This window comes from Rhinoderma darwinii, chromosome 4 (genome assembly GCF_050947455.1).
Source record: "Rhinoderma darwinii isolate aRhiDar2 chromosome 4, aRhiDar2.hap1, whole genome shotgun sequence".
NCBI classification, from domain to species: Eukaryota; Metazoa; Chordata; class Amphibia; order Anura; family Rhinodermatidae; genus Rhinoderma; species Rhinoderma darwinii.
In genome coordinates, this window is record NC_134690.1 from 323423346 (window position 1) to 323495434 (window position 72089).

A 72089-nucleotide genomic window follows, 5' to 3' on the forward strand; every position below is an offset into this window, starting at 1 on the left:
TTTACCTTCAAGTGGTGGAGAGAGAGGGGGGCTTCCTCCAAGTCCATAACTTACTCTCGCTCTCGGGGGTGTACACTTTCGAGACCGTAGAAGATAAATATGACATCCCCCCTCTGAGAAGTTCCGTTATTTACAACTCTCGCATTGGGTTTCTTCGCTAATCTAGCAGGACTCCACGTTTATCAAATATACACAATTTGAACAAATCTGTGTTAAATCCCCCCATTATTCAGGTCTAGTCTCATTTTTATATAAAAATTTTGCAAACTGCTTAACCCCCCTCTAGACATTCATATGTTGCGAACTGGGAAAGAGAACTCCAATGAAAATGCGAATCAGCCGATTGGTCCTCTTTCTGGGACGTGATCTCTTATTTCTCCACCAATATCACGACCTTGGAATCGGTCTACAAAGTCCTCTCTCGCTGGTAAATAGTTCCTGGTCGGATTGCACACGATGCTCCAGGTTACCCTGCTTTTTGCTTTTGTGGTTGCCCAGATAGGGGTGACATGCTACATACCTGGTGGACCTGCCCCAGGGCCACCCGCTATTGGGTCAGAGTCTTCAAACTTGCCTGCTCCCTCTTTCATACATCGATAGATCGGGTCCCGTGGACAGCGTTGATACATTTCCGACCACTGGGTCTTACAGGCCTACAATTTAAACTCTTCACTATTCTCCTCTTAGCAGCGAAGCAGACCATAGCTCAGGCATGGAAATCCCATACTCTACCTTTCTCCTCTGTCAAGTCAAGACTACACATCTGCATGGTCAATGAATACCTTTCTAGTGTCCTGAATGACACGACCACCTACTTTGAAAAAACATGGCTTCCCTGGGTTTCCTATGCCCATAAAATAATGACCTTGTCTTACATGATCCAGCTCTAATATGTGGGTTCCCCATGCTTGTTGCAGTGAGATGACTTTCCGGGTTGTACCTTTCACCCCTACTTTGCCCTTTCCTCTTACTTCCCCTATCACTAGTGTGAAGAGTTTTCCTACTTTTTCTTTCTTCCTTTTTTTCTCTTAATTCTTTGATCTTCGGTTATGTTACAACCATGTTCTGTAATTGTAACCTGATGTTCTGCAATGTACATCGTACATTAACCTGACCAAATCTGTGGAAACACGCCAAAAGTGTCCCCATTTGGGAAACTACACACCTGAAGGAATTTATTGAGGGGTATAGTGAGCATTTTGACCCCACTATTTTTTTTGCAGAATTTAGTGGTATTATGCTGTGAAATTGAAAATAAATGTATGCTCATCAAAACCATAGTGGCCACACTGTAGCTTGTGGACTGCTTTTGTGCAACCCGACTCCCTAATCCCTTGACAAATAAGATTCCAGGATTGAGTGAGACATGCACACATCTTCTCTGATAGAAGAGGTCAATCATAGATCACTTATGTTGCGGATATAGCCGCAGATTTTGTGCATGGCAATGAATGAAACCTGCTTCTTGTCTGGAATCTGCTGTGTATTCTTTACACTAAGTGATTTGTATTTGTTAAAACCCCACTTACACTGTACTGTACTTTGCTGTGGAATTTCGGTGTGTATTCCGCAATATGGAACTTATGGACCCGGCCTTAGGCTCTGTTCACATGTTCCTCCTAGTTCACAGTGCCAGATCTGTCGTACGATGGATACCACCCAATGAACACGATTGACAGTGCTATTCTTATCAACATAAGGGTATGTTCACACGGCAGCGTCCGTAACGGCTGAAATTCGGGGGATGTTTTCAGGAGGAAACATCCCCGGAATTTCAGCCGTAACGGCATGAGCAGGCGCTTGAACACCGCGTCCATTACAGACGTAATGGGCGCTGCTTTTCATTGGAGTCAATGACTAACGGTTCCAATTACGCCCAAAGAAGTAACAGGTCACTTCTTTGACGCGGGCGTCTATTTACGCGCCGTCATTTGACAGTGGCGCGTAAATATACGCCTCGTGTGAACAGACAAACGTCAGCCCATTGCTTTCAATGGGCAGATGTTTGTCAACGCTATCGAGGCACATTTTTCGGACGTAATTCGGGGCAAAAACGCCCGAATTACGTCCGTAATTAGTGCATGTGAACATACCCTAATGGGATCTATGATAGAGGCTCTGACGTCAATGTGCACACAGTCTTAGTGCCCATTCACACATACATGAATCTCGTCTGTGAGCTGTGCATGTAAATCACGCACAGCACATGGACCCATTGATTTCTCACATGCAGTTTTCACGCAGCGAGAGTCCGCTGCGTGAAACTCACTGCATGTCCTATATTTATGCACTTTCACGCACCTATACGCCCATTGAAGTCAATGGGTGCGTGAAAACCACACACAGCACACGGATGCAAATCCATGTGTTGTGCGTGATTTGCGCATCAATTCCATTCAAATAAAAAAGTGCTTTACAAATGTGAAAAACATGCCACTCGCCAAGCAGATGCAATAACGCAACGCACACGGATCAGATTTACGCGTGTAAATCTGTCACGCTCGTGTGAATATAGCCTTAAGGTCCTTTTATATGGGCCAATTTTGTCCGTAACTAGCACGAATCAACAAGATCGGCGCTCGCTTGCTTCTTTCAAAATGAGCTATGTATGAGGATGAGCACTCTTACATTTCTATCATGTTTACACAGGGAGATGTGCGGTCAACAACGATTTATTTTCTGCTGCAGAAACTATACGATCAGCCAATGAATATGCGTTTGCTCGTTCATCGCCTGATCGTTACCCTGCAATAATTGTGAATGCTTCGTTTGCCTGATAAATGGCCCATGTAAAAGGGCCCTTAGGGCTCATTTAGATGGCAGTATTGGGAAGCCGAAACTAAAAGTGGCGTCTACACAGAAAAAAGTATAATATAAATATTAGCACATCTTCCATGTTTTGGATCCACTCCTGGTTTGGCTTCCAAAAAACGGATGCAAAATACTACAGTGTGAATGAGGCCTAAGTAGAGAGTAGTGCAGGACATTGGATGTTATTATTTGGGATGCGGTGTTCAGCACATCGTTTTCAGCACTTCTATAGCATTAACTATTCTGTGGATACTACTATGTGGCTGGCACAATTTTACGAGTAAGGGTATGTGCACACACACTAATTACGTCCGTAATTGACGGACGTATTTCGGCCGCAAGTCCCGGACCGAACACAGTGCAGGGAGCCGGGCTCCTAGCATCATAGTTATGTACGATGCTAGGAGTCCCTGCCTCGCTGCAAGACAACTGTCTTGTACTGAAAACATGATTACAGTACGGGACAGTTGTCCTGCAGCGAGGCAGGGACTCCTAGCATTGTACATAAGTATGATGCTAGGAGCCTGGCTCCCTGCACTGTGTTCGGTCCGGGACTTGAGGCCGAAATACGTCCGTCAATTACGGACGTAATTAGTGTGTGTGCACATACCCTAATTATGGCACAATAGTATGAGAAATTCTGTATGATAGTATTTTAACTACATTGGCACTACTATTCTAACTACACTGTACGTATACAGCATTGTTTGATAGTTTAAGATCTTTAAAAGGATATCCCGCTTGTAGGTACTGTGGTCATAGTATGGTCCGCTTCTCATGACTAGCTTGAAACAATTCAGGGTATCATTAGGATCACTAGGTCAGGACACGGCCCTGTGATTACAACCAAGGTTGGTTTTGGAGGTGCAGCCAGAGTAATATCAGGCACTTCTGGGATTGAGACTCCTGAAAGGCAGTTAGCTGGTTCTCCTGCCCTATAAAACGCATCCTGCATATCGAGCAGCATGTTTAACCTGATCAGTCCAATTTGAAGCAGTTCTGCAAAGCGTACACTTACACATAACTGTTTAGTCATTTTAATCTGCAACCAAATGCATCCCATAGTTTTATATCAGTTATTGCTAAGGAATGGCAATTTGTTATTAAAGGAGTATTCTGGCTTCAGCAAATAAAGGTTATACTTTGTATACTGAAAAGTTATAAAAAATTCCATTATTTATTCCATGGTTATGCTCGAACCGTCTAAGATAATGGTTTAGATAACAAGTATTAAAGAAGCACTTCAGGGTTAATTTTTATTTGGGGGGACGTGGGGGGCAATCAGACTATTACTCACTTTTGCTGTGATGAAACCAGCTCTATTCACTCTCTTCCATGCTGTGTATTTCGCACTTCATTTCCGGCTGCCTGAACACTTGACCCCTGACGAAGATCTGGCTATGTTTTCACCAGATGTCAGTCTGCCCCTGCGGCCCTAACTTCCGGTGAACCAGCATGATGTGCTCTGCAGGTAATCCCTGGTCACTCAGCTCTGCTCCCACCGTTCTGCACCTAGCTCCTCCCCTTTGCAGCAAGACTTGGGTAAATAAAAAACTGAGTTCGCCTTTAAAATAAGACATCTGTAAATACAGTAAAATTCATTTAACCCAGCAACAACAGCATCTGATAGGAGCCAGATTATCACGGACAGTCATAGAAAAATTTACAAAATTCATTTGTAAGGGTAGAGAACCTTCAAGAGAAATGTCCAAAACACAAACAAACACGGATTCTGTTCTGCTACTGGTCTTGTGAAATTCCACTGTAGTCGGGCACTGAAAACAAATGTTGGATTAAGGTAATTTTACTGTACTTTTCCCAGTACTGTAACTATATATAACGGATATGCTATAATCATAGTGACTCAGGTGGTTACTTTCTATTAAAATTAATTGTATTATCAGGAAAAGGCCATGTGGGATCGGTGGGGTTTTCAATTGTCACACCCCCCACTAATCAAACTTTCATGGAACGTCTAATTGAAATGCAATAAAAGTACATGGTGGAAATTGCCTTTTAACTGCTTCTACACATCATATGTAAATTTATCATGCCGTGTACATGACAATGTCCCCCCATTTATGATGTACAAACTGCTTGGACAGCCAATATCACCACGGTGCATTCTTTTATTGCTTTGTCATATAACCCTGTATGAGTCCTTGTATGCGAGACAATATGATTTCATTTGTGCTGTTGCAGTTTTCTGGGCTATACGGAGGATCAACGGTTAACACTCCAGCCACACATAATGTCCTCATTGACTCTCCCTGTTCGGTAACAGGAATGTTATTCTGCTGCAGCCAGCTTTTCAGATTGAGCTTTTTGGTCTCCAGATCCTCCTTGTTGTAGGTGCTGCTTCCTTGAAGGTTGAAGAGATTTATAAGTTTGTGTTTAGTGACTTCATCTGATTCTTTCAGTATTTCCACTTTCTGCACTGCATGCCCCATCACCATGCGGACAGAGGTCTTCTGATCATCTTCAAAGGTAACCAGGACAACACTAAAAAGAATTATAACCATGAAACAATACTAATTCATTAGGGCAGAGCTAGAAATAACTGACAAAGCTTTTTGTTTTGTTTGTTTGCGTTTAGTGAAGATTCATCAAGATATGCATCCCTCTCTGAAGTTGGGGAAACGTAATCCTTTAGGCTACTAGTGGCAGTCGTTTTGCACCTACCACATCCTGGATACATAGAAGCTCAAAACCGAATCTGTCAGGTCAGTCAGACCGACAGCTTCAGTGGCAGCGGGTCCTGCGTGTCTCTAACATACAGAATCCGCCTGTTATCAATCACATCCAAGTTTGCGATCGATAACCTGCCGTCACTCCCGTTGATCGAACGGATTCGGCTCAGAGCGCAAGATACAGCTTCTATGTATCCAGGATACAAAGTAGGGATGTCACGATACCAGAATTTGGACTTCGATATCGATACTTCGTTTAGGATTGCGATTTCGATACTTTTCCAACAGTAATAAATAAAAAAAAGTTCTTCCATTTTCTGATGTGAGGCGCGTACACGAAGTACACAAATTTAACCTCCACGTGCCTCACATTAATAGTAATTAACCCCATCATGTTTCTCAGTCATAATGGGTTAATATGTAAGGTACATGATGGGGTTAATTACTATTAATGTGAGGCACATGGAGGTTAAATTCATCACACCTTGTGCCCCACAATAAGGCTGGATTCACACGAGCACATTACGTCCGTAATGGACGGAATGTATTTCGGCCGCAAGTCCCGGACCGAACACACTGCAGGGAGCCGGGCTCCTAGCATCATAGCTATGTACGACGCTAGGAGTCCCTGCCTCGCTGCAGGACAACTGTCACGCACTGTAATCATGTTTTCAGTACGGGACAGTAGTTCCACGGAGAGGCAGGGACTCCTAGCATCGTACATAACTGTGATGCTAGGAGCCCGGCTCCCTGCACTGTGTTCGGTCCGGGACTTGCGGCCGAAATACGTTCCGTCCATTACGGACGTAACATGCTCGTGTGAACCCGGCCAAAGTAAAAGAAAGCAGTTTTTATTTTTTTACAATTTATAAAATAAAATAAAAATTGTTGCGCAGGTTATTACGGCAGCGCCAATACAGAATGTGTATATTTTATGTATTGAGACTTATTTTAATGTTTATTGTAAAAAAGGTGTATGTGTATTTTTTTTATTTAACATTACTATGTTTTTACTTTATTTTTTAAACTCTAATATACTGGCATATATCTATATTACAGTACATTAACCTGTGTACTGATAGTACACAGGCAGTTGTTAGGACATACCTCAGTATGCCCTAACAGGAAATATGGTAGGACAGCCCTGGGGTCTGTCTGCCCATATATGGTATGTCCCTCAATCGCATCATAGGAATTCCCTGTGATGCGATCCAAGGGGCATCCCCCCTTCTCATTTTCCCCTGAATGCCGCAGTCCGCTGTGATCGCAGCATTCACGGGAATAACGGCGGAGATGAGAGGTTTCTCGGATCTCCGCGGTTATAGAGCGGGGCTGCGGCTGTGTAATACAGCCATTGCTCCGCTCCTGACAGGAAGTGTGCGCGCGGTCAGCAGGAGGAGATGCGGCCGGCGCTGCACTAATGAGAGAGAACGTGGGGGGTGTTTTGCAGTACGCCCACCATGTTCTGTCTTCAGTGCCGCCGCTCATTAGTGCAGCGCTGGCCGCATCACATCATCCTGACGGCGCAAACTTGTTATCAGGACTCAGGAGCGGGGCAGTGACTGTATTACACAGCCCCAGCCCCGCTCTCATACACTCATGTGTTACTATACTGAGTTGTGCGGCTGCGCAGCTAAGCATCGAAATACATGAAATAACGGTATCGAACCGTTTGGGGATGCACAGTATCGAAACAGTATCGAAGTTTAGATGCATCGTGCATCCCTAATACAAAGAGTAACATTTTTAAAAATAATTATAAAGGTGTTTAAAATACCACAGCGATATGTTCAGTTATTTTCATTGTCACATTCGAAGAGCAATCATTTTGTAATTTTCCCATCGATGTAGCTACTGTATGAGGGCTTGTTTTTTTTTTGGGGGGACGGGGGACATGTTGTACACCGCATCTAAGGGGTCGAATGGCTGGGAATTATGTTCGATCACAGCCGTTATAGCGGGATGTGTAGAGCAGACACTGGCATGTGATGGTCTGGGCAACGCACCGTAATCGTATAGCAGCTCACGGGAATTACCCCTGACGTACTATTACAGAATACTATTACAGCGCAGGACAGGGGTAAAAAGCAACAGGTTTTTTTCCTATTGAAGTAAAAAAAAAAAAGTGCAATGTTTTGGTATGTCCACACGGGTCAGATTTGATGGGGAAATCTCTGCAGAAAATCCGACCCAGATGCTGCAGGGATTTCCAGACAAATGTATCCACCGAATGCTGTTTGATTTGGTACAGATTTCCTGCCTGATTTGCTGCTGTGGAAGTAGAAGGAAACTTGCAACAAATATGCAACCATTCAACAGCATAAATAGACATACTCCAGATTAACCCCTTCCCGCACCTTGGCGTAAATGCACGTCCAGGTGAGCAGTAACTTCGCGCACCTGGGCGTGCAGTTACGTCCGCGCTTTAACAGTTAACCGCCGCGCGGCGCTACACCGCAGCGGCGGTTAACTGTGCAGGGTGTCAGCCCTGCTCTCCCCGTTGCCGATCAGCGGCCTGTCGCCGCTGAAATTGGCAATTAACCCCTTCGATGCGGTGGTCGATTGCGATCACCACATCGAAGAGGTTTACAGCGGATCGGCAGCCCCCCACATGTATTTGCGGGGGCTGGCGATCCTTATCATGGCAACCAGAGACCAGACAATAACCTCCGGGTTGCCATGTACGGAAGCCTCGGAGGATCAGCCTCCGGCCCGTCCTCCGATGCTTCCTGTCAGTGTGACAGTTACGTCACAATGACAGTTAGAACACGTTACACTACGTGTGTAGTGTAATGTATTCCAGCAGCGATCAGAGCTGCAAGTCTAAGTGTCCCCTAGTGGGACAAGTAAAAAAAAGATAATAAAAATGTTTATAAAAAAAGTGTAAAAATAAAAGTTATAAGTGACATAAACAAAGAATGCTTTTTTTAGTATAATAAGTCTTTTATTATAGGAAAAAAATTAACACGTTAAAAAAAGTACACATATTTGGTATCGCCGCGTTCGTAACGACCCCAACTATAAAACTGTCATATTCTTTTTCCCGCACGGTGAACACCACGAAAAAAATAAACGAAAAACAGTGCCCGAATCACAATTTTTTGGTTACCAACCCTCCCAAAATATACAATAAAGTGATCAAAAAGTCGCATGTACGCCAAAATGGTACCAATACAAACTACATCCCATCCCGCAAAAAACAAGCCCTTACACCGCTTTTTTGACTGAAAAATAAAAACGTTATGACTCTCAGAATATGGTGACACAAAAAATTATTGATTTTATAAATAAGTGATTTTATTGCACAAACGCTGCAAAACATAAAAAAATTATATACATCTGGTATCGCTGTAATCGTATCGACCCACAGAATAAAGTATAATGGTCATTTATAGCCCAGGGTGAAGGCCATAAAAAAACAAATAAAAAACATTGTCAGAATTGATGGTTTTTGGTCACCTTGCTTGCCAAAAAATGGAATAAAACGTGATCAAAAAAATTTCTGGTACCCCAAAATGGTACCAATGAAAACCTACAGATTGTCCCGCAACAAATAAGCCCTCACACAGCTCCGGTGGTGAAAAAATAAAAAAGTTCTGGCTCCCAGAATATGGTGATGCAAAATGTGCAGTGTTCCAAAAGCGGATAAGATTGGGCGCCATTTATCAGTGTGACACCGGCCACATATCTGCGGATTATTATTTATGTACCCCATTATTATAACCTCTTATTATACCCTGATGTACCCCGCACAGATGACATGCCCCCACATTATAAACTGAAACACCAGTAAAACCCCAAACAGAACCACTGCCAAGCTACATCTGCGCCCCAAAAGCCAAATGGCGTCCCTCCCATCTGAGCCCTGCAGCGTGCCTAAACACCAATTTACCCAGTTAATATTTTATGAGGTATTTGTCTTCAGTGGCACAAACTGGGCATAACATATAGTGCACTAAAATGGCATATGAGTGGAAAATTGTATTTTTTACTCCGCAAAATGCGCTGCGCATTAACCCCTGCGCGCACCACAACATAGCATGTCTTAGTGTGGGGGGTGATGTATGGAGTGTCTCACGTGAAAAAGAATTTAAAACGGCAAAATCGCTGTTTTTTTGGTCACCTTGGCTCTACCTAAAAATGTAATAAAAAGTGCTCAAAAAGTTGTATGTACCAATAAAAACGAACGCTCGTCCCTCAATAAATAAGCTCTCACACCGCTCTATTGACTGAAAAATAAAAAAGTTGTGGCTCTTGGAACGCGGGGAGGAAAAAAACTAAAAAGGAAAAGAAAAAAAATGGATCAGTCCAGAAAGGGTTAATTACTTTCTAATGAAAAACCATTTATCACCACACGTGGGGTATTGCCGTACTCGGGAGAAATTGCTTTACAAATGTTGGGCAGCTTTTTCCCCCTTTATCCTTTGTGAAATTGAAAAAAATGCAACATTTTAGTGGAAGAAATGTTGATATTCATTATCACCGCCTAATTCTAATAAATCCTGCAAAAGACTTGTGGGGTCTAAATGCCCACTATATCCCTAGATAGATTCTTTAAGTGGTGTAATTTCCACTTTTGGGTGGTTTCCACTGTTTTGGCCTCTCAGGGGCTTTGCAAATGCGACATGGCACCCAAAAACCATTTTGGCTAAAGCTCCAAAAGCCAAATAGCGCTCCTTCCCTTCTAAGCCTTGCTGTGGGTCCAAACAGCAGTTTATTACCACATATGGCATATTTCCGTAATCAGGAGAAATTGTTTTACAAATGTTGGGGTGCTTTTTCTCCTTTATTCCTTGTAAAAATTAAAAATGGCTACCTTTTTTCAGAAAAAAAAGTCGATTTTCAAATAAATTTAGCAAAAAAACTGTGGGTTCAAAATGCTAACTATACCCCTAGATAAATTCCCTGAGGGGTGTAGTTTCCAAAATGAGGTCACTTTTGGGGGTCTTTATTGTTTTGGCCCCACAAGACCTCTTCAAACCTGACATGGTACCTAAAATATATGCTAAAAAAAAATCCCAAAAAAATCCCAAAATCCACTAGGTGCTCCTTTGCCTGAAGGGGTTAAAAAATCTGCAGGTCAATTTCTGCCCGTAATTTTCTGGAGCGTGTGGATGAGATTTGTTGAAGCCAAATCCGGATGGAAAATTCACAGCAATTCCGTTACATGTGAAAGTAACCTTTGGCTGCTGTGTCTGACAATATTTTTCAAAATACCATTCACTGCAATGCAATTTCTGTCTGCTGCTGTAAATTACCAGAGTGGTCAAATTGCAGAAAAGAGATTTAGTTTTAATGTGCCCTAAGCCTAATGCAACTGGTGGTATTTAGGATGGGGAGCTAATAACATGTTTTTGTACTGCAACAGAAAACACACCAAATCGTAGTAAAAATGCATGCCGTGTCAAAAACGCCATGTATTTCGAGCGTTTTTAGTGTCGTTTTTTTAAATTAGTATAATTTTGGAAAAAGCATTTCTGAAGTCCTATAGCGAAGCCAATGGAAAAAGCACCAGAAAAAAAAAAACACTATACCTAAAGCATGCGGAATTTAAAGAATAAATAATTAAATAAAATAAATAAACTCCACCTACCCCAAAAACGCTACAAACCAAAACGCTGTGTATGTAAGCATTTGTTTTTTTTGGGGGGGAAAAACATAAATAAAAAAACAGTGCAAAAAACCCCATCGAAATCTAGAATAAACGCTGAGTAAATTCAGCCTTAAAGCCTGTTAACATCAGCGTTGCTTTCCGTCGGGGGAACTCCTCAACGGAAAGGCAAACTAAAACCTTAGCTTCCGTTTGCATCACCATTTATCTCAATGGTGATGGATACTTTGCTAATGGTTTCCGTTTGTCACCGTTTCAAAGGGTTTAGTTATTTTGACGGAATCAATAGCGCAGTCAACGGAACCCCTCAATGGAAAGCAACGCTAATGTGAACCCAGCCTTAGAGCTACAGTAAGGGCCTACAGAATTCTGTGTTACCTTCAAATTACTCAAAAGCTTTTTCCCACAAATTCCATAAAAATGTAAAAATAAAATAAAAAAATTCAATGCGCTCCAAAACATGCCATATGCCAGGAGGTATTTTGCACTTATGAGCGCTTATGCTCGCACATGTGTTTTTAAGAAAATCTGTGGCTAAAACTCGGATATCGGCTGTAATTCAATTGAGCCAATTCATGGCTTTTCAGCACGAAGTCCTTGGCAATAACGAATATTCTGCAGATTTTAAAATCCGCAGCGAGTTTAATATTTTCCACAGATTTTTTTCTGAAGCATGTGAATGGGGTTAAAAAAAAACGAATTCACTTGCATTGGATGCGGAATGTCACTTGATGAGGATTTAAGTGCGGAATCCGCAGCTAAATCCCCAACGTGTGAATTCAGACGCTGCACTGAAAACCTTCAGAAATTTACAGTACAATACATTTCAAAGCCCCATCCACATGTACCGGAAAAAAATTGGCATGGAATTTACATTTTTTAACTTTGCAGCAAGTCAATTCTGCAGCAGAATTTTCACCCTTTGCAACGCATAGGGTAAAATGGGCAACAAAATCTGCATCTATTACAAGTGGTTTTTGCCTCAGATTCATCGAGGATTTGCAGAGATATCCCTCTGGCCTTACTTGGGGTGTAATCTAATTACTGCAGGTGACTTTATGGCCCTTGTCCAATGCAACTGTGGTTTAACCCATTCTCTGTTTGCATTCTGGGCCCTAATGACCAAGCCATTATTTACGTTTTTCCATTGTCACATTCGAAGAGCTATAACTTTTTTATTTTTGCGTCGACTTAGCTATAGAAGGTCCTGTTTTTTGCGGGACAAGTTGTACTTTTTAATAGCACCATTTTGGGGTACATATAATTTATTCATTAACTTTTATTAACTTTTTCTTTTTTTTGGGGGGGGGGGGGATAGGATAGGAGAAAACCTGAAATGTCACCACTCTTTTTTTGCGCCCTAAATCTACGTCGTTTACCGTGTGGTATAGATAACACTAACTTTATTCAACGGGTTGTTACGATTGCAAAGATACCAAAATTTTATAGATTTTGTATGTTTTACTACTTTTACACTGTAAAAACCCTTTTTTTTCCAAAATTATTTGTTCTTGCGTCTCCATATTTGAAGAGCCATAACTATTTTATTGTTGAGCCGATGCAGTTGTACGAGGGCTTTTTTTTGCGGGACGACTTGTAGTTTTTATTGGTACCATTTTGGAGTAGATGCTACTTTTTAATCACTTTTTATCACATTTTTTTAAAGTCAGGATTAACAGAAAACAGCAATTTTTCCATTGTTTTTTATTTTATTTTTTACAGCCTTCACCGTGCAGGTTAAATAATGTAACAAATTTATAGTCGGGGTCGTTACGGACGCGGCGATACTAAATATGTGTAACATTTTTGCTTTATTGTGTTTTTTTTTTTAATAGTAAAGCATTTTGTAAGGGGAAAAAGTGGGTTTTTCATTTTTATTTCACTTTTTTTTTTTTTTTACTTTATTCAACTTTTATAATAGTCCTACTAGGGGACTTTAATATGCGATCATCCGATCGCTATTATAATACACTGCAATACTTTTGTATTGCAGTGTATTACTCCCTGTCCGTTTAAAACGGACAGGCATCTGCTAGGTCATGCCTCCGGCATGATCTAGCAGGCATTCGCTCCAGGCAGACCTGGGGGCCTTTATTAGGCCCCCGGCTGCCATCGGAGACACAGACACTCGGCGAGACACAGACACTCGCCGGGTCTCAGTGGGATGAGAGGGAGCTCAATCCCTCTCTCTCTAAAACCACTCAGATGCGGTGCACGCTATTGAGCACCGCATCTGAGGGGTTAAACTGGTGACATTGATACTAATATCGATCTCACCCGGTGGAGCAGGGATGCCCCCAGCCTGAGAGCAGGGAGATTTGACAGGTCCCTGCTCCGTTTACTTTATTCTGATGCAGTGCCGTAGAAAGTCTATTGCATCAGAATAAAGCCCACTAATGACCGCCGTGAAAAGGCTTATCGGCGGTCATTAAGGGGTTAAAAATTGTACATAATATTTTTGTGTATTTAATGTACAGAATCTTCCTGGTGCTACTTACTGACTGGGAGATCATCGGACTCCTAAGAGAACTCCAAAGAAAATTAAAGTTTCTTTCAGGGGGCTGTCCAGGATTAGAAATACAAGGCTGCTTTTTTCCCCAAACACAGCGCCACACCTGTCCACAAGTCTTGTGTATTGCAGCTCTGCTTCATTCACTTGAATATAGCTGAGCTGCAATATCAGACAACTTCTGTACAGGTGTGGCGCTGTTTTTGGAAGTAAGTAACCATGTATCTCTCATTCTGGACATACGTGATTCACAATTTCCCTCATATTCAGTTGGTTGAAAAGGATTTCTTTACAGACTTTGATCTGTACTTTTGTAGGACCATTTAACGTGTAAAATTACACTGAAAGTTAGATCTATAAATCTAAAGCGGGCAACACACATTATAAGTATGTCGGCTGAACCCGTTTTCATCAGGAACAAACAGCCATCTAAGGTTTACAGCGATGTCCAGACTCTCCGTCGATGACAGATGTCGGGGAAGAGAATGGTCGGGCATTTGGAATTTCAACATGCCCGATACGAGCGCACAGGTGTATGAAGGAATAGCTGTCGGCCGATCAAGCTTTCAGCCAACAGCAATCTAAAAAGTATTGCCAGCCTAAATATGCCCCAGTTAGACTTTGTTTAAAGCATAACTCCCGCGATGCCATTGTAAGATATGTATGACTGTATTACTAACCAAAACATATTAGTTTATTTTCCTTTTTTTCTGACCACACTTGAACATTTTATACTTAGATTTAATATGATCAGTGCAGGAAAAAAAACAAAAAAACACATTCAGGATGTTTCTAAAATATTAATATCATGTATTTTAAGAAGTGCTATCTACATGGACAACTACTTGGAAGCTAGTTTTGTATAAGGGTACGTTCACACACGGCTTATTTTCAGCAGCCTCCAAACATCTGCGCATTGATTTAAATCGGAAAAACAGCGTTCTGTTCCGATGGGCCGTTTTTTTTACACGGCCACAAAAAAGAAGTGCATGTCACTTCTTGAGACGTTTTTGCAGCAGTTTTTCATCGACTCTAGAAAAACAGCTCCAAAAACGTCCGTAAAAGACGCGAGTTGCTAAAAAAAAATAGTCTGAAAATCAGGAGCGGTTTTCCCTTGAAACCAGCTCCGTATTTTCAGACGTTTTTTAGTAAGCAAATTAAATTTGAGAGTGCTAAATTAGGAATATTTATTTATCTCTCTCTTTTAGAATTTCATGTAAATATCTTCTCTTACAAAACAATATATAATTATATTTTTACAAATGATTGTGAAACATGGTGTTTAACCCCTTAATGACCAGCCTATTTTAAACCTTAATGACCAAGCCATTTTTTACGTTTTTCCATCGTCGCATTCCAAGAGCTATAACCTTTTTATTTTTGCGTCGACATAGCTGTGTAAGGTCTTGTTTTTTGCGGGACAAGTTGTACTTTTTAATAGCACCATTTTGGGGGACATATTATTTATTGATTAACTTTTGTTAACTTTTTTTTGGGGGGGGGAGGATAGAAAAAAACCTGAAATTTCGCCACTCTTTTTCGCGTCTTAAATCAACAGCGTTTACCGTGTGATATAAATAACACAATAACTTTATTCAGCGGGTTGTTACGATTGCAACGATACCAAATTTGTATAGTTTTTGTATGTTTTACTACTTTTACACAGTAAAAACGCTTTTTTTTCAAAATTATTTGTTTTTGTGTCTCCATATTTGAAGAGCCGTAACGTTTTTATTTTTTCGCCGATGCGGTTGTATGAGGGCTTTTTTTTTGCGGGAAGACTTGTAGTTTTTATTGGTACCATTTTGGAGTAGATGCGACTTTTTGATTACTTTTTAGCACATTTTTTTTAAGTCAGGATTCACAGAAAACAGCAATTTTTCCATAGTTTTTTATTACATTTTTTACGGCGTTCACCGTGCGGGTTAAATAATGTAATAGATTTATAGTCGGGGTCGTTACGGACGCGGCGATACCAAATATGTGTAACTTTTTTACTTTATTTTGTTTTTTTAATAGTAAAGCATTTTGTAAGGGGAAAAGCTGGGTTTTTCTTTTTTTTTACTTTTTTACTAGTCCCATTATGGGACTATAATATGCGATTCTCCGATCGCTATTATAATACACTGCAATACTTTTGTATTGCAGTGTATTACTGCCTGTCCGTTTAAAACGGACAGGCATCTGCTAGGTCATGCCTCCGGCATGATCTAGCAGGCATTCGCTCCAGGCAGACCTGGGGGGCCTTTATTGGCCCCCCGGCTGCCATTGGAGACACAGACACTCGGCGATCGTATCGCCGGGATGAGAGGGAGCTCCCTCCCTCTCTCCAAAACCACTCAGATGCGGTGAACGCTATTGCGCACCGCATCTGAAGGGTTAAACGGGTGAGATCGATACGGCAGAGCAGGGACGCCCCCAGCCCTCAGCTGCCTCTGGCAGCTGGGAGCAGGGAGATTTGACGCTCCCTGCTCTGTTTACTTTATCCTGATGCAGCGCCGTAAAAAGGCATATGCATCAGAATAAAGCCCGTTAGTGGCCGCCGTTAAAAGGCGTATTGGCGGTCACTAACGGGTTAAGAGCCTGTAGCCATACATCTCCCTCTGTTGCAGATATTAGAACTCTCAGCGTACTTGGTTATGTGTCCTTCCTGTACAAAAGAACAGGACATTTACATAACAAACCCCATTGCACTGCACTACAGGTGTCCAAACATAAGTAACAACGTGCCCCTCAGTAATGACGCATTCCTATCACCAGAAACAGGGTGGGGGAATATGTATATCTAACTCCTCTAGTAGACATACTGTATATTTCACAGCGAATACTGGATTTCTGTACTTGTCGATCTTCAGCCATCAACAACTTATCACATGGAAATTACATTTACCTTGCAGACACCGGATCGATTGTGACGACCCATCCCTGATATTCGTTCTTCTCATCAGCTAGAACTGTGACCTCTTTGTTCACATAAGATTGCCACTCCAGTGGGGTTTTGTCAATCCAGCTGGTTATGGTTTTCTGCTGCTCTAGTAATGAAATGGTTAAACACAATGATGCTTACTAATCATATATAATGAATATGCACCTGTAGAATATAGCGCCAAACTCATACGTGCATCTATATCCCCATTTTGGGTCTTTCATAATCTTATAAGCCTTGGTACCCAGTTTATAGTCACATGTCCCTTTCCTCTCAGTGTTACCCCCTCAGTATTACACTTAATTAATATGTAAGCAGGTGATATCTTCTATAGTTTACAATTATTTTGGGTGTAAATGAAGCAGGTTTTCTGTAAATAAATCTCAGTCACTGTATAATGAAATGTTCTGCAGCTTAAAGAGGCTCTGTCACCAGATTTTGCAACCCCTATCTGCTATTGCAGCAGATAGGCGCTGCAATGTAGATTACAGTAACGTTTTTATTTTTATAAAACGAGCATTTTTGGCCAAGTTATGACCATTTTTGTATTTATGCAAATGAGGCTTGCAAAAGTCCAAGTGGGCGTGTTTAACGTAAAAGTCCAAGTGGGCGTGTATTATGTGCATACATCGGGGCGTTTTTACTACTTTTACTAGCTGGGCGTTCTGACGAGAAGTATCATCCACTTCTCTTCAGAACGCCCAGCTTCTGGCAGTGCAGACACAGCCGTGTTCTCGAGAGATCACGCTGTGTCGTCACTCACAGGTCCTGCATCGTGTCGGACGAGCGAGGACACATCGGCACCAGAGGCTACAGTTGATTCTGCAACAGCATCAGCGTTTGCAGGTAAGTAGCTAGACTTACCTGCAAACGCCGATGCTGCTGCAGAATCAACTGTAGCCTCCGCTGCCGATGTGTCCTCGCTCGTCCGACACGATGCAGGACCTGTGAGTGACGACACAGCGTGATCTCTAGAGAACACGGCTGTGTCTGCACTGCCAGAAGCTGGGCGTTCTGAAGAGAAGTGGATGATACTTCTCGTCAGAACGCCCAGCTAGTAAAAGTAGTAAAAACGCCCCGATGTACGCACATAATACACGCCCAGTTGGACTTTTACTTTAAACACGTCCACTTAGACTTTTGCAAGCCTCATTTGCATAAATACAAAAATGGTCATAACTTGGCCAAAAATGCTCGTTTTTTAAAAATAAAAACGTTACTGTAATCTACATTGCAGCGCCTATCTGCTGCAATAGCAGATAGGGGTTGCAAAATCTGGTGACAGAGCCTCTTTAAAGAGGCTCTATCACCAGATTAGAAGTTCCCTATCTCCTACATAATCTGATCGGCGCTGGAATGTAGATAACAGAAGTGGTTTTTATTTTGAAAAACGATCATTTTTGAGCAAGTTATGAGCTAGTTTAGATTTATGTTAATGAGTTTCTCAATGGACAACTGGGCGTGTTTTTACTTTTTACCAACTGGGTGTTGTACAGAGGAGTGTATGAGGCTGACCAATCTGTGACTAATCAGCGTCATACACTTCTCATTGTTCCAGCCCAGCATGATCCATAGCACAGTGTGATTGTGCAGTGAAAGAAGTAAACACGCCCAGTTGCTAAAAACACAATACACGCCCAGTTGGAAATAAGAGAAAACGGGTTGTCCATTAGAAAGGCTCATTTGCATATATATAAAATTGCTCATAACTTAGCCAAAAAATAATCGTTTTTTTTTTTTTAAACAAAAAAAAAAACGTTACTGTTATCTACATTGCAGCGCCGATCACATGCAATAGGAGATAGGGATTTGATAATCTGGTGACAGAGCCTCTTTAAATTCTTTGTGTTTCAATTCCTTGCCATTTTCATGATCTTGGTTTACGGTCAGTGGAAGAAACCATTGTTATTCACATCCATAGTTGTTATTCACATCCATAGGCTGAAAAGCCAATTTCACGCACAGCGTTTTGACTCTTTCTGTGGTGTAGCGGCCTGACGTTTGTTTAAAGATTATTGTAAAATATAAGTATATCTAGAGTTTTTTTGGGGTCAGTGGCATTTTTAGCAAAAATTGCTCTAGGTATAAAGTTTTTTCTGGCATTTTCTCCATAGACTGCTCTATAGGACTTAATCGCCAGAAAAAAAAAATTAATGTAGAAAATGAGACTAAAAGGAAAATGCATGCATTTTAAAACGGGTAAAAAAAAAAAGGATGTGAAGGAGGCCTTATTTACACAGGGCAGTTTTTGGTTTCTTTATTCAGCTCAAACTAGAAGAGGATCCATATAAGAAACTATGTACGAGATTATAGAAAAATTAGGACACTTTTTCTGCGGTTCAGATGTCTTAGAGAAGGACAATCCAAGTGCAAGCTGTAGTGATGTCATTTGCAAGGAAAGAATAATGTGGCCCTGTTCACATCACACATTTCCCGTACTGTGGACTACGCAATTTCATACAACAGGATCCTGTAAAACACGTATACCGCACGTGACATATAGAGATGCCATAATAGCCTATGGGTGATGAATGCCATAGGCATCAGTCACAGCTGAAGTTTAACGTATATATTGGGAGCTTTTCCCGGAGTATACGTTAAACGGTGGGCATAAACGTGATGTGATCAGTGCCTTAGATTTATAGATGGATAGAGCAGTTTTAAAGGGTGTCTCATGGTCTGAACATGAAAATTTACATTTTGAATCAACTCTAAAAAGGTATCATTTATGTAACTATGGCACAAATTCAACAAACAAAAATGTAAAACACCAACACGTATATGAATAGTACATGTGATTTTTCTGGCTCTAGAACTCATGCACAAAACCAGATTTAAGACCCGTAATATACTGAATGTGGTTCCCATTTTATATTGAGGCCCACTTAGGGTTTTTTTCCCCTCACAAATTCATACAGAATCCTCCAAATAGAAATCATAGCATTTTCCATGCTGTATTATCAATGTATTCTTCTATAGAAAGCAAAACGATGATACCTCACGGAGGCCCCATACGGCGGCACATAGAGCCTTTTGCCATACAGGTTCTGTACATTATCTTACAGTATCAATATATATTTTAACGACACCACATTTATCATGAGACCTCCACACATTGTCTTTTACAATATTGAATGCGCTCTTATTTAAGCCTACGTAATGGAGATCCCTCTCGGTCTTATTTTTATTAATTCCAGTAGGTGAATAGTGCGGTGTGTAAAAATGCAGATACCTTGTGTAGCCACACCAATATCCATTGTACTGAGTGATAATTGGTTGCAATCTGAAAGAGAAAATACAGATAAAGGTTATATATGTAGACAGTAGACATAAAATATACACAATACCCAGAAATAAAAAGCAAAATACACAAGTGCAGAGTAAATGTGCAGAGCGTTCCAAAAGCGGATAAGATTGGGCACCATTTATCAGTGTGACACCGGCCACACATCTGTGGATTATTTTACCCTCTTATTATGCCCTAATGTACTGCGCACAGCTTACATATGCCCCCACATTATAAACCGAAATGCCAGTAAAACTCTAAACAGAACAACTACCATTCAAAATCTGCGCTCCATAAGCCAAATGGTGCTCCCTCACTTCTGAACCCTACAGTGTGCCCAAACAGCAGTTTAAATCCACATATATGGTATCGCCATAGCCGGGAGAACCTGCTTAACATATGAGGTATTTGTCTTCGGTGGCACAAACTGGGCACACAACATTTTGTCAGAAAAAGAAAAATAATAATTTCCAATTTCACAGCATAATTCCACTAAATTCAGCAAAAAGCCTGTGAGGTCAAAATGCTCACTATACTCCTTGATAAATTCCTTCAGGGGTGTAGTTTCCCAAATGGTGTCACTTTTGGTGAGTTTCCACTGATTTGGTCCGGCAGGGGTTTTGCAAATTCGACATGGCACCCAAAAATCATTCTAGCAAAATCTGCATGCCAAGTAGCACTCCTGCCTTTCTGAGCCCTGTCGTGTATCCAAACAGCAGTTCATGACCACACGTGGGATATTGCTGTACTCGGGAGAGATTGGTTTCCAAAAGTTGGGGTGCTTTTTCTCCTTTAACCCTTGTGGAAATGAAAACTATCAACATTTTAGGGGATAAAAAGTTGTTCGATTTTAAGGATGTTTTAATCTTGTATGTATTTGTATGGGTATCTTTGGGAGGGTATTCCATTTGTGGAACAATAAAATTAATATTTTTGGACTAACACGTCTGAAAGACTACTTTTCTTTTGTATACATTAATATGAGGCGTGTATAGGATTTCTTAATTATGGACTATGCCTTATGGTTATAATACTGGCCAAGGGGTATTATAGGTGCTAATATATGGGACATTTTAACTACCGTAGTAACTATTTTGTGCGGTATTACTAGGTTTTACAAGTAGATACATTTAAATTTAGAAAAATGCTAATTTTTGCTAATTTTCTCTAAATTTTGTATTTTTTTGCAAATAAACACTGAATGTATCAAACAAATTTTACCACTAACTTAAAGTCCAATATGTCAGGAGAAAATCTCAGAATCGATTAAAAAAATAAAAGTATTTCAAAGTTATTATCACATAAATTGACACGTCAGACTTAAAAAAAAAATGGCCTGGTCCATTAGGTGAAAACAGGAGGTGTCCTTACTAAAATTCTACTGTACATTGTTGTGGAATTTTAGTGGTGGATTCCGTAACTAGTACAGTGTGTGTGTGAATTAGGCCTTAGGCCCCATTCACATCGCATTTGTGCTATCCGCCGCACGTATACGTTTTTAAACACTAAAAAATTATTGAAATGTCTAGCTTGGCGTATAAATAGACTATAATGGGTCAAACGTAGACCAAAATAGCATCCGTTTGGTCTATGATTGTCATGGTTTACATTGGGATACTGTTTTTTTAAAGTACTGAAAAGCGTAGTCTGCAATGGCGACGTATGCAAACGTAATGCTATACGTTTGTATCCGTTTACATACAGTAAATATATATGCAGGGTTTTTTTCTATCAGTGTTCACTTTAAAAAAAAAAAGTATACCTTTGTTTAGGTAAAAAACGGACAGAAACGTATACCGACGTATGAGTATACGCTAAACGTACACGCTATAAAAAAATATAGCATGCTGCCAAATACCCTGTTATGATAGATGTTCACACATGAAGCTCATTTTACACTTAGACCCAGGCTGTAATACTATGAACCGCCGCTACAAGCGGGTCAGCGATTCACAGTACAAGCAGCACGAAGGGGAAGCAGCACTCGTACGACCACCGCAGCAGCCCCTTCAAAGTGGTGGAGGTGCCAGGAGTCAGACCCCCCACTGATCAGGTATTGATGGCCTATTCTAAGGCTAGGCCACCAATTTCTTAGGGCTGGAGACCACTTTAAAGGGTAACTAAACGTTTGACAAACTTCTGACATGTCAGAACTTTTGATTGGTGGGGGTCCGAGCACTGAAACCCTCACGAACCTCTAAAACAAAGTGGCTGAACCGCTCGTGTGAGCCCCGTGTAACTTCGGATCTGTTAGGGCCTTCCGGAAGTCAATGTATCGGCATACGGACTCAATAGAAATTCTATGAGCCTGTACTCCGATGCAGCGGCTTTCCGGAACAAGCTAAACAGAAACAAAAGCGGCTGAGCGCTCACACGGGCGCTTCATCCGCTTCATTTTAGCGATTGGTGGGGGGTCTCAGTGCTCGGGCCTCCACCAATCAAAAATTCCGACATGTCAGAAGTTTGTCAATCGTTTAGTTGTCCTTTAAGATTTTCCTTTACTGGAACGAAGAGGCCTAGGCCAAACCCTGAAAAACAAGCCCACAGCATTAGTCCTCCTCCACCAAACTTTACTGGGCTGTTCTCGTAATACCCATAGATTAGTAGAATGAGCAGCGCGCAGTCTGCCTGCTCGCTCCTTCTTTCTCTCTCTCGGACGCCTGCCATTTTGGATTACTGCACAGATCATGGTGTTACCATTATCCGATCTATTGTACAGATACATCAGAACTGCGCATGGTAGTGTTCACACACAAATTGTCTGCACATTGAATGTACAGGAACTGCCGGCTGCAGACCACTGAAATCAATTATATGTACAGTGTATATATTTCATCACCGCTACCCTATATGCCTGGAGATAGATACATCATGAATGCCCATCGCCGGAATTCCCCATTAACTTCAATGGATCAGGTTTTTATTCATTTACATGAGCAGAGTAGAATAGTCTGCTACCCAGTATTAAAAAAAAATAAATGGGGTGGTGCTTATAGGATCCCCTTAAAGTCAATGGGATCGGTAATCTATTTAGATCCATCAGAAACTAGAGCCTTGAGGAAAGCTAGAACAGTCATCATTCACACATATGCATGGAAATTATTCTGGAGGATCTCAGAACTGGTCATATGAATAGTGGTCACGGGGCAGATTTCTCTACTTCTTGTCACTCATTCCATTGGAAAACATTACAAACCGGCTCCCACCAGCTTGAAATGGCTGACAACAGGGAACAATAGCTTGTAACTGCACGGGAAGATGAGATCGTAGCTCATCTGTCAGCTCTGGGAACGTGCTCACGAATTTATGCAGGCGTCTAGCACAAGCAAGTTCCCTTTGTCCGTGTTACCACTGCAGAACGCAGCCATCAAGGAAAAACGCACTTTGTGCTACTCACAGCGTTATCCAGCGTCTCCTCCCTCTCTGCAGTACTACGCGTCCACACGCATCAGCCTCCTCAACTGTCACACCGCTCTCTACAAACCCGCAGCTCCTCACGTTACGTGACACGCCTACCTACTGACGTCACATCCCGCCAGGATGCTCAGCGATGTGGTTCACTGGTTAGTGCCTCAGTAATGGCGGGAAAGGCAAAACCGAATGGTGCAGTGTATGTATTTTATGTCCGAATAAAAAAAAGATAGTGATTTTTGCCATTTACACTTACAATCTTGTGACGAGAATTGCCACGGTCAATAGCATAAACGATAAATTGGTTATTCATACAGTATTACCTAATAAAAAAATTTGACTCAGAATTCCTTCAGGAATTTTGAGGCAGATTTTGACCTGCCTGTGTTTTTTGCCGCGGTTTTCGCCAGTGGCCGTTGAAGCTAGTGCAAGAACCGCAGGCAAAAAACGCTTGGAAACTAGCGCTGCAGGGCTTTTCTGCGTCCCATTGATTTCACTGGGCGGTCAGAGGCTGAACCACGGCAAGAAAGGACATGCTTTTTTTTCTTTTTTCCTGCGAGCTACTAAAAGTTTTTTTTAAAAAAATGCCTATGCCTCCCATTGAAAATAATGGGGGACAATTTCGGCCTTTTTTTGGCGCTGATTCTGTCTTTTCTTTATGCGTATTGTTTGGAACCACTTCTGGCTGTGGCTCAAAGAATTGCCTAAAATCTGCTTAAAAAACTGTGATCCTGGCCTTAGGGGGCATAACAGTTTTGTGGTTGTTTCCAGTCGTTTCAAAAATTTTGCCGTGTAAATGGAAAGTCAGTAGCGGGGTGTCATTACCGTGATACCAAATTTGTATCGTTTTTTTAGTTTCTACCACTTTTGCAAAGGAAAAAACTGTGATTGTGTTGCCACATTTTGAGAGCCATAACTTATTTGTATTTTCATTGAGGGAGTAGTATGAGGGCTTATTTTTTGCGGGGTGAACTGTAGTTTTCATTGGCATTATTTTGATGTAAATGCAACTTTTTGATCACTTTTTATTCAATTTTTTTGGGGACGCTAAGGTGACCAAAAAACTGACATTTTTCATACATGTTTTTAAGGCGTTTACCTGGCGAGTTAAATATTATATTAGAAAAGTTCAGACTTTTACAGACGTGACGATACCAGTTTTTTTTTTTAAAAAAATTTACATTACGGTAAAAATGGAATGTTTTTTTTTTACTTTTTAATATTTTTATGTACATTTAAAAAAAACTTATTGTTTTTTTTACCTTTTTTTTTTTTTTTTTTTTTTTTATTAGGCCCTCTAGGGGACTTGGATCGCTTGCAATACTAGTATATTGCAGTATATCGTGTTTTTTTTTTTTAGAGGCCCATGACAACTATCGGCACCCCGCGATCACGTCACGAGAGGGCTACTCCCTCTTTCTAATGGCTTAGATGCCGAGATCGCTATTGACTGCGGAATCTAAGGGGTTAAACAAGCAGGACCGCTCTGGTTGGAGTGAAGTGTCGGCTGTAACATACAGCCGACACCCGCTCAGCCCGTTTCATACGTCCCAAATTTGCTGTAAAACCACATCTTTACTACTTAGGTCACCCGTATTCCCCCACAGATTGTAAGCTCTTGCGAGCAGGGCCTTCACTCCTCTTGTTTGAACTATTATCTCGTTTTGTCACTATGTAATTTCTGATGTTGTCTTCTGTACATGTGCCCTCTGAATTGTAAAGTGCTGCGGAATACATTGGCGCTATATAAGTAAGGATTATTATTATTATGTTTGTTCGGCGTCTCGGTCGCTACGTGTGTCCTTCCCCTCATACATACTGACTGGTCAATATCATTACTCGCAAAAAAAAACGCTGTGTGTGAATCTAGCCTAAAAGAGATGCCAGAATTTTTGTTTTTTAAAAACCCAAGAAATGTGATACTATACTTCCAAAATGGGTTGTGTCCCAGCTTTATGAGGAAGCACTCCGCTTTTTGTTTTTCACCCCGCAACCCCATTTGAAAGTGGAAGAGCAAGGAGGTCCGGTGTATTGTCTTACCTGGTGCTGTATTTCAAAGTAGCGGATTTCTGTTGTAGGATTCAAGGAGTCAAAATGGAAATCACATGACCCAACAGCGGCTCAGAACGGAGTGGCTACCTGTGACATAAAGCACCAGGTAAGGACCCACGCACACGAACGTGCTTTTGCGGCTACAATTCCCCCGAAAATCCACGGGTGAATTGAGGTCCCATTCATTTGTATGGGCCCATGCACACGACCGTGGTTCCCATGGTCCGTGCATTGCAGCAGAGCCTGGACTGCAAAAAGAACGGACATGTCTTATTACGGCCGTGTTTTGCAGTCCAGGCTCATAGAAAATAATGCGCACGGCCTGCGATTGCTCGCGGATGACACTCCGCTGCCAGCCGACCCGAAAATCACGGCCGTGCACATGGCTACGGTCGTCCTCGTGCACAGTATTTTGCTTCAGTATTTGGAAGCCAAAACCAGGAGTGGATCCAAAACACGGAAGAGGTGCAAATCTTTCCATTATAGGTTTTCTCTGTTTATGTTACACTTCTGGTTTTGGCTTCTAAATACTGACCAGAATACTGATGTGTGCACGAGGCCTAAGACAAAACGCTGGACTGCCTTACACTTCATCACATTTTCAAACAGGTTGGGGGATGGGACAGATTGGAGTGCATGTTTAACTAAAGGCTCTTGCACACAACAATGTGTGCCGCCTGAGTCCCATCCGTGGAAAGATACGACATGTTCTATCTCTTCACGGATCGGAGAGCCGGGTCTGTGCAAACTATCGAGTGCCACTCGGATGCCGTGAACAAGCCCTAAGAATGCAGCTGAATAGTATTTTTACAATTTGACATGAGTGGACATAGGCTGGGTTCACACGAGGTCATTACGTCCGTAAAGGACGGAACGTATTTCAGCCGCAAGTACCGGACCGAACACAGTGCAGGGAGCCGGGCTCCTAGCATCATAGTTATGCACGACGCTAGGAGTCCCTGCCTCTCCGTGGAACTACTGTCCCGTACTGAAAACATGATTACAGTACAGGACAGTTGTCCCGCAGCAAGGCAGGGACTCAGCGTCGTAAATAACTATGATGCTAGGAGCCCGGCTCCCTGCAGTGTGTTCGGCCCGGGACTTGCGGCTGAAATACATTCCGTCCTTTACGGACGTAACATGCTCGTGTGAACCTAGCCTTATATGTACTGTGTGCTTTATTTTTTTTCTTAGAAGAAAATGCTTTTTCTCTGTGACTACATTTATTTATGGGAAACCAAGTATTTCTATTCTGGATTTGTGAGGAAATGCTCCCAGCACAACAAAGACCCACCACGATCACACTGTGTAGTGAAGCTCCATGGTCACCAGTTACCCCGCCCCTCCCTACAGTTACCAGGCCCCTCCCTACAGTTACCAGGCAACGGCTCTAAAAGCACGTCCTTCCCCGGAAAGAGGAGGAGCTGCAGGGGACGTCACACGTTCTTAACCAATAGCTGGCTTGTACGACAGTGGTGATCGTTGGTGTTCTCATAAAGTGCGGAGGGGCGCGCTGCTGCGGTCTAGTTGCAGTTAAGGAGGTGAGGTAACCGGCATTGCGCGGACATGTCACGGTACGGGCGGTATGGCGGAGGTGAGTGTGCACATGGCGTTGAAGGAGCGGTGTTTGGATGGCTCTGTGGAGCTGGAGGTTTTTATTTCTTCCCGCTGCTGGCGTCTCGTTTGTTCTACGGTCGCCATTTTGCAGTGTGCTCCGGTCACGTGTTTGGCGCTTTGTGTAGCACCGAGTTGGTAATGGCGGTTCATGGTTTATCTCCTTGTTTTACGTTTAATCAAGCACACTGCTGTCTTTTTATGTAACCGCTATAAAACTAGGCGATCTACTTCGCTAGTAGGCCGCAGCCATCCTCGCCTTCGTTTGCCGCCATGGTGTACTGCTCCGTTTGGGGGTCTAGCGGTTGTGATGGGTGTGTCTATCAGCCAGGCCTAATTATATTTATCGTCGTAGTGCCTAATGGAAATGCATAACTACACGTTTCTCTGCTACAGCTCGATCACTGCGAGGTCCGTACAGCGAGCTCTTGCGTGCGTGGAGTATTGGTTTTTTTTCCCTCCTTTTCCGCCTTCATATGTGCCACCGCCGCCGGGTGTGTCCGTGATGCCTGTTACATGTCCAGCGTCTCAGCTATGGAAGAGATCGTGCTGATTTATTGTAATCATGTGCACATTAGGTTACTAGTATCTAGCAATAGGGTCTGGATATAGTGCTAAACGCAGTATAGTGTGATCACCGTTTAATATGTATTCAATGGGACTAGAGACTTGCATGTTTTGAGAACATCCAGTAGCATTTACATGCAAATCTAAATTTTGAAAAATCTCTTAACGGGGATCTCCAAGTGAATAACTACTGGATCTGTTCATAGACCTATTGAAACCAGTTGACTACAGTGAAACATCTCCAAAGGTCATCCGATCTAGAGCAGATCAATTCTCTTATAACTTATTAATTTTAGTGGGTGTCATCTGAGGTTTCACACTATTGGTTTTTAGCCTTTTTGGAGCCCTTTTTTTTTTTTTTTTAATTTTTTTTTTGTTTTTTTTTTTAAATCTTGCAATTGCCTTCCGTGTATGCTTTGGGGTACCTGGCTGTCTTTGGGGCTATCCCACTTGGTGCCCCAGTGGAATTGTTATCATTAATTCCATTCCACGTTTTTACATTCCCCCAACAGCAAGTCATCAATCAGCAATGTCTATCAATTTAGCACTGCATGGTCCTATTATATTAGTTGGGAAATGCATATAAAATGTGTTGCCTGTGAATATATTGCAACGGTTTGACTTAAATGGGGGTTTGTTTGTTTTGGTTTTTTTTAATTGGCTTTTTTTCTGTTCACCATTTTCATGATTTGTTTGTTGTCAGTGAATGGTGAACTTGTTAAAACTATAACAAACTCCATATTGGCTCTAAGGCTTTGTTTACATCTGTGTTGGGACTCCAGTTCCGTCAGAGGAACCCTTTGTACTACGCTGTTCATTCCGTCAAAACGATGGAACCCTTTTGCACTGGATCCGTCGCCATTGAAATCAATGGTGGTGGAAACCTGTGGTTTGTTTGGATTCCGTTCATGGCTTCCCCTGATGGAAAGCTCCAATGGAACCCATGAACATAGTCCTAATGCAGATGGCAACGAAGTCTTAATAGTATTAATAGAAAGTTGCAAAAGTTTTCATTAGACAGATTCATTTACATAGGACCGGAAAGCTGCTTTAACTAGGGCAATGTAGTCCTTATATTTGTAACACTTGCACATGGTTGGACCATTTCACGCAAGCAGTGGTGGCAGCAAATTTTTTTCTGTATTAACCTTCACTTTTTTTTTCCAGAAGCGAAAGTCTATGTTGGTAATCTAGGAACTGGTGCTGGCAAAGGAGAGTTGGAGCGTGCATTTAGTTACTACGGCCCTCTACGTACAGTCTGGATTGCTCGTAACCCCCCTGGGTTTGCATTTGTAGAGTTTGAAGACACACGGGACGCTGAAGACGCTGTGCGAGGCTTGGATGGGAAGTATGTGCCTTCACCTTTTCATTCTACTATAATAGAACTCGGTTAAACCGAATGATCTTGTTGCATAATACTACTATTAAAAGTTTTCTGATGCGAATTCTCGTCTGTGCACTCTCAGATTAGAGACCCACAACCAATCCTCAAAGGTTCTGAACATCTACAAGGAATTTTTTTAGTATTATAATTATTTTTTTATAACTTTTTTTTTATTCAACATTTTGCAAAGTATTCATGGCGATTAGATAATACATCAAAATGGGAGTAGGAACTTCAATAACGTATATGATAGCAAAGTCAATAATGACATGAACAGTATATGGACACTATGCAATCACTGATCCATATAGGACAATTACAAAAAATAAACAGTTTAAGAGAACATAGTGCTTATGTCACATAATTGGATATCGGCAGGATCCGGTGTCAGACACGCCGAGCACTCAGCCAATTCAGTCAGTTCCTCTGAACCGACAGCTTGGCTGAGATAGAACGATACAGCTTATATAAATTCAGGATACAAAAAAAGCTGTATTTTTAAAAAAATAAAGAATTATCAGTTTGAAAGTTGCTTAAAAACACAACACACCGATTTAATGTAAAAATAAATAAAAAATACTTCAGAGGGTGCATATCGTTTTTTTAGGTCTCTTTACACAGCCAGATTTACTTCCTGGTGAGAAGTGCCGATAATGTCAGTTGGTGCTCGTTCAGTACATTTAGTGGAGCAATCCTAATGTGTGGGGACATATACGTTTTTTAAATAAGAGATGCAATCAGCCAACAGACAAGCATTTGATTGCTGTCATGTTTACAGTATCTTTCATAATGAGCTAGATTTTGTTCCTGGCTGCCAATGGAAAGTGTGGTGTTGCTCTCCATTAACTTGAATAGGAGTTGTAGAAACTACCAAATTGAAGCACTGCAGTTATTGTAATTCCTCTTAATTTGAATGGAAAGCTTGCTTTTAATGCCAAGAAGAATCTGAATTTGTTCCTAGCAATCGACAGGGTTCCTAGCAGTGGGATTTTACTGGCAGCCCCCATAGAGAAGTAAAAGTTTGAACACAGTAAAAATTAGAACGTGACAACACTAATAAATAACATTTTTGTTTATATTTTATTTAAAAAAAAAAACAAAAAAACATGACACCTTCCCTTTTAAGTGTGTGGATGGAGACAGGCCAAAAAACAATGAGGGAGATATATGAAAAGGGGTGCAATGGAACAATTTAGTAGTAGACAATGTGAACCAATCAGACTGCTCCTTTCATTTTCCATAGGGCCTCTGAAAATGGAAGGTGCATTCTGACTGGTTGCCATAGGCTACTACTTTTCCTTTGCATCAGTTTTCACAAACTTCCATGTATTTTATTTTTTATTTTGGAATGTTTCAAGCCATAGATTAATTGCAAATTTTATTCTTACAGACTTATCTGTGGCTCAAGAGTTAGAGTAGAACTGTCCACAGGCATGCCGCGGCGATCTCGCTATGACAGACCCCCAGCACGTCGTCCTTTTGACCCAAGTGATAGATGTTATGAGTGTGGTGAAAAGGGTCACTATGCTTATGACTGTCTAAGATACAGCAGACGAAGGAGAAGCAGGTACATCCGTTGTTTTCATTTGTGTAACCAGAGGTTCAGTGATACAAAAAGCTTGCTGTGATAGTTTTTAAAGCGGCAGTCCTTTTTCAGTAGGCAGAATCAAAGAATATGGGACCCAGGTCAATGTAAAGGGGGGTATTCCTAGTATAGAATAGTATTGGTCATGTGCAAATGTGTTAAACAAGACTCTGGGCAGAAGTGGCAGAATACAAATTTTGATGCAAAGGCAACTCTAAGAAGTCGTATTATGCAGAAATGATTGGTGATCTTCAGCTTGTTCACTGAATCATGAAAATATTTTATCTAAAGAGTTATACTTTAAAGGCAAACTAAGTTTCGTTCTGGATTGCGATTAAAATTTGCTGTGTAACTTTAAACATTTAGTAGACAGCATGGTTTTTGTTTTTATCTTCCTTCTTGCCCTAAGACTGTTTGACATGTTTGTGTTTAACTTTAAAATAAATTTTAGTATTGAATGCATGTGCTTCCAGAGTATAGTAAGTTTGAAATGAAGGTTAGAGAGAACCAGTGAACACTATAGTTTCTTTGCTAAGCATTTTAATGGCTACTTTGGCCTGAGTAACTTTAAAATTGGCTTTTGTAGCAGCTAATATATTTAACAATGGACTGCTGTTTTTCTGTGCTTTATGGCTTGTGTAACTATTTTTAACTGTTCAAATATATTAATAATCAACCTGGTCAAAACCTTACAGGTTTCTTCGTTTGAGTCAGTCGACTTGATTCAGAATGTCACGAGCCTTAAGATTTCATGTTGAGGCGCCTTGCAAATCCGACCTTATGATTCTGCTAGACCTTGAGGTGATCAGCATAAGAGGCCAGATCCCCCTCAAGCCTTCTACAACTAGATCATCCTTTAAGATTCTGTAGAGGCCTTGAAATCTAAGATCTACTGTGATCGCCGTATCAGAGTAATATTGGCATACAATTGGCGCTCCCCTCCGGTTTAGAAAAGAACTACAGATTGACCACATTCCCACCTAGAAAAAACCTTCATGCGTCAATCAAGCCTCACCTGGCTCATATGGCTGTCATTATGATCGTCGTTAGATTGAAGACCTACAGTAGATGAAGTGATCGGCTGGTAGATCCTTCTAGACCGTCTAGATCTTCTAGACCTTGGGCCAAAGAGGGTCGACCTGCAGACTTGCAAGGTTTATTTACTACAAATTCTAGTCTTTTTATGTTTTGTTTGTTTTGTTTTTTTTTGGTGTTTTGTTTTTTTTTTTACATTTTTTGTTGTAATTTTATTGTAAAGTGAAACTTTCTTTTTTTATTTTTTTATTTATTTCATGTTTTCTTTTCTTTTTTTTTTTTTTCTTTTTTTTTTAACCAGTTTCTCCTAGGTAGATCTATTCAAGGCAAATAGGTTTCCTGATATCAGACTCACTACTGTCTGACTATAGGCTACATAATTAAAGGTTGCTGAATATAAGTTAACTTTTTTTTTTCTTTTCTTTTTTTAAACAATGTTCAGATCCAGGTCCCGTTCTCACTCAAGGTCCCACGGAAGGCGATACTCTCGTTCTAGAAGCAGAAGCAGAGAAAGGAGGTGAGCTTTATATTTGCTTTTTTTTAATTAAAGCTCCCTTTTACAGTTAATTAGTAGTCTATAGTTTCAGTGTTGGGCCACGTTAGCTGTTTAGAACTTATGTGCACTAGAAAACGTTAATATATCAAGAATTTCCTTATTTGTAAACTGAATGTATGAAATGTCATGGAGGTCTGGTAATAGCAGCAAGTGCATTAATTGAAGCTAAACTGCCCAGTTGGATTGAAATCTGTCATCTTTTGGCATACTGTTGGTTCACCTAAAATGAGTAACATCCGCCTACAAAGCAGCACTTTTGGACCATTTCCTGGCGTAGTTTTATTTAACACGGAAAAAAAATCGCTAATATTGATTTATTTTTTTTAATGTAAATATGCCTTAGCACTTTTTTGCATGGTTCCACTCATGTGGCACACAAGTTCAGCAAAGAATGCATCTTGTTTTTGCTCAAGTTTCTAATGAAAAATTCTATTCTGTAGGTCTGGATCTCCCCGTAGATCAAGATCTGCCTCTGCTCGTAGGTCAAGATCTGGTTCTCCACGCAGAACCCGATCTTCTCCTTCAGTTAAAAGATCTAGGTAAGTGAACATTACATAAAGTGTTTTGTTTCATAAGCTAGTTTTTCATTACGTAGTGGTACAAGATGAATAATTAAACTATTTTCAGATCTAGGTCTCGCTCAAGGTCCAGGTCTGCATCACACCCCAGAAGCAGGTAAGACTCCACATGTTCACTAGTTTAAAAAAAAATATCAGTTGCATAGCTGTAACAAGGGTTGTAGAAACCTGAAGATTCAGTTCACTTCCCGAATGTACAGCCTGTGGCTTAACTCAGTGCTTGGTAAAATAGTTGTCTTCGTGTGCACATGCCAGCGTTTTGTAAAATATATACTAAAAAAAAACGTGGTTACATCTATCTCAGTGTTTATAGTGTATCTTTGTAATTGGTCCTTATTAAAAAAAAATATAATAATAATAATTTTTACTTGTGGAGATACAGCTGTTTTTGTATTCTCTATACAGAACAGCTGTATCGCTCGTTTTACACTGAATCCGCTAGTTCCGCAGACCTGACTCACACTGAACCCGTCAGGTTCGCGGATCCACCTGTAATCGATCACCTCTAAGTTATGAACTTAGGCCCTGTTCACATCACTTTTTGTTTTTATGTTCTTCTGTTCCTTCGGATGAACAGAAAGAAAAATTAAAACTAGCGTTACCATTGCAATCAACGGTATTGCAAACAGAATTTTATTTTTTTTCATCCAGTTAGTTTCCGACTGGAAAATTACATTAAGCCATTGTTCCCGTTGGAAAAATAGAAACCTAGTGGAACAGACGTCAACTGAACAAAAAAAATACTGTTGCAATCAATGGTATTGCAAACAAATGCTAGTTTCCATTTTTATTTCTGTTCCTCTGACTGAATGGAAAGACAAAATGTGATATGAACGGAGCCTTTATGATGTAACCTGTCATTTAAAACGAGATTACGCTTGCCTTGCTGTAAATCTCACACAAACGCTACAGAAATATCAGGATTCTGAATAGACATCACGTCCTGGCTGGAGGTAATGTATATTCACTGTCAGGACACTTGAGTAACGTTATAGTGTGTTTGTGGCTGCACACAGTGATATAGCTACAGGGTGGGCCATTTATATGGATACACCTAAATAAAATGGGAATGGTTGGTGATATTAACTTCCAGTTTGTGGCACATTAGTATATGGGAGGGGGGAAACTTTTCAAGCTGGGTGTTGACCATGGCGGCCATTTTGAAGTCGGCCATTTTGTATCCAACTTTAGTTTTTTCAATGGGAAGAAGGTCATGTGACACATCAAACTTATCGAGAATTTCACAAGAAAAACAATGGTGTGCTTGGTTTTAACGTTACTTTATTCTTCAGAAGAAATGCTAGCACAGGCTTCCAGTATCCGTAGTTTCAGTTGCTGCACATCTCGTATCTTCACAGCATAGACAATTGCCTTCAGATGACCCCAAAGATAAAAGTCTAAGGGGGTCAGATCGGGAGGCATTTCTTCTGCGGTGTTGCTATTAGTGAGTGAAGAGTGGGAGAAGAGGGTTGCATTGACAATCCAACACAATGGGCAGCACTTTGAACACATTTTATAAGTGGTCAGAAACTTGTAAATAACTCATGAAAGAATAAAGTAACGTTAAAACCAAGCACACCATTGTTTTTCTTGTGAAATTCTCGATAAGTTTGATGTGTCACATGACCTTCTTCCCATTGAAAAAACTAAAGTTGGATACAAAATGGCCGACTTCAAAATGGGCGCCATGGTCAACACCCAGCTTGAAAAGTTTCCCCCCTCCCATATACTAATGTGCCACAAACAGGAAGTTAATATCACCAACCATTCCCATTTTATTTAGGTGTATCCCTATAAATGGCCCACCCTGTATATCGCTATGTGCTGTGTAAATGAATGGGGAGAAGTGTATGACGCTGATTGGTCAGCGTCCTACACTTCTCTCCAATGCCCACTTGTTCAAAAAGTAAAACATTCCCAGTTGTCCATTAAGCAACTCATTAGCATAAAGCTAAAATAGGTCATAACTCAGTCAAAAATGATCGTTTTTCTAAATAAAAAAACACTGCTGTAATCTACAGTACAGCGCCAATCACATTATGTACAAGATAGGGCATTTATAATGTGGTGACAGAGCCTCTTTAACACACAGGATCACAATGATGGCGATCCCATCTAAGGTCATCATCTTAGATGTGACCCAAATTATTTTGATCCTGTGTTTGACACACAGGTCCCGGCTCTCAACCAAGCCGCCAGTTCAGTTGAAAGCAAACTAGAGTATACGTACACGCTGTATTATTATTAAATTCTCTGTTACTTTCCAAGTCAATTAAACATTTTATAATCACATCAAACATTAATTAAACCCCTTGGCGACGTGTCATGTACATACTGGGCAGGTGTCTGCTGTATGTTACATCCGGCACCTCACTGTAATTGGCGGGATCTAAGATCATTATGATTCTGCCCGTTTACCCACTTAGATGCTACAGTCAATGGCGTCTAAGCAGTTTGAATAAGGGGGGCCCTCAGACAGCCAATTGGGGCCCCTCTGCGACACGATTGCAGGGTGCCGATATGGTTGTCATGTCTAATGAAGGCCCCCAGGTCTGCTGTCATACTCCTATTAAGCCCTCCCAGCGGCAGGTGAATGGCGTAAAAAAAAGAAGGCAGAATTAGCTTTTTTTTTTGTCGTCTTAGCTCCTAAAAAGAATTAAGTGATTCAAAAAGTCGCACGTACTCAAATGGTATCAATACAAAACTGCTCGCCCCAACAAAGCTCGATCAACTGATATCTAAAAAAGTTATGACTCAATGTGGCGACTCAAAACTCTTTATCTTTAACAATTAGTTTCTTTGCAAAGGCGGTTTAACATAAAAAAAACTAATGTTGGTATCTCTGTAATTGTATCGACCCGTAGAATGAAGTTAGCATGATTTTTTTTCTCTTGTTTTTTTTTTTTACTGCACTATGAATGCCGTAAAAAACGTAGCTTTTTTTTTGCCTATTTAACCTCGCAAAGAAATTTCAGCTTCCTAGTAAATTATATGGTACACTGAATAACTGCATGAAGAACTACAACCTGATGCACTCTCACGCACACACTCTCACGCACACTCATTGACATATGGAAGGCAGGAATGAAAAAACAAAAATCGCAATCTAAAAATTGGCTGCATCTCCACAGGGTTAATAATAAAAAAAACTTGGGTACACCGCTTTTACTGTAACATCTGGCTGCACTAAATGCATCAAAAATACCTTCAATACGCTGTGTGTGCAACGGAGTGGACGCTAACTTTTCAAACCACTTATGCTAATCTAATAGTATTCCTGATGTAGATCCATTTTTACTTCACACAGAATTTGCATGGATCAAACTACATTTTAACAATGCTACATTCAAAATAGCACAACACATAAAAAAACACGTAAAACTGCGTTGCGTTTTGCATCAGTGTGATTTGCGTGTGGCATATGTTTTTCACGCACTCACGAGCACTATTTTTTTATTTTTTCCCCAATGTAATTGATGTGTAGAACACGGATGTGCATCCGTGTGCTGTCCGTGGTTTTCAAGCACCCATTGACTTCAATGGGCAGTTAGGTGCGTGAAAACACACGAATATGTGACATGCAGGGAGTATCACGCAACGGACACTCACTGCGTGAAAACTCACGCATGTGTGAATAGCCCAATTTAAATAAATGGGGCTGTGTGTTTCAACGCACAGCACACGGACCAGATTCACGCTCATGTGAATGAGCCTTTACTGCCACTAGGTGTCTTCCTGTAATCTGCTGTCCAACCCTTGTCAATCAAAATCTGTCCTTGGTTGCAGACAGATTGCAGAAGGTGGGGCTGTTTCTCTTCACTGCCAATACAGGTTTATGGAGAGGGGAGCAGAAATGAAAAGATAGACAGCATGTCTGTCTTTGCGTGCCCATACAAATCTATGGGTAGGGAGGGAAAAAGGTACAGAGTGAGACAGACTTGCTGCAGCTTCCTGCTAAGTTAGTCTCATCCCAGTGCTGGATTCTCAGCTACATGAATACTGGGAAGACCCCAGCAGTTGGCAGGCACGTAATGGATACAAAAAGGAACTAAGTGTACCAAGGTACACTGAAAGCCAATTTCCCAACTGCTGACTGATATTATTAAAAAATAACTTTTAATGATTTTACCACTAAGAATGTCCAGGTGGACATAAACACTGTATACGAACAATTTAAAAGTTATAGCCGATATTGCTGCCACACACGCTCAGTTTACACTCCGTCTGCATGTATTGCCAGACAGAGCACAAAGTGCTAGAAATTGTCCAGTGACAGATATGACAGCTGGATAGCTGCAGACTGCCGTACTGGGACGGATTCAAGTTAAATTCAAAATTGGATTCGTGTGCTGGATTTGCTAGACAAATGGGCTGTTTAAAACAATGAATTTAGCCCCCCCGACATGTTTCGCTGTCAACACAGCGTCCTCAGGGGATCAAAATGGGGCTAGTAAGCGCGTGTACGTGTTGTTACTTCCTTTAAAGACTTCCATTTCGTAATTCACAGTGTCCACCTGTGTCGGAACCAATGGAGTGTCGATTACGAGGACGAGCCTCCACATCCTAAGATTGACATGGGAATTAGCCAATGTGAGGGCTATATCAGTGTAGCCAATAAGAGTGCGCCAAATGCGCATGGGCACTGTGTCCAGAATCGGACACAGTAAAATTAGCTACTCCTCTGGTTCTCTTAGCGGCGCATGGGCACTGTGTCCAGGATCGGACATAGTAGAAATTAGCTACTCCTCAGATTCTCTTGGCGGCGCATGCGCATTTAAAGACCGATCGGACTTAGTCAGTTTTGACATTTATGGAATACTCATTTGGTTCTCTTAGCGGCGCATGCGCATTTAGAGACCGATCGGACTTAGTCAAATTTGACATTTATAAAATATGTAAGCATATGTCTAGGATCGCATAGCTTACAGAGGAGGTAACGTGGAGCGCATTTGCGCACTGGGGACATGGAGGGACTTAGATGAATTTTGTAATACAGATCTGGATAAATAGCAACATTGATAAGTCTCATTATTTAACTTAACTTAACCAAATCGAACGGATATATGGATAAGTGCACGTCTCTGGATGCCTAGATAAGAGATCGAATGGGAATCAGGTATGTATTCCAATATATGTGTATGCATTGTCTACACTCCAGATACGTGTGTAAGAATAATGTCCAGATGCTTGTATAAGTCCAAAGGGGTGGTTTCTTAGGAAGAAGAAAGGAAGAGAAAAGGAAGATAAATAGTGGTACAAAAGGGTATGTGGAGAGATAAGCTGTCATTTTAATAGATAAAAATGTAGGATTTCTAATTCGCTATCTAGCGAGTGATGGTGATTAGAAAGTAATCTATCTGACATTTGAGATCATAAAAGACTATAGGAAGGCAACATAAGTGAAGCCCTCATTTAGTCCATTGGGGCTCAATGATCCAAGCCTATGGATCCATTTGGCCTCTTCTTGTAGAAGTTTTTTATCAAGGTTGCCTCCCCTGGGGCCCAGTTTAACTTGGGTGATACCCCAAAATTTCAGGGCATTAATGTCACCTTGATGATGGAATCTAATATGTTTAGATAAAGGTGTATCTTCTTTTGTGTTAATTGTACTTTTATGTTTGGAAATTCTTCTACGGAGTTGTTGAATAGTCTTACCCACATATAGTTTTGGGCAGGGACACCGTGCTGCATAAATGATACCACTGCTTTGACAGTTTATAAATTGTCTGATAGTAAACATCTTGCCGTCACTTGGGTTTACAAAAGTTTTAGTTGTCGGCATTAAAGGGCAGAAGGAACACCTGCCACATGGAAAGGATCCCTGTATTGGGGATGGAAGCCAACTCGTGTGTGACGTGGAAGGTCGAGTATACACGATTAACACAAAAGAAGATACACCTTTATCTAAACATATTAGATTCCATCATCAAGGTGACATTAATGCCCTGAAATTTTGGGGTATCACCCAAGTTAAACTGGGCCCCAGGGGAGGCAACCTTGATAAAAAACTTCTACAAGAAGAGGCCAAATGGATCCATAGGCTTGGATCATTGAGCCCCAATGGACTAAATGAGGGCTTCACTTATGTTGCCTTCCTATAGTCTTTTATGATCTCAAATGTCAGATAGATTACTTTCTAATCACCATCACTCGCTAGATAGCGAATTAGAAATCCTACATTTTTATCTATTAAAATGACAGCTTATCTCTCCACATACCCTTCTATTTTACATGCCCTTTTGTACCACTATTTATCTTCCTTTTCTCTTCCTTTCTTCTTCCTAAGAAACCACCCCTTTGGACTTATACAAGCATCTGGACATTATTCTTACACACGTATCTGGAGTGTAGACAATGCATACACATATATTGGAATACATACCTGATTCCCATTCGATCTCTTATCTAGGCATCCAGAGACGTGCACTTATCCATATATCCGTTCGATTTGGTTAAGTTAAGTTAAATAATGAGACTTATCAATGTTGCTATTTATCCAGATCTGTATTACAAAATTCATCTAAGTCCCTCCATGTCCCCAGTGCGCAAATGCGCTCCACGTTACCTCCTCTGTAAGCTATGCGATCCTAGACATATGCTTACATATTTTATAAATGTCAAATTTGACTAAGTCCGATCGGTCTTTAAATGCGCATGCGCCGCCAAGAGAATCTGAGGAGTAGCTAATTTCTACTATGTCCGATCCTGGACACAGTGCCCATGCGCCGCTAAGAGAACCAGAGGAGTAGCTAATTTTACTGTGTCCGATTCTGGACACAGTGCCCATGCGCATTTGGCGCACTCTTATTGGCTACACTGATATAGCCCTCACATTGGCTAATTCCCATGTCAATCTTAGGATGTGGAGGCTCGTCCTCGTAATCGACACTCCATTGGTTCCGACACAGGTGGACACTGTGAATTACGAAATGGAAGTCTTTAAAGGAAGTAACAACACGTACACGCGCTTACTAGCCCCATTTTGATCCCCTGAGGACGCTGTGTTGACAGCGAAACATGTCGGGGGGGCTAAATTCATTGTTTTAAACAGCCCATTTGTCTAGCAAATCCAGCACACGAATCCAATTTTGAATTTAACTTGAATCCGTCCCAGTACGGCAGTCTGCAGCTATCCAGCTGTCATATCTGTCACTGGACAATTTCTAGCACTTTGTGCTCTGTCTGGCAATACATGCAGACGGAGTGTAAACTGAGCGTGTGTGGCAGCAATATCGGCTATAACTTTTAAATTGTTCGTATACAGTGTTTATGTCCACCTGGACATTCTTAGTGGTAAAATCATTAAAAGTTATTTTTTAATAATATCAGTCAGCAGTTGGGAAATTGGCTTTCAGTGTACCTTGGTACACTTAGTTCCTTTTTGGATTCTCAGCTACAGCACTCAATTTAATCATTTATCCTCTCACTCCCTGTCGGCAATGTATGGGACATCAGTACAGAAATGTAGAACTCCATAAAACCACTTAAATGATCAGACAGGCATGTGAATGTGATGCAGACACAATAATTGAACTGTCACTTTCTGGAATTGCACTTTGCTAATCTCCTTTAAGAGAAAAATTCAAATATATATATATATTTATTTTTTTACTTCCTTTCTAGATCAAAGTCACGAACGGCTACTCCCAAAAAAAGGTGGGTACCTGTTTCTTTTCTAAATCAATTGGATAATGTCAACAATCAATACCTTCATCAATTGGTTCAGAAAGTAGTGAATTTGGTCTACAATTCGATATAATATGCCTGATTTGCATCTGGGGAAAGCCTTGTTGAATTTAAAATACTAACTTATTTGTTTGACTCTTGTTTGCAGCCGCTCACCTTCCCGAAGCCCAAGAAGGAGCATAAGCCCTGAGAGGAATGGCTAGATACTTAATTTTTTTTTTTTAATTATTATTACAGACTTACTATGGCAACAAACTTGCCACAGATCTTTCTTTTTCCACCTTTTTGAATTTGTTTTAAACCTGTCACTTTGGTAGGCTAGCGTACAATGTATGTTATATCCTGTCATCTAAAAGTGAAACATTTTTGTATCTTGAAATTAAAAGTACTTGTTTAATGTATGTGAACTGTCCTCACTTGAGTTTACTGTCCAAAAGGTGAAGGGAAGCTGCATGGGTAAATAGACTATTACTTTAAAACCTTTCTAAAGAATTACATGCCTGATCTGATGCTACTTACAAGGTCTTAAATAAATTGGATGTGGACTTGGCAGACTTCTAGATGATTGATTGCAATATGGTTTAGCATCTAGCATAATTTGTGGTTCTACCCCAAACATGTATCTTTCTGCATTTCCATATTGTGTCACTGCTAATGAAGACTTGTGTTGCGCGTCTGCTGTTCTAACATCTACAGCTAGTATAAAGGAACATTTTTGAAGCGGTCTATAAAGATTTAAAATAAAAATCACAAACCATTTTCAATATCATTGGTTGCTGTTTTTCTTCATGTTTAGTGTGGACACTTGCTTGTTCTTGGTTAAACTTTGCTAAATTAGATGGGACATATCCTGTGGTATGGAAAAATATTTGCAAACTGAAAAAATTATCACAGCACTCTGCACAATTTAGTTTTTTTTTTTTTTTTTTTCCTGTTTGAGACCTTGTAAAAAAAATAAGAACTTGATATGCAGGCATCTAGGTTTTGTTTTGTTTTATTTGGTATACCAACCTGACAACCTACTCTAAAATGTGTCAATGTAAATTGCCACTCTGTTATAGATGAGCTTACAGAAAATCTTGAATTGACTAAATAAATGCCAACTTAATTACCAAACACTTAAACATATATATTTTTATAGGTAAAACCTATTTAACATTGCTGTAGTTTTATTCACAGTGCTCAATATAACTTTTTAATGTTTAATGGCAATAGCCTGTTGGTTGTGTTCCATCTCCCTCATTGCATTCTTAGTGTAGAATGTAGATGGCAAGGGTTCCTTATTGGTCTGTTAAACAAATACAGCAACCCTATCACTTGCTATATCATCGTGAGTTGTGCACTCTTCATCCAGACCTGCCATGACTACTTCTCCCAACTACTGTAGAGTTTGCTTTCCAGACACCTTTGGTGCCTTGCTTCTGCAGTACATATCCCTTGAAAATGCCATCAGACTGCTGCACCAGTTGCCCAATTACTGTACATACAGTGCTGTCCACTGCCTGCAAATAATTTAATGCCAAAATAATAGTGCCTTAGCATAAAGCTAAACTGCTCCGAACGTGGTAAAAATAGATCGTTTTTCTAAATAAAAAAAACACTGCTGTCACCTACATATAGGAGATAGGGCACTTATAATGTGGCGACAGAGCCTCTTTAAGCTCTAGCTGTCTCGTCGAACTGCAGCTCACATGTATCCAATTACACATGCCTATGGGGAGGTGAGTGTGAAGGAGATAACCGCAGAACAGAGTTTGTATGCCTATCTATCACAACCAAAGAACTTTATTCACATCAGTACAGGTCAGCACTTCTCTATATACAGTCGAGTTATTATGAACACCTCCTACTTTTGACGTCGGCATAGCCCATGAAGGGAGTGATGTGGGCTTGCTTGGTGGGTGTATAAGTCGTGTCATGGGCTGTCTGAACACTACTAGTTGCTATGGGTAAAAGGGGTGATTTATCAGTTGCAAAAAGGGATGTTTATTGGGTTAAGGGTGGCAGTATCTCTCAAACAGCGCTGTTTGTGTGGTGAAAGTGAATCGTGAGTGGACAAATGGCACTGGGAATAACACGTGGAAAACCACATGCTGTTGATGTGAGAGGTGACTGCTATGAAGGTGTGCGATGGCCGGAAGACATGCTACTATGGAGAAGCTCACCGTGAAAATTGTCCAGGTGGCTACCAGGCGTGTCTAAAATAGTTGAACAAACCCTACTGTGTATGGAGCTCTGAAGGAGACAGATGGTTGCTGCTCCTTTGCTAACAAAGGTGCATTGGGAAAAAAGGCTTCAATTTGCACGGCAGTATTGGATTTGGACCTCCGGTGATTGGCAAAGGGTTGCCTTCTCCGATGAGTCACGTGTTCGGTTTCGTCGAATGGATGCATTGTGGCGTGTCGGGCAAAGAGAAAAAAATCACCCTGCAACCATTGCTGGAAGATGTGTGTAGTGTATGGTGGCTAGTCTCCACCCACCAGGCTCAGAGTAATGCGAACTACAGGAATAGCATGCAAAGGGGAAAACTGCTGCAAAATTAATCCTATAATGGCCATAAATAATGCTGCTTCTCCTCAAAAGTCAAATGAAATCAGGTACATTGAGTTGCATGCAATCTTGTAGACAGGCAGCTATCACTCAATAGGTAAAATCAATCAGCAGTACTACAAAACATCTGTTTCCCTGGCTTAACACAGGTTAAAGGGACAGTGTGATTTTTCTTTTTTTTTTTGTTTTATGTCATCTGTGTATGTGGCTCTTAACAACACATACACAGATGGAATACGGCAGCTATAGTGCATAGAATATAATGAACGTCTCCCGTTAATTTTATTCTCCTAGCTCAATCGCAGTGCAGAGCGACCCAGCATAGAAGCTGGTTTGTAGGGGGAAAGCCAGCGCCATTATGAAGACTGGCCACACTGCAGGTTCTCTCTCTTTCTCTCGTTTTTTTTAACGAATAGCACACTGACACATTCATTTCTATGGGGCCATGCGCACTTCTGTTTTATTTGCGTATTTTTTTTTTTGCAGTTTTTGTGTTTGCTTTTTGGCCGAATGGTTAGGACTCCCACGGACTCTGGAAACATTTGGCGCATTTTAAGCACCAAAGAATAGATCCAACGTGAGATTCCCTCCCACATTTACGGCGGCTGTGAGTCGGGTTGCTCTGCCTTATTCACCTTGCTGTAATTCTGGGAAGTGCTCCCTCTGGTGGCCAACATAGGAAAACATGGCAAATTATTTAATTTTTTAATAATTTCCACCATGTGGAAGAAAAAAGAAATACAGCAATAAAGAAAAATCTAATAGAAATAAGTAACTTACTTAAAGTGGTGGGTGGCTTAGACATGGCGGTGTGAGGACGTGTTCGTCGATAGCTCTGGACTCACCCTGCAGAAAACTGCCCGTTAGGGCTCACTTACCGATCCCCGACGCAGCATGACTAAGGGTATATGCACACACACACTATTTACGTCCGTAATTGACGGACGTATTTCGGCCGCAAGTACCGGACCGAACACAGTGCAGGGAGCCGGGCTCCTAGCATCATACTTATGTACGACGCTAGGAGTCCCTGCCTCGCTGCAGGACAACTGTCCCGTACTGTAATCATGTTTTCAGTACGGGACAGTTGTCCTGCAGCGAGGCAGGGACTCCTAGCGTCGTACATAAGTATGATGCTAGGAGCCCGGCTCCCTGCACTGTGTTCGGTCCGGTACTTGCGGCCGAAATACGTCCGTCAATTACGGACGTAATTAGTGTGTGTGCACATACCCTTAGGGGAGAAGCCACAGGAACATCCCGGACGCCCCATCGGTCGGTATCTCCGGTCCTCCTTGGACGGCACTCCGCCGCGATCGTCTTCCTCTCCCCCTGTAGGCCTCACCCAGCCTCCGTCGCCTCGTGGGATCTCGCTGCCGCCTTCATCCACTGGTCAGGCGCTGCTCGGCTGCTGTGTTGGAGCCCCTGGAGGGGAGATGTCGTCTCAGGAGGGAGGTCAGTGTGTGGCAGGCTTTTCAGGGCCGGCTCCCCTGGCTGAGGCCTTATCCCCTATACTGCCCCAGACAGCACCCGGACATGAGGCGCCATTTTCATTGGCCGTGCAGCGGCAACCGCCACCACAGGCCTGTCTGCTGAGTCGGTACGCCGACCATCTTCAGGGGGTCTATGGCCACGTCGACACACACGGGGGAACATCAGACAGACCGGGCCCCCTGCTATCAATGGAGCGGACCCTGGACGAATTCTGGGAGATTGTCAAAGTATTGCCCACCAAAATCGACCTGGATCTCCGCCTCACCCGGCTAGAGGAGAAACACGACAGGGCCATTGGCGCGGTCACACAGGAGGTGCGTGCTCTAGCTACAAGGGTGAAAACCCTGGAGCGCCAGCACTCCATATCTGCAGTAGATATCTCGGTCCTCTCACAGTCCCTGGCCACCCAAGCTACGCAATTACGGGACTTCTTGCATTTGGATGATGTAGAAAACGGGGAGATGTAACAACTTGAAGTTGAGAGGTTTGCCAGAGTCCTTACCCCCAGATGGACTTTATGATGCTGTGACACACATTTTTAATAAACTCCTGGACCAACCGCGTGAGATGGACAGAGTTCATAGATGGGCGGGCCCCCGGAATAGAGACGGCAACCGACCCAGAGATGTGATATGTAGAGTGCATTTCTACAAACAGAAAGAAGAGGTTGCCCGGAGAGCCTGGGAGAAGGGGGCTGTTCCCTTCAATGGTGCCGAGATTTCAGTCCTGCCAGATGTCTCGAGACTGACACTCTCCATGCGCAGAATTGTCCGCCCCTTACTGGACGCGACAAAGGCGGCAGGCACAACCTACAGATGGGGCCATCCCTTTCACATCATCCTTCGTAGACAGGGGCTATCCTTTGCGGTCCGGTCCCCAGATGACCTGGAGGAGGCGTTCCGGTTTTTGGAGATCGCTCCGATGCGGTTACCGGACTGGACTGAACCCCCGGCACCGTTTGCTCTCAGAGATGGACCGTTTCCAGAGTTCGTGTCTCATTTCCCGTCTTGTCCCAGAGCCGAGCTGCCCGTGACCCGACCTTCAGGGCGACGATCCCTGCACGGAGACCGTGGAGTCGGGCCCGTTGATCCTCGGCCCCCTGGACGCCGTTCCCTGCGAAGGGATTGATGGATCGCCTGCATTCACATGTGGACAGTTAATTGCACTTTACCCCCTCCTTTTTCTTTCACAGGGTTCTCTGTGGGCGGTGGAAGATGGCGTTGATGGGGTTGCTTCAGTGACGTTTCTACTTGATGCGGGTCAGGAGGGGAGAGGTTTTACAATGGTTGGGAATGTTTCCACTATTTAGGTATAAAGGGGAAGGTGGGCTCATGTAGTAGATGACCCGGTGAGTCCGGGGCTTTGACGTAATTACTTGAAGATTTTTGTGTTATTTACTGTATTCGTGAGACACTGTTTTCCTGCACTGCTGTCTTTCCTCGTTCTCCATTAGGGTTCCGTGCGCTGTGTCGTGGTTGGAGGCCTTCCTCTGGGACGATATAGCTCTCGTTGAGTATTGGAGGGATTTTGCACTCCGACTTTAGAGTGATCGTGTTTCCTATCGCTACTGTTCAGCAGCATCGGTGTAGGAGCTTTTCTTTTTCTTTCTCTTCCTCTCCCTCCCTCTTCTGTCCATTCCTCAGTCCGCTACCATGTCTGACATTACTGTTGTTTCTCTGAACGCACAGGGACTGAATATCCCCGAAAAGAGGTCCTCCATTCTCCGTCTTCTGTTGAAAAGAAAAGCACACGTGGCATTCCTGCAGGCAACCCACATTCGGGCTGACTGCATACAGAGGCTCACAGACTCCAACTACTTGGACGGGTATCATAGTGTGTCCCCTGACTCCAAGACCAAGGGGGTCTCCATTCTGATTTCACGCTCTTCACTGGGAGCATGTGGAGACTTGCACAGATGGAGTGGGCTGGTACCTCTTCGTGAAGGGTAAGTTGGATAACACACTGTACACACTGGCCTCATACTATCTCCCTAACACTGGTCAAGTAGCCTTCTTGGAAAGAGTTCTTGGGGCGTTGGATGGCTTTCTCGAAGGCACTCTAGTACTGGGGGGGGACTTGAATGTCACATTGGATCCCATATTAGACTCCTCGCGAGGGCATTCCTCTTTACCCAGGGCGGCACACCACCGTATAAGACGTCTGTTGCATGAACACCAACTGGTGGACGCATGGCGGGTCCTGCGCCCCTCGACCAAAGATTATACGTTTTACTCAGCCCCCCACAACTCCTACTCCCGACTCGATTATTTTTTTTCTGCATCACTCACACCTCCCTAGCCTCACAGCGGCCTCCATTGACGACATTACACTTTCTGACCATGCCCTTATTACTCTCACTTTATCTCGTCCATCAGCCCACCGTCGTTCTTGGCAGTGGCGATTGAATGAATCGCTCTTACAGGATCCGACGGTGGTCTCGGATATTCGTAGGGATCTGGTGGAGTACTTTGACACAAATGTCACACCAGGGGTGGACCCTTTTAGTATCTGGGAGGCACATAAATGCGTGGTGCGCGGTTCCTTTATTCGTGTTGGCACCAAACTTAAGAAAGAGCGGTCGGCACACCTTCGGGACTTACTGACGCGGATACATCGCCTGGAAGTCACATAAGGTATCCCAGGATCGGGTAATGGGGGCGGAGCTGGGACAGTTGAGAGAGCAGGTTCGTTCACTCTGCCTTGCAAAGGCGAGGGCCTCCCTAGTTAAATGTAGACGACACTTTTATGAATTTAGCAACAAACCTAGTAGGACCTTAGCTCGAGCACTTAGGAAGACCCGCTCACGTACCTATGTCCCCTATGTTCTGGGTTCACACAACAGACGTCTCCAGCTTCCACAAGACATATCGGAAGCCTTCCGTGCCTATTACCACTCTCTTTATAATCTCCCACGGGCACTCCCTTCTTCGGAAGGTGGTCACCTGGAGAAGATCGAGCAGTATCTTCGGTCATCGGGGATGAAATGTATTCCTCCTGAAGCTATTGCAGCCTTGAAGGTGCCCATTTCCCCGGAAGAGCTGTCATGGGTACTGAAGGACTCACCCACGGGGAAGGCACCGGGTCCGGATGGTCTGCCCCTACAATATTATAAGGCCTACCCGGACTTGCTCTTGCCCCACTTCCTCCGGGCATTCAATTCTATTACTGAGGGGCGCTCCATACCTCGAGACACATTGAGGGCCCATATTACGGTCATACCCAAGGAGGGGAAGGACCCATCCTTGTGCCAGATATATCGTCCTATTTCTCTACTTGATGTGGATTTAAAACTATTTGCTAAGATCCTGGCACAGAGGATGACTCCACTCCTACACAACGTGATACACAATGACCAGGTGGGCTTTATGCCCTTGCGTGAGGCACGGGAGAATACCACACGAGCAATTAACTTGATGTATCAAGCGGCTGTTTCGACCCTTCCCACTTGTTTTCTGTCGACGGATGCAGAGAAGGCCTTCGACAGGGTCAACTGGGATTTTATGCTGGCAACATATGCTTGCGACATGTGGGCTTAGGGGCTCACATGATGAATTGGATCTCGGGTCCTCTACTCCTTCCCATCGGCTCAGGTTAAGGTCAACGGGCACTACTTACCCTCATTTGTAATCACTAATGGCACGAGGCAAGGCTGCCCCTTGTCCCCATTCATTTTCATTTTATGTTTGGAGCCCTTCCTGTGCCATATTCGCTCCAATCCAGACATTGCGGGCGTAGCCCTGGGCGGTAGGGTCCATAAGGTCGCTGCCTACGCGGATGACCTGCTCTTTTTTCTCACGGCTCCCAGGATTTCCTTGCCCAACCTGATGGCGGAGTTGAGTAGATACTCTAAATTATCCAACTTCAACATCAACTACCAGAAGTCTGAGGCACTTAACATCTCGTTGCCACAGACCCTGGTCGCTGACCTGTCTGAATCCTTTCCCTTTAAATGGGCGAGGGACTCGCTTAAAGATTTGGGGGTCCGGCTTCCCAGTGATCTGTCTCGCCTTTACGCGGTGAACTTCCCTTCGCTTCTTCAACGTGTGAAGAGCGACTTGGACTCTTGGATGTCGGATACCTTTACCTGGTTTGCTAGGTGCGCCATATTTAAAATGAATATTTTACAGCGGATTCTGTATCTCTTTCAGGCCCTCCCGATACATGTCCCTCGCCCGTTCTTTCAGTCTCTGCTGTCTCTTCTACACAAGTTTATCTGGGCGGGGAAACCTGCGCGTATTGCGCGTTCCATGCTTTTTCGTGCAAAGTGTGAGGGGGGTGTTGGTCTTCCGGACTTTGTTTCCTACCACCATGCCTCCCACTTGACACAAATTCTGGACTGGTTTAGACATATCGAGATTAAGGAATGGGTGTCCATGGAACAGGCTTTTCTGGCAGTCCCTCTGCAGGCCTTACCGTGGTTGGGTAGACATACTCCCTTGCCAGCGCGAACACACCCGACGATCGGGCCCACCCTGGCAGTTGCGGCACGGCTCTTCCCTAGGATAGAGATCTCCCCGTCTCCCTCCCCACTGTTCCCGATTTTGGGTAACCCTGCATTTCCACCGGGGCGGGAAGGAGGTCCTTTCCTGCGTTGGTTGAAGGCAGGTAAGGGACGTGCTGTCCACTTTTTGCAGGAGGAGAGGTGGATGTCTGGCGCGCAGTTACAGTCTCTGTCGGACCCTGTCCCTTTTTCTGCATGGCAGGTCGCCCAGCTACGACATTACCTGGTGTCATTAGCTAATCCGGCGGCGTACTCGCGTGGTGGCTTCCCATTTGAACTTTTATGCACAGCCACGGGCACGGTGCGCCATTCGTTGTCCAAACTCTATGCTCTTCTGATCTCGCCTTCCAATCTGCCTACCCCATCTTACCTGCTTAGTTGGGAAAGGGATTTGGGTCTAACCTTCACACCCGAACAAAAGGAGCGTCTGTTTACCATGACGCATAAATCCTCAATGGCCAGTAGATATCAGGAGGCAGGGTTCAAGATTCTGTCCCGTTGGTATAGGGTGCCTTCCAGATTGCATGCAATGATTCCGGCGGTTTCGCCATTGTGCTGCAGATGTGGTGACCATGTGGGTATATTGCATATTTTTTGGGACTGCCCACTCTTGACTGATTTCTGGTCCGATGTATGGCGCATTTCCTCGAAATTCACGGATTTTCCCCTCCCGAGGTTGCCGGGCCTTTTCCTGCTCCATCTGTTTTAGATAACTGTCTACGTATAGGCGTTCAGTTGTTCGCCACTTGGTGAATGCGGCTAGAGCGTGTGTTCCCGCGCTGTGGAGACAATCTTGTTCCCCGTCGGTGGGCATGTGGTGTGGCAAGATCCAGATTATGAGAATGGAGGACCTCAAGGCATCAATGAAAGGGTCCCATGCCTCTTTCCTCAGAACATGGCGTGAATGGATCCGTTTTCAATCCTCTGTGGAATACAAGGCCATCATGGCCTCTTGACTCCTTACCTAGGCCCAATTGTGTCAGGTTAGTTCCTCTCCCTCACTTTCTCTCCTTACTGTCCCCGCTTTCTTTCTTTCTCTTTACTGTTTCCCCGCTCGACTACGGCGTATTATGCATCGCTGCGGGTTCAGGGTGCATATCTGCATTTCTTCCATTATTGTTCTGAGCGGTATACTGCCTTCCATTCTAATTGTATGCACTTTTGTTATGCAAGTTAATGGCCTGTGGCCGATGTCAATACCGACTTGGTTTGTACTGAGTATACTGTGTGTTTTTCTTTGTGCTTTAAAAACGAAAATAAAAGAATTTATGAAAAAAAAAAGCTTTCATTCGAGACACATTCCCTTTAAGGAAGCAAATAACCAATGAAAAAATGTCAAGGCAATGGTGTCCATAGCCTCCAATTGGTAATCCAATAATCCAACCATCCCGTTTCATCAGCTGAATTTTGTATATAACATACAGTGAATGTAATCTAACCAACCACAGTGTTAATTGAAAGGTGCTTCCCTAGAGAAAATCTGGAGGAAGACGGAGAAAAAGGATAGGTTTTTTTTCGAAATTCAACAGATCTTAGAACGATGTATATTCCGGACTGAGCTAGCAAGGACTCGACTAAAGAACCCCAGCAGCAAAGGCCAGTTGACCACACAATATAAAACAAGGTTATGGGAGTAATAATCAAAAGAAGCAGGAGAGGGGGAAAGAATAGAGAGTGGAAACAATGGGACACCTGGTCCAAAGTGGTAGGGAGTCTAGTGAGGATGCCACAAAGGTAGCCTCACCTATCCCATCCAACAATTGACCAGGAGATACCCTCTCTCAAATAATTTAAAAAAACGAATTAAACTCCTTATTTAGTCTTTTAGTGGATGTAACCAGGGTATAAATCCACATGGTTTCTCTTCGAACTTTTGCAATCGCCACTCCTTCTGTCCTCTGGTGGGCGTTTTCTTTTGTTTGTTTTATGGCCTTAGAATATTCTCTTACACTGAAATCTTTACCAAGTTCCACTGATTTGCCTTAAATTGTTAAAAATATGCAATTCCTACGAATTAGAAGGAATTGGCCCACTGGGATCTCCCTTATGTGGTATGGGTGATGGTGATAGTGGTGGTGGCGGCGGCATGCTAATAATGTATTCCCTGCAGTGTTTTGGTTTGCTTTTTTAAATGTAGAGGTAACGCGTTTGTTCTCTTCTATTCAAGTTTTAAGTTCTAGAAAGTTGATAATGTCTATGACAACAAGATGTTTAATATATTGTCATTTAGTTCACCTACAAAGCACTGCAGTTCTTAGACTGATCCTATCCATTATAAAAGTACATCATCCATATACCTATATCAGCAGGCCACACATTTCGTGAAGGGAGGGTTCTGGTAGACAATACATTTCACAACCAGGTGCAGGCAGGCATATAAATGGGCACAAGATGGCCCTTGAATCTGGCTGCAGTGTTTCCCATCAAATGTAAAAAAAATTTGTTCAGAATGAACTCCAGCATCTCTATAATAAATACATTTTAGTATTAAGTATGTGGCCACTCTTAGACCTATTTCATGTAGAATTGAGGTAAAAAGGGACTCTACATCCAGAGCCACCAATAAGAAATCCGAATAAATTTTGATACCACTAAACTTCCTCAGTAGATCCCCTGTATCAAGGACAAAGGATTAGAAGTTTCCTACATATTTATCCAGATTATCTGTTAGACCCCCAAAGCCCAAAATACATGGTCGTTCCTGTGGGAATTAGTTTTTATTTTTATGCAATATCTGGAGTATATATATATATATATATATATATATATATATATACAGTGAAGGAAATAAGTATTTGATCCCTTGCTGATTTTGTAAGTTTGCCCACTGTCAAAGATATGAACAGTCTAGAATTTTTAGGCTAGGTTAATTTTACCAGTGAGAGATAGATTATATAAAAAAAATCACATTGTCAAAATTATATATATTTATTTGCATTGTGCACAGAGAAATAAGTATTTGATCCCTTTGGCAAACAAGACTTAATACTTGGTGGCAAAACCCTTGTTGGCACGCACAGCAGTCAGACATTTTTAGTAGTTGATGATGAGGTTTGCACACATGTTAGATGGAATTTTGGCCCACTCCTCTTTGCAGATCATCTGTAAATCATTAAGATTTCGAGGCTGTCGCTTGGCAACTCGGATCTTCAGCTCCCTCCATAAGTTTTCGATGGGATTAAGGTCTGGAGACTGGCTAGGCCACTCCATGACCTTAATGTGCTTCTTTTTGAGCCACTCCTTTGTTGCCTTGGCTGTATGTTTCGGGTAATTGTCGTGCTGGAAGACCCAGCCACGAGCCATTTTTAATGTCCTGGTGGAGGGAAGGAGGTTGTCACTCAGGATTTGACAGTACATGGCTCCATCCATTCTCCCATTGATGCGGTGAAGTAGTCCTGTGCCCTTAGCAGAGAAACACCCCCAAAACATAATGTTTCCACCTCCATGCTTGACAGTGGGGACGGTGTTCTTTGGGTCATAGGCAGCATTTCTCTTCCTCCAAACACGGCGAGTTGAGTTAATGCCAAAGAGCTCAATTTTAGTCTCATCTGACCACAGCACCTTCTCCCAATCACTCTCAGAATCATCCAGATGTTCATTTGCAAACTTCAGACGGGCCTGTACATGTGCCTTCTTGAGCAGGGGGACCTTGCGGGCACTGCAGGATTTTAATCCATTACGGCGTAATGTGTTACCAATGGTTTTCTTGGTGACTGTGGTCCCAGCTGCCTTGAGATCATTAACAAGTTCCCCCCGTGTAGTTTTCGGCTGAGCTCTCACCTTCCTCAGGATCAAGGATACCCCACGAGGTGAGATTTTGCATGGAGCCCCAGATCGATGTCGATTGACAGTCATTTTGTATGTCTTCCATTTTCTTACTATTGCACCAACAGTTGTCTCCTTCTCACCCAGCGTCTTACTTATGGTTTTGTAGCCCACTCTAGCCTTGTGCAGGTCTATGATCTTGTCCCTGACATCTTTAGAAAGCTCTTTGGTCTTGCCCATGTTGTAGAGGTTAGAGTCAGACTGATTAATTGAGTCTGTGGACGGGAGTCTTTTATACAGGTGACCATGTAAGACAGCTGTCTTTAATGCAGGAACCAAGTTGATTTGGAGCGTGTAACTGGTCTGGAGGAGGCTGAACTCTTAATGGTTGGTAGGGGATCAAATACTTATTTCTCTGTGGACAATGCAAATAAATATATATAATTTTGACAATGTGATTTTCTTATTTTTTTTTAATATAATCTATCTCTCACTGGTAAAATTAACCTAGCCTAAAAATTCTAGACTGTTCATGTCTTTGACAGTGGGCAAACTTACAAAATCAGCAAGGGATCAAATACTTATTTCCTCCACTGTATATATATATATATATATATATATATATATATATATATATATATAGTTGAAATACCTGAGTCCCCAACGTGCAAAAATGTAAATTTCTTACAATTTATTAGCCCCGCATCAAGTACAAAAAGATTCATTTTCTATTCAAAACCCATGTGACATCAGATTTTCAAGTAAACACAAACAACTCTCCGCACTCAATTGTCTCTTGATCATGTTGCTTTAGTACTTTTCCCTGAGTAGGACAACATTTCCTCCTTTATCACTTGGTTTTATAATAAAATCTTTTAGTCTACACAATTCATTGAGGGCCTGTCTATCTTCCCTTCTCTATCTTCCCTTCCAAAATTCTCCTTACCCAGGAAGCAAGAACAATCTACAAGAGCAAGATCCTTTTGCATCACTTAAATGAATGCTTATACATATCGATTGGAAGAAATACTGGGCAATTGTGGTACTCTTTTTATGTAGATCTGTAAATACAGGTAGAATGTTGTTTATCAACTCCTCATTTACCTGGGTATTTTTGTACAAAATATTCTGCCTCCATAGTTCATAAAAAAAAGTGCTGCGATATCTGTATAAATCGAAGATTGTCAGAGTTGCCTTCATGCCATAGTCTCAACAATACCTTCCTCATAAATAGTTGAAGCTCCTTTATATTTCAGATTTGTTCCCCACAGTCACCAGTGAGAAACCTAACCCGAGATTTAAGAAAGAAATGTCATGGGAACAACTCTAAATTAGTAAGGTCAATAATGTGATTACGGTCATCTACTTTCCTCTTCTCTGTCTCGTATTGAGCTGTGTTCCCTCCCGCGAGCACACACAGACTGGTGGTACTGCAGAGAGTGCTCTCTCAGTCTGTGTGTCTCGCGGGAGGGAACACCGCGCAAGCCATCCTAACACAATGTCCGTAGCTGATTGGTCAGTGTCAGGGCAAAGAGATCACGCCCCCTTGCCATTAGATATTAGTTAGATATAAACTAGTTAGATATAAAAGCCCCAATGACCGTTCAGGGGCTTATTTACATATCAGGTGCCAAATATAACGGCACCGATATGTAAATAACGGAGGAAGATATGAAAAAAATGTAACGTGAGACAGTGTTTGTGAAGCCTCCCATTACATGCTGCACTCAGCTGAACATGTATGGGCAGGGGAAAGGTTCTCATTAAATTAACTAACATCACAGTGAAAGAAACGTAATATCTGAAAAGAGCGTGTGCTGCGTTTTTTTCCAGATATTATTGTTGATGTGGAGTTGGAGTGGCTACAGTTCGACACCGCTTGCCCCAAGTCTAGACACAGTGAAACTACTTTCCCTTTGGTCCTGGGATTTGTGATGTACTACCGATTTTGCACTTTTAGTGAAAAAAACAGTCACGTATAAAAACGTCATAGGAGCCAGAATATAGTGTGTGGGGGAGTTGTCTACAAAGATCCAGTTACTATGTTTCCAATTTTCCATCTATAAATACAAACAAGGGCTCAATACTAAGATGGTTACATAAACGTACAAATCCACATCAATAAATGTTACAAATAAAAAAAACACTAGTATGCTAAACAACAGCCAAACGAGGCTATACATGACTTCACCACAAGGGAAGTAAGAATATTGGAACACTTAGGGGATATATCTAATCCCAAAGATCTGACTATTTCTAGTACATCCAAATACTTTATTTCAGGACATGGGACATGGGGGTTCAACTCATTATTTAATAGTATGTGGCTTAGAAAAGATCAGGAAGTCAGTAGGGTGTGGAAACCCAAGATGTATCCTCCTGGACAGGGAAGCATTTTGGATTTTTCATTTGAACACCATAACGCTGCAGGCCTCAGCTTAAAAAGACAAATCATATTCAATTATTATGGGGTTGGGAGAAAATCCAGCAACTTGTATTTATATTATACTGTAGCTGCTAGATGTAGAACTGCGGTAATTATTCTGTTTCATAGGCAATGATTAAACCATTGACATCTTACCTTAGGTGCCAGATGCAGATCCTGCATACATGCATACAGCAATTACTTAGATATATACCCAAAGATTAAGTTATATATATTCTGCCAGCTTTACGTCTCTTGTTGAGCTTACTACTGTTTGCATTTGTAACATTTATTGATGGATTTGTACTTTCATGCAGTGATCTTAGTATTGAGCCTGTATACGTATGTATTGATGGGAAATTGGAAAGGTCATGTGACTGTTTCTTTTACTGTGATTGGTGTTAGTTCATATAACCCTGAGGGTATGTGCACACACACTAATTACGTCCGTAATTGACGGACGTATTTCGGCTGCAAGTACCGGACCGAACACAGTGCAGGGAGCCGGGCTCCTAGCATCATACTTATGTACGATGCTAGGAGTCCCTGCCTCTCCGTGGAACTACTGTCCCGTACTGAAAACATGATTACAGTACGGGACAGTTGTCCTGCAGAGAGGCAGGGACTCCTAGCATCGTACATAAGTATGATGCTAGGAGCCCGGCTCCCTGCACTGTGTTCGGTCCGGTACTTGCAGCCGAAATACGTCCGTCAATTACGGACGTAATTAGTGTGTGTGCACATACCCTGACTGTTTCTTTTACTGTGATTGGTGTTAGTTCATATAACCCCTTCCCGCAAAACTACGTGTCTAGTACGTTGCAGCGCGGGGGGGATGTACGGAGCGTGCTGACGTGCGATGAGTGAGTGTTTCCCGACACCAGGGAAAAACTGTTCCTGGCTGTTTAACCCCTCAAATGCGGAGATCGATCGCGACCGCAGCATCTGAGGTGTTAAACAGAGGGGGGGAGGCCCCCTCTGATAGCTCATCGCTCACCTCCCTGCAGTGAGATCGGGGGGTGACGACTGTTGTCATGGCAAAAAATTATTTTTATTTCAAAGTAGTAAAATATAAAAATAACTATATCAATTTAGTATCACCGTAATCTTATTGAGCCACAGAATAAAGTTAAAGTTGTCATTTTTACCGCACGGTGAAAGCCGTAAAAACTTAACCCAAAAACAATGGAGGAATCGCAGTTTTTCCCAATTTCAGCCCGCAAATAATTTTTTTTCAGTTTCCCAGTACATTATATGGTACTTTAAATGCTACCAATAGAAACTACAACTCCTCCTGCAAAAAATAAGCCCTCACACCAGTCTATTGACGGAAAAATAAAAAAGTTATGGCTTTTAGAAGGCGGGGAGGAAAAGATAAAAATCTGAAAAATGGCTGCGCCGTAATCAGGTTAAATGGTATCTTGTTACTGGGACCGGGTGCTATGAATAAGAACGCAGTTGGTGTTCGAAAAATGCGCAAGCATACCGGTCTCCCTCTTGTATGTTGGGTGGACTTATTAATGTTTCTACAATAAAGTCCTATTATTGCTTCATGGAGTGATATGGACCAAACATATTGTCTGTTGCTGTGGAATACGCCCAAGCCTAGACTAGGGCCATGCACTGGACAACGGTGAGCTTGAATCTTTTTATATTTCATGTTTACTTTGTTTACCTTTTTTGACAACAAAGGAAAATGTTTGGTTTCTTTGAAAGTCATCGGTGTCTCTCTGATATTTTTTCTTGGAGAGATTTATTTAGCTTTGTTCTCAACCTCTTTTTTAGGTTATTATTTCTCAAATTCCGGATGGGATTTGAATTCATCCAGTTTGCCCACAATAATCAGTTTGTGTCGTGATGGACCCCAATTGCATTTTTTCCTCTTATATAATTAGTCTTTATTAGTCTTTTTGAATGATTTAAACCCTTCCTGACATCTGCCGTATATATACGGCACCGTCAGCCAATGCTTCCCGTGAAGTGCAGTACCGTTACATCGCGGTGATAGTGCGGGCTCAGGAGCTGAGCCCGCACCATCACCGCCAGGTGTCAGCTGTATGCGACAGCTGACACCCTGCTGTAACACCTAGGACCAGAGCTAGCCTCCGATCCGGCTGATAAACCCCTCAGATGCTGCGCTCAATAGAAATCACAGCATCTGAGGGCATTTTAGCCGGCACCCCAGCAACGTGATCACTGGGTTGCCGGTGGCTGCAATGGCAACCGGAGGCCTAATAGTGGCCTCCTGGTCTGCCAGCTACAGAGGCGGTGTCTAAAAGATTTCCGGTACCAACGGCAAGATGACGCCGGCTCAGCTTCAGAAGCTGAGCCGGCAACATCAGCGGTGGGTGTCAGCTGTAGGTTACAGCTGACATCCTGCTGTAACGGCAGGGACCAGAGCTAGCGTCGATCCGTGCCATTGACCCCTTAGATGCAGCGATCGCTTAGTGGTTTGTAGCAAACTGGCAGCCCTGCCATGCCATGCCATCGCCTAACCATGGCCTCCTGGTCTGCCATTACGGAAGCTGATTAGGCCCCGCCCAGAGGCAGAGCCTAATCAGCTTGCTGTCAGTGAACGACTTACAGTTCTAAAACATTGCACTACATAGTTAGTGCAATGTATTAGAACAGCAAACAGTTGGACCCCCAGTGGGTTAAAAAAAAAAAAAAAAAAACTGTAAAAATAAAAGTTGTAAAGAATAAAATAAAAGTTTCAAACATTGTATTTATTCCGTGCAGTGAGTGCCGTAGAAAAAAAAACAAAAAAAAAAACACTAAAAATCATTGCCAGAATTTTTTGGTCACTTTGCCTTTTAAAAATTGAAATAAAAAGTGATCAAAAAGTCACATGTATACAAAAAGAAGCCCTCATACAGCTCCGACAACAAAAAAAAACAAAACGTTATGGCTCTTACAACATGGCGACAGAAAAAATTCTTTATTGTGCAAAAAGTTGTAAAAGATAAAAAAGAAGTGCTATAAATTTGGTATCGCCGGAATCGTACTGACCCGCAGAATAAAGTTAAAGAGGCTCTGTCACCAGATTATAAGTGCCCTGTCTCCTACATAATGTGATCGGCGCTGTAATGTAGATAACAGCAGTGGTTTTTATTTTGAAAAACGATCATTTTTGAGCAAGTTATGAGCAATTTTAGATTTATGCTAATTAGTTTCTTAATAGACAACTGGGCGTGTTTTTACTTTTTACCAACTGAGCGTTGTACAGAGGAGTGTATGACGCTGACCAATCAGTGTCATTCACTTCTCATTGTTCCAGCCCAGATTCTTTCATTGCACAATCATGCTGTGGAACAATGAGAAGTGTATGACGCTGATTGGTCAGCGTGATACACTTCTCTCCACAACGCCCACTTGGTCAAAAAGTAAAACACGCCCAGTTGTCCATTAAGAAACTCATTAGCATAAAGCTAAAATAGGTCATAACTCCGTCAAAAATTATCGTTTTTCTAAATAAAAAAACACTGCTGTAATCTACATTACAGCAGGGATCAGATTAGGTCGGAGATAGGCCACTTATAATGTGGTGACAGAGCCTCTTTAACATGTTATTTATGACGCATGGTGAATGGCGTAAAAAAAAACCTTAAAAAAACTATGCTAGAATTGCTTGTTTTTGGTCACCATGTCTCCTAATAAAAAGTTATCAAAAAGTCGCATGTACCCCAAAAATGGTACCAATAAAAACTACATAAAGTACAGTGAAGTTTACCGCTCAGACGGCACTGGTAACAGTCCAATATCATTCAGTATGGGCTCTCTCCCAGAAAAATGCAGTGGACAGTCCGCAATCCAATGAGGGTGTGGATGGTAATTCTTATCCTTGTAGTTCCACCAAGCTCCTTATCGTCTCCCTCCACATTCAAAGAACTCCTGGTAGGAAAAGGATCTTATGTCTCTAATAGATGGAAAAAGGAAGACACATAGTGCAACACCCTCTGCAAAAAGATTGCTCCACGCCAAGTTTAATCCATACTCACAGAAGTAACAAGAAATAAAAGCATCAAGGTAAGTAAAAATCTTTAAAATTTCTAGGCGGCACGCCAAACGGCGCTCCTTCTCTTCTGAGTCCTACTGTGTGCCCAAACAGTGGTTTATGACCACATCTGGGTTATTTACATACTGGAGAAATTGCTTTACAAGTGTTGTGGGGCTTTTTCTTCTTTATTCCTTGTGGAAATTGCTATTATTATTTTTCTTATTGGAAAAATTTTAAAAATGTTTTCATGTCCAAATTCTCATAAAATCTATAAAACACCACCACCCCTAGATGAATTCCTTGTGGCATGTAGTTTCCAAAATGGGGTCACTTTTGGGGACTTTCCAATGTTTTGGCCGCACAAGACCTCTCCAAACCTGACATGGTGCCTAAAATATATTCTAATAAAAAGAAGGCCCTAAAATCCCCTAGGTGCTCCTTTGCTTCTGAGGCCTGTGTTTCAGTTCATTAGCAGACTAGGGCAACGTGTGGGATATTTCTAAAAACTGCAGAATCTGGGCAATAAATATTGAGTTGCATTTCTCTCTTAAAACCTTTAAACCTTGTGTTACAGGGAAAAAAATGAATTAAAAATCTATTTTTGCAAAAAAAATGAAATTTGTAAAGGTCACCTCTACATTGCTTTGATTCCTGTGAAACGCCTAAAGGGTTAAGAAACTTTCTAAATTCTATTTTGGATATTTTGAGGGGTGCAGTTTTAAAAATGGGGTGATTTATGGGGGTTTGTATTGTATGTGCCTCTCAAAGCCACTTCAGAACTGAACTGGTCCCTGGAAAAAATAGCCATTTGAAATTTTCTTGAAAATGTGAGAAATTTCTGCTAAAGTTCTAAGCCTTGTAACATCCTAGAAAAATAAAAGAATGTTCAAAAAACGATGCAAACATAAAGTAGACATATGGGAAATGTTAATTAGCAACTATTTTGTGTGGTATAACTATTTGTCTTACAAGAAGATACATTTAAATAGATAAAAATGCAAATTTTTGCAATTTTTGGCAAAATTTTGGTGTTTTTTCACAATTAAATACTGATTGTATCAACCACAATTTTACCAGTATCATGAAGTCCAATGTGTCACAAGAAAACAATCTCAGAATCGCTTGGATAGGTAAAGCATTCCAAAGGCATTACCACATAAAGTGAGATATGTCATATTTGAAAAATAAGCCTCTGTCAGTAAGGTCAAAAGTGGCCACAGCGTGAGGGGGTTAAACATTCCAAATCCCATCTTATGAAGAAATCATAAATACCAAAATGTGACGCTGAAAAAAATGGCACCTACATAACCCTTATGGGGTAATTTATGATGTTTGTTATGCTTCTAAGCTATTTATATACAACCTCTATTATACCTTCATAAGTAATGGTATGGAACTCCCAGAACCTATAGATTAACTCACCAAATTAAAGTATTATACATATGTACAATAGAACATATGCTACTATAAAATATACAGAGAAACACTGATGGGGCCAAAGAGCAGAAAAAAGGCCAAAGATACAGAGACCACACAGGACTGTATATATGTTTACATATATAGCATATGTTTTGATGAACTTGTGTATAATACTTTAATAAACTTAATTTTGTGCTTTTGCATATACATTATTTAGTGGTTATTCTAAGCTTTTTATATTCCGTTTACATCGTAGATGACGGAGGACTAACTTTCTATTACTTTTGAACAAACCAGAGATACCAATTTGATTCTTCAGTACTCTTATTTATTTCACAATAGAAAAAAAGCATATATCTCTGTATCTTCATCGAAACAAAATGCAATTATGAGAGGGAAGAATTAACAGCAAGAGAGCCACACCACCAAAACACTCAGAGACCAAAAAGAGGGACACCTATCCTTGTTAAAAAAAGGAAAAATTGCTAAATCTTCAACAAATATTTATTAAAGAAGCTAATTTTTATTTTATATATATTTTTTGCACATATCATGCTAACTCACCAGCAATATTCTAGAAGTGTCATTTGGTTCTCTCCAGCTCAGTTGCATCTATAAATTGTGAACCTTTTCATTATAAGCAGCTGTGTCACGTGATATCAGTCTGACCACCAAATTAGACCATGCTCTCATGTAGAAAACAGGTCACTCTCCCCTGTATAGATGACTTCCTGTGAACTACAGAATTACATCATCACCTATCAAACCCCTTCTGGCATTTCAGAGACACGTCCTCACCCAGCTCCACCCTCCTTTTTCCTCTGTATGTCCTTTGTTGCATATAGTGCTGCTGAAGAGATCATTTCTTCCCTATCTAAGGGAGCAGGAGTGCAGTGATATAATAGGCTAGTCCCTACAATGATTAGCTGCAGAGTTATAAGACTCCCCTGACTTACACTAAGACCTCATGCACACGAACGTATTTTTGTCCTCCTGTAAATACTGGGGTAAATACGTGTCCTTGGTCACACATATTCCACCCGTATTGCACCAGTATTTACGGACCCGTGCCCGTAAATACGGGTCCGGTGTCACCAGTATTCCACCCGTATTTACGAGCACGTTTTCGCTGCAAAATTGCACTGCTCTAATAGGCAACCCTTCTCTCTATCAGTGCAGCATAGAGAGAAGGGACAGCCCTTTCCGTAATAAAAGTAAAAGAAATCCATACTTACCCGGCCGTTGTCTTGGTGACACGTCCCTCTCTTGACATCCAGTCTGACCTCCCTGGATGACGCGGCAGTCCATGTGAACCGCTGCAGCCAGTGATTGGCCTGTGATTGGCTGCAGCGGTCACATGGGCTGTAACGTCATCCCAGGAGGCCGAACTGGAGGAAGAAGCAGGGTGTTCTGGGTAAGTACGAACGTCTTTTTTTTTTTACAGGTTGATCTATATTGTGATCGGTAGCCACTGTCCAGGGTGCTGAAAGAGTTACTGCCGATCGTTTAACTCTTTCAGCACCCCGGACAGTGACTATCCACTGACGTCGCCTAGCAACGCTCCCGCAATTACGGGTGCACACACGTAGTCACCTGTAATTACGGGAGCCCCATAGACTTCTATGGGCCTGCCCGTGCCGTAATTACGGCCTAAAATAGGACATGTTCTATATTTTTCAACGGCCCGGGCACCTTCCCGTAAGCATATGGGGAGGTACCCGTGGCCAATAGAAGTCTATGGGCCCGTAATTACGGCCCGTGATTACGGGCATTTTACGTTCGTGCGCATGGGGCCTAACTGTCTATACTGTCTGTCTGTAAGTGCTGTGTGCAGAGGGTACAGTGTATTTCTATGAGATGCTGCTTTTCACTTTCTCTTGTGCAAAAACTGAGAAATAAATCTCAAGCAGAATGCTGAGGAGACAGACTGCATCACATAAGAATATACATAGAGACTCTGCAGTGTGGGGACAGAAGTTCTATGTCACTGATCTATCACTTGCTACATTTAGATAGGACGCAGAGCAAGTGTAGTGTTATGAGACTCCACCCCCTCTTCCTCTGCAAAGCCAGATGCATCATGGGAAATATAAACTACATTAGGAGAACCATGAGGGCAGACAACCCATAAATGGTTTGTCAACTAATACAAGTATACACAAGTTATATATAGGACCCTTAATATTGATCTTTAACCCCTTGACGCATTATTACATACATATTTTTCTAGGACGTTACAAGGCTTAGCACTTTAGCAGCAATTTCTCATATTTTTAAGAAAATTTCAAAAAGCTATTTTTTTCATGGACAAGTTCAGTTCTGAAGTGGTTTTAAGGGCCCTATATATTAGAAACCCCCATAAAACACCCCATTTTAAAAACTGCACCCCTCAAAGTATCCAAAACAGCATTCAGAAAGTGTTTCAACCCTTTAGGCGTTTTACAGGAATTGAAGGAAAGTAGAGCTGAAATTTTCAAATTTCATTTTTTTTAATTTTTTAATTCATATGTAATAAAAAAAATTCTGTACCACAGAAGGTTTTACCTGAGAAACGCATCTCAATTTTTATTGTCCAGGTTCTGCAGTTTTTAGAAATATCCCACATGTGGCCCTAGAGCGCTAATGGACTGAAACACAGGCCTCAGAAGCAAAGGAGCACCTTGTGGATTTTGGGGCCTCCTTTTTTCAGAATACATTTTAGGCACCATGTCAGGTTTGAAGAGGTCTTGTGGTGCCAAAACAGTGGAAACCCTCAAAAGTGACCCCCATTTTTTTTAAATATACCCCTCAGGGAATTTATCTAAGGTTATAGTTAGCATTTTGACCCCACAGGTATTTTGCTATATTTATTGGAGTTAGTCTGTGAAAATGAAAAAATACTTTTTTTCTGGAAAAACTTTTGCAAGAAATAAAGGAGAAAAAGCACCCCAACTATTGTAAAGCAATTTCTCCCGATTACGGAAATACCCCATATGTGGTAATAAACTGCTGTTTGGACCCACAGTAGGGCTCAGAAGGGAAGGAGCGCCATTTGGATTTTGGAGCTCTGATTTTACTGGAATGGTTTTCAGTGCCGTGTCACATTTGCAACGACCTGGAGGGACCTAAACAGTGGAAGCCCCCCAAAAGTGACCCCGTTTTGGAAACTATACCCCTCAAGGAATTTTTCTAGTGGTATAGTCAGCATTTTGACCCCACAGGTTTTTTTGGAAAAAAAACTGAATTTTCTAATTTTTATAAGGAATAAAGGAGAAAAAGCACCTCAACATTTGTAAAGCAATTTCTCCTAATTACGGTAATACCCCATATGTGGTAATAAACTGCTGTTTGAACCCACGGCAGGGCTCAGAAGGGATGGAGCACCATTTGGATTTTGCAGCTCAGATTTTGCTGAATTGGTTTCTGGGGGCCATGTCGAATTTGCAGAGCCTCTGAAGTACCAGTACAGTAGAAATTCCCCAGGTGTTTTGAGCCCTCAGGTATTTTATATATTTTATTAGAATTGGGCTGTGAAAATGAAATAATTTTTTTCCCCCAATAACCTGTAGATTTAGCTCATAATTTTTCATTTCCACAAGGAATACAGGAGAAAAGACACCCCAAAATGTGTTACACAATTTCTCCTGAGTAGGGAAATACCCCATATGTGGTTGTAAACGGCTATTTGGACATACGGCAAAGGTCTAAACGGAAAAAGCGCAATTTCGTTTTTGGAGTGGAGATTTTACAAAAAAATTTTTGACACCATGTTGCATTGCGCTGAGGTACCAGTACAGTGAAAACTCCAGAGAAGTGACCCCATTTAGGAAACTACACCCCTCAAGGAATTCATCTAGAAGTGTAGTGAGCATTTTGACCCCCAAAGGTTTTGCAGAAATTAGTGCACAGTGGATGTTGCAGATTGAAAATTGCCATTTTCCGCAGATATGCTATTTCAGTGCCCAATGTGTTGGGCCCAGCTTGTACCACTGGAGACATACGCCCCATAAATTGTTAAACGGTTCTCCAGAGTACGGTAATACCCCATATGTGGTCATAAACTGCTGTTTGGGCACACTGCCAGGCCCAGAAGGAGCGCCATTTGGCTTTTGGAGCGCAGATTTTGCTTGGTAGTAGTTTTGTTTAGTGTTTTACTGGTGTTTCAGTTTATAATGTGGGGCATATGTAAGCTGGGCGGAGTGCATCAGGGTATATGTAAGCTGGGCAGAGTACATCAGGGTATATGTTAGCTGGGCGGAGTACATCAGGGTATATATAAGCTGGGCGGAGTACATCAGGGTATATATAAGCTGGGCGGAGTACATCAGGGTATATGTAAGCTGGGCGGAGTGCATCAGGGTATATGTAAGCTGGGCGGAGTATATCAGGGTATATGTAAGCTGGGCGGAGTGTATCAGGGTATATGTAGGCCGTGCGGAGTACATCAGGGTATATGTAAGCCGTGCGGAGTACATCAGGGTATATGTAAGCTGGGCGGAGTACATCAGGGTATATGTAAGCTACAGTGGCGGATTAAGTAGACCATAGGCCCTGGGCTGTTACCCATAGTTGGGCCCCCCTTCTCCACCGCCGCCCTGTAACTATTGTTAACACTTCCTTTTTGTCCAGACATTAACAAATGGGTGTTACTACTCCCCTTGTCAAAAGGCTGTGTCCCCACTTACTGACAGTCTCCAACCATCGCTGACAGTATCGTGCCGTGTAGGGACACATTCTCCTGACAAGGGGAATAGTAACACTTATTTGTCTATCAGTCCTGGACTGCACAAAGACTTTGTGAAATACAAGGATTTCCTATAATAAACATGTCAGTAGAGATGACAGATTGTCTATAAATCTAGTGACTCACAGGTGACTAGGTAGTTTTTTTCCTCTTCTCCATCCAGTCCAGACTTCATGACGACTTTTCCCGGCCATGACTCATTTCTGCAGAATTTGCCACTCAGATGTCTTTGGCTCCTCACTTTTCCAACATTTCCACACCTATAAACAAAGATAATATTATCATGGTGCCACACACTGTGCCCCTAAATACAATAGCACCAAACACTGTGCCCCTAAATATTATAGCACCATAGACTGCGCCCCTGAATATAATTGTGTCAAACACTGTAGATAGCACCACACACAGCCCCCTGTAAATAGCGCTACACAGTCCTCCCCCTCTGTAAATAGCGTCACATAGCCCTCCCCCTCTTGTATATAGTGCTACACAGCAATCCCCTTTAGATATAGTGATACACAGCGCTCCCTTCTATATAGTGCTATACAACAATCCCCCCTTGTATATTGTGCTACACAGCGTCTCCCCCCTTGGACCTGCAGCTCTTGTAATTGCTCAGTATAATGTCCCCCGTAGCTGCCCCCATAGTATATTGCCACCCATAGCTGCCCCCACAGTATAATGCCCTTCATAGCTGCGACACAGTATAATGCCCCCATAGCTGCGACACAGTATAATGCCCCATAGAGGTGACACAGTATAATGCCCCATAGCTGACACAGTATAATGCCCCATAGAGGTGACACAGCATAATGCCCCATAGCTGACACAGCATAATGCCCCATAGCGGACACAGCATAATGCCCCATAGCTGACACAGTATAATGCCCCATAGCTGACACAGCATAATGCCCCATATGTATGTACCTAATAAAAAAAGAAAACATAATTACTTACCTATCCCGGTTCCCACGACGGTGGGGGATGCTTCTCCTCCTCTGCACTGTGCTCTGAGTGACTCCGTGCAGACAGGCGCGATGACGTCACTACATCGCGCCTGCCTGCACCGAGCCGCTCACGGCAGAGTGAATTCTGGGGCGAGGCTCCAGCATTCAACCCAATTGAATCTGCGTCCGGACGCAGATTCAGTTGGAAGCGGGCAGCGCTGCATAGTTTTTGAAGTTTGTGTGCGGTTCGGGCCGCGATGGGCCCCCTGGCAGCCTCGATGGGCCCCTTGGCAGCCTCGGGCCCCGGGCGACCGCCCGAACCGCCCATATTATAATCCGCCATTGGTAAGCTAGACGGAGTGCAACAGGTCATAATAGGATGATGTAATAATGGGGTGAATTAATAATAAAATTAATTATCCATGGATAGTGACGTACGCTTTGAACCAATCCTTTAGGCCTCATTCACACGGCAGGGTTTCCCGGCCGGGTGCCGGCCGTTCATAAATCGGCCGGCACCCGGCTGCATTAGGAATAATAGACCCCTAATGGGGCTATTCACACGACCGATTTTTTGACGGCCGGAAAATCCGGCCGTCAAAAAATAGGACATGCTCTATCTTTGCCCGGACACCCGGCCGCCCGGCTCCCATAGAAGTCTATGGGGCCGGGTATTACACGGCCATCACCGGAATGTGTTCCGAGTGATGGCCGGGTTTCCCGGCGCTTGCGCTCTATCTCCTCCTCCTCACAGCGCAGAGTGCATGTGAGGAGGAGGAGATGATGCCATTCTGACGAATGGCATCGCTGTACACTGTGTTGCAGGGCCGGGGTGTACAGCAGGTGGAGGGAGCGCTGCGCTGGCTCCCTTCCCCTGCTTGTTAAAAGCACCCTGGCTCGGCGACATCTTCGATGGCGCCGCTAGTAGTAGTAGCAGCAGCTGCTGCGGCTGCTACTACTGTAGCGACGCCACTATAGCAGAGCAGGGAGGTATCTCCCCGCTCTGCTATGTGCTAGCCGCACTTTAGCTCCTTGAAGGAGCGGAATCCCCGTGTTTTCGGGGATTCCGCTCCTGGACAGAGCGCTTGATGTCTCTGTCCATATCTGGGCAGTGACATCAGGGGAAACTCCTGAAGCGGAATCCCCGAACACATGGGGATTCCCCTTCAGGAGCTGCCGCTGATGTCACTGTCCGGATCTGCCCGGCCCGGCACGGATGCATAACTTTATGCAAACCGGCCGGGCAAAATGGCCGATTTTACCGGCCGACACTCGGGCTCGGGAACGACCCGGTCGTGTGAATCCCGCCTTATGCACAGGCCGGATTATTGGGTGCAGGAATCGCACTTCTAAAGGGTGTCCGTGGGGTTGTACAAAACATCTGCACTCCAGCATTGCCTAATCTTTGACTTCTTCACTAGCCCCATATGTAGCACAGACCCCAAAATGTCATAGTTTCCGCTGCATTTACAGGGTCTACCAGTGGGGTTTTAGGTGAAGAACTGCTGCACATATAAATTAGTCTGGGCCGTCGTTTTGCATTATTTCCAAGAGTCATAACTTTTTTCCATTGACGAGCTGTGTGAGTGCTTGATTTTCATGGGACGAGCTGTAGTTTTTATTAGTATCATTTTGGGGTACATGCGATAATTTGATCAGTTTTTATTCAATTTTTTGTGAGGTGAGGAGACCAAAAAACAGAAATTCTCTCACTGTTTTTTTTACAATTTTTTAACGGCGTTCTCTGTGCAGTATAAACAACATGTTTGCTTTATTCTGCGGTTCGATACCATTATGGCAATACCAAATTTATATAGTTTTTATATGTTTTACTACGGTTACAAAATAAAAACACTTTTTTCTAAATAAAATGTTTTAGTGTCACCATGTCCTGAGAGCCATAACTTTTTTATTTTTTTGGCGATGGAGCTTTGTGAGGGCTTGTTTTTTGCGTGACACACTGTAGTTTTTATTGGTACCATGTTTGGGTACGCGCGACTTTTTGATCACTTTTTATTCCATTTTTTTGGAAACAACGTGACCAAAAAAGGAAATTCTGCCATTGTTTTTTATTGTATTTTTTTTACAGTGTTCACCGTGTGGGATAAATAATATGATATTTTTTTTAGGTCAGGCCGATACGAACGCGGCGATACCTATTATGTCTAGTTTTTGTTTTTTTACATTTTTTTCTAATTATAAAGGACTTGATCAGGGAAACAGGGCGATTATTGTTTTTATTACGTAATACTTTTATTTATTTATTTATTTATCTAAAACCTTTTTTTTTTCACTTTTTATTTTACACTTACTAGGAGACTGGAAGATCTTATCTTCTGATCCCCTGTACAATACACTGCACTACTTCTGTATGTACTTGTGTAGTGCAGTGTATTGTAACTGTCACTTTACAACTGACAGTTGAGCCTATTACATCCTGCCTTTGGCAGGACCTGGCAACCAGGAAGCCGTTGCTAGGTTTCCTGGTTGCCATTGCAACCATCAGAACCCCGCGCTTTTTTTCTGGGGGGGCAATGGGGTGCAGAGGGAGCCCCCTCCCTCTGTATTAATCACTTAAATGCCGCTGTCACTATTGACAGCGATCGGAGAGAACAGTGAACGCTGTTGTTGCAGTGGGATGTCGGCTGTATATTACAGCCGACACCCGATGAAGATGGATCGCACACAGCTCCTGTGCCCGCTTCATCCTCAGGGCGTTACTATACGTCCATTTTCGAGAAGGGGTTAATAAAAATTGTGGTTTTTTTTACATAGCTTTCTCTGATCTCCTCACGGATCTCACAGAAATGAGGAGATCAGAGAAAGTGAGAGGAGCTCTCTCCTGTAGACGACGTCACAGACGGCTGTGATTGGTCAGTCTCTGAAGGCTGACCAATCACAGCAATCTGCTAATTGGTCCCCAGGCCGGTAATAGAGACGGTTAGCTGTCAATGACAGCTGCCGTCGCTGTGTTATCACTATGCGATTTCACATAGTGACAGTTTATTCCTTCTCCGCAATAGTACGGCGCAGGTCCACTTCAATAAGCGGCGTGTGCCGTACTATTGCGGAGCAGGTACGCAACGGGTTAAAGGGGTTGTCTAGTTTTTATTTATTTTTCACTTACTTGTACAATAGGAAATCATACAGTTTTGTAATATGCATGTATTAGAAACTCAGCATACATACCTTTCTTATAATGCATGAGGTCCCCGTCACAGTAGAATGGTATAAACCACAGATCAGTCCTGTGTAATGTATCCACAGGCTAACTGAATAGGACCAAACATGCGTCAGTCATGTGACCACACACACACACACACACACACACACACACACACACACACACACACACACACACACACACACACACACACACACTGTTGTGGCAAAATAGAGGACGCATCCATAGGCTAAATTAATAGGACGAATAGTGGAATAATGATAAACTACTACTTTACTGTGCCTGCATTTACGGTCTCTGGAAAATTTATAAAATAACTGCCTGTCTCTATGTGATGTTGTTAATAACGTTAAATAAAATAAAAAAAACACAGAGGTAACCGTGAGAAGAATGTAAGCATACCTCCCAACCATCCCCGATTCAGCTGTCCTGGGCGGCCAGTGGTATGTCCCGCTGTCAACTGTATCTGCGTCGTCAAGGGAAAGTCGGGGACGCTACCATACAAATTAAATGGTAAGCCGATCCCGCCAAAATGGCTGGGTTCGGCCGGAATAAATTTCTGCAGCAATTCCATTGTGTGTGGACAAACCCTTACAGTTCTCCTCTCTTTTGTATGCACTCCTGGCTTTGGCTTAAAAAACTGCACCAAAACAGAATGCGTAAATCCAGCCTTATAGGGATGTTGGACATAGTATATGTTTGGTATAGTTTACACAAGACAATAAATGTAAATAATTAATAAATAAATGTATTTAGTTAAAGGAAAAAAAAAAGTTCATTCAATGATGGCTTTTTATTGTTCCATCAGTAGTGTACATAGAAATATACTAAATGATTGTGTCTTTATGATTATGTTAATGCAATTGATCATCGGGCTGTCAAGAAAAGAAACTGTCTTGAAAACAACCAATTTAGTATTAAGTAATGTCCATTTTTGAATTAATTTCAGTATTAAGATGTTCATGTTTATTGCACAGAGAAATTGAACCAAGTGGTCTGGTCATATTCTTCTCCTGGATGTAGAAGGGTGTTTGGGAATTGTGGCTGTAAATAAAAACACATGAAGAATTTACAGTGTACTGTTTGTGACAAAGACCGCAACACATACGGTTAGGCTCTGCTCACAGAGTTTTTTTGCCACAGAAACCGCCGCAAGACACAGCCGAAATCGCCTCCCATTGTTTTCAATGGGAGGCGGGGGCATCCTTTTCCAGGGAGCTGAAAAAATGCTCGCGGGAAAAAGAAGCCACATGCCCTTTCTTTGGGCGTTTCGGTCTCTGAGCTCCCATTGACATAAATGGGAGGAAGCTAAAGCATTTTTGCCAGCGGTGCTAAATGGCCGCGGCCGAAAAACACAACAAAAAGGGTGTAGGCAGGTCAAAATCTGCCTCAAAATTCCTAGAGGAATTGAAGGCAGATTTTTCTGATTTTTCTGCCTGCAAAAAAACTCTGTGTGAACAGGGCCTTACTATTATTTAATCTGTGAATCACCACCTAGGAACATCAATCATAAGAACAATCCAGATGTCAGTAGATCTAAATAAAAGGGGTTGAACAACCTTAAAGAGGCTCTGTCACCAGATTTTGCAACCCCTATCTGCTATTGCAGCAGATCGGCGCTGCAATGTAGATTACAGTAATGTTTTTCTTTTTAAAAAACAAGCATTTTTGGCCAAGTTATGACCATTTTTGTATTTATGCAAATGAGGCTTGCAAAAGTACAACTGGGCGTGTTGAAAAGTAAAAGTACAACTGGGCGTGTATTATGTCCACTTCTCTTCAGAACGCCCAGCTTCTGGCAAATCACGCTGTGACGTCACTTCCCCAGGTCCTGCATCGTGTCAGACGAGCGAGGACACATCGGCACCAGAGGCTACAGATGATTCTGCAGCAGCATCGGCGTTTGCAGGTAAGTCGATGTAGCTACTTACCTGCAAACGCCGATGCTGCTGCAGAATCAACTGTAGCCTCTGGTGCCGATGTGTCCTCGATCGTCTGACACGATGCAGGACCTGGGGAAGTGACGTCACAGCGTGATCTGCCAGAAGCTGGGCGTTCTGAAGAGAAGTGGATGATACTTCTCGTCAGAACGCCCAGCTAGTAAAAGAAGTAAAAACGCCCCGATGTACGCACATAATACACGCCCAGTTGTACTTTTACTTTTCAACACGCCCAGTTGTACTTTTGCAAGCCTCATTTGCATAAATACAAAAATGGTCATAACTTGGCCAAAAATGCTCGTTTTTAAAAAATAAAAACGTTACTGTAATCTACATTGCAGCGCCTATCTGCTGCAATAGCAGATAGGGGTTGCAAAATCTGGTGACAGAGCCTCTTTAAAGGCTATGTAAACTTTTTTTTTTACTAAAACAATGTATTACAGTGTTTCATTAAAACTTTAAATTGTTCTTCATTTGTTTTTTTTTTCATTTTTTGAGCTATAGCACCTATGTATCCTGGATACATAGAAGCTGTATCTTGCACTGAAACCCAAATCTGTTAGGTCAACGGGACTGACGGCTTCGATGACAGCGGGTCTTGCGTGTCTCTGACACGCAAGATCCAGCTGTTATCGATCATGTGACGGATTCAGGTTTCAGCACAAGATACAGCTTGTATGTATCCAAGACACATAGAAAATGTATCTCAAAAAGTAATAATTTTTTTAATAAAAATCAATTACAAAGTTGCATTTAACAGTATAATAAAGTTTAAAAAAAATTCACTAAAACAAAGTCTTCTAAGGTTGACATTACATAGATAACGATTGGTCATTGTGTAATGAA

At 42.2% G+C, this 72089-nt stretch overlaps 2 protein-coding genes and 1 long non-coding RNA gene across 7 annotated transcripts in view; 1 reads left to right on the top strand and 2 right to left on the bottom strand.

Moving 5' to 3' along the window:
• Positions 1-4922: 4922 nt before the first annotated feature.
• On the bottom strand, positions 4923-26771 carry GEMIN6 (gem nuclear organelle associated protein 6). Of its 5 annotated transcripts, XM_075862797.1 has the most exons (5): positions 26591-26611; positions 25285-25383; positions 19780-19830; positions 16512-16653; positions 4923-5313 (listed from the first exon to the last, which is right to left on the bottom strand). In XM_075862797.1, the coding sequence occupies exons 3-5, from the start codon at positions 19802-19804 to the stop codon at positions 4941-4943; spliced, it is 540 nt and encodes a 179-aa protein (XP_075718912.1). In that variant the 5' UTR covers positions 19805-19830; positions 25285-25383; positions 26591-26611; the 3' UTR covers positions 4923-4940. The 5 variants fall into 5 exon arrangements, with proteins under 5 accessions (XP_075718912.1, XP_075718913.1, XP_075718910.1 ...); XM_075862798.1 differs by lacking the exons at positions 25285-25383; positions 26591-26611 and adding an exon at positions 26675-26771; XM_075862795.1 differs by lacking the exon at positions 25285-25383 and having other exon boundaries at positions 26591-26678.
• An 11-nt stretch (positions 26772-26782) lies between these two features.
• SRSF7 (serine and arginine rich splicing factor 7) lies at positions 26783-41070 on the top strand. Its single transcript, XM_075862793.1, has 8 exons — positions 26783-26890; positions 28645-28825; positions 30252-30428; positions 31924-31998; positions 32478-32576; positions 32665-32712; positions 40239-40271; positions 40450-41070. The coding sequence occupies exons 1-8, from the start codon at positions 26863-26865 to the stop codon at positions 40502-40504; spliced, it is 696 nt and encodes a 231-aa protein (XP_075718908.1). The 5' UTR covers positions 26783-26862; the 3' UTR covers positions 40505-41070.
• A 29007-nt stretch (positions 41071-70077) lies between these two features.
• The window catches only part of LOC142761235 (uncharacterized), a 14156-nt gene continuing 12144 nt past the window's right edge, over positions 70078-72089 (bottom strand). The window contains exon 3 of the long non-coding RNA XR_012883569.1: positions 70078-70347. This is a non-coding gene — a long non-coding RNA (uncharacterized LOC142761235). The remainder of the gene's footprint in view (positions 70348-72089) is intronic.

Excerpts from the sequence above, each read along its gene's own strand:
- SRSF7 (XM_075862793.1), top strand. The coding sequence starts at position 26,863 with ATGTCACGGTACGGGCGGTATGGCGGAG. Across the intron at positions 28,826-30,251 it reads GTGCGAGGCTTGGATGGGAA|ACTTATCTGTGGCTCAAGAG; the intron begins GTATGTGCCTTC and ends TTATTCTTACAG. Across the intron at positions 30,429-31,923 it reads AGCAGACGAAGGAGAAGCAG|ATCCAGGTCCCGTTCTCACT; the intron begins GTACATCCGTTG and ends AACAATGTTCAG.
- GEMIN6 (XM_075862798.1), bottom strand. The coding sequence starts at position 19,804 with ATGGATATTGGTGTGGCTACACAAG. Across the intron at positions 16,654-19,779 it reads TATTGGTGTGGCTACACAAG|AGCAGCAGAAAACCATAACC; the intron begins GTATCTGCATTT and ends TTTCATTACTAG. Across the intron at positions 5,314-16,511 it reads ATCGATCCGGTGTCTGCAAG|TGTTGTCCTGGTTACCTTTG; the intron begins GTAAATGTAATT and ends AATTCTTTTTAG.